This window comes from Eschrichtius robustus, chromosome 2 (genome assembly GCF_028021215.1).
Source record: "Eschrichtius robustus isolate mEscRob2 chromosome 2, mEscRob2.pri, whole genome shotgun sequence".
In the NCBI taxonomy this organism is placed as follows: domain Eukaryota; kingdom Metazoa; phylum Chordata; class Mammalia; order Artiodactyla; family Eschrichtiidae; genus Eschrichtius; species Eschrichtius robustus.
In genome coordinates, this window is record NC_090825.1 from 121,609,680 (window position 1) to 121,681,768 (window position 72,089).

At 37.8% G+C, this 72,089-nt stretch overlaps 1 pseudogene; it reads right to left on the reverse strand.

The window, feature by feature from the left end:
- Positions 1 to 18,749: 18,749 nt before the first annotated feature.
- On the reverse strand, positions 18,750 to 34,690 carry LOC137758930 (nicotinamide phosphoribosyltransferase-like; annotated as a pseudogene).
- Between the last annotated feature and the right edge of the window lie 37,399 nt (positions 34,691 to 72,089).

Genomic DNA, 72,089 nt, shown 5'->3' on the forward strand with positions numbered 1-72,089 from the left:
AAATATCAAGTGTTTTAGAAATACTGAATTATAAATGAGCAATTTTTATGTTCATGGTAAAATAACATGTTCATTAGGCTTTTTTGTTTGTTTGTTTGTGATAGTACTGCTAATTCTCTGCAAAAGGGAGAAGAGTTGAAGAGTTTCAGTAATTAATAAAATCCTATTTGTCAAATAGTTTTCCTTGTGTATAAATTCAAGAGTATTATAGAACGAGGAGGAGCCATGGGGTACTAAAAGAGGAATAAATAAGAATTCCAGCATCAGCTCTCCAATTAATCAACTGAGTGACCTCAGACTCTTAAGGCTAGGCAGCCCTGGAAAGTTAGTTACAGGAAGGATATTAGCCGATTATATTTATTTAGCACTTTATTACGAGCCAGGTTCTGGCTCATACGTTTTCCATATATTATTTCTATTTCCATCTCACAATATCCCTGCAAGATTGGAATTATTATCCTCACTTCAAAGATAAGACAACTGAGGTTCAGAGAGTTGAAGTTATTTTCCTGGTTTGAGAGCTAGTAAGTGTTTAAGATAGAATTGTGATCCAGCACTTTTATGTTTAAAGCATATACTACTTCTAATAAATCACTCAAAAATAGGTAGCATGTAAAAGTGCTTTATAAGCTGCCAAAAGCTATAGAAATACAGGTTGTGATTGCAATAAATTAGTTATTTTAACCAAAGCCTATAAAGTTGATGTTATCTTTACCTCCCTACTATAATGTTACAATGGAAGTGTAATATAACGTTGAAGTAAAATCAACTGCAGACAGTAGTTTAGCAAACAGATCCTGTTTTCTGCATTCTGGGTTCATTTGTTACCATAACCCACTGAGACACTTCCCTCCTTGTCAACTAATAGGCTTTTGATGAGACCATTTTAGATCCATCTAGAGATACATTATAAATCTTAATTTGCTCTATTTATTTAATGAAAGTTGTTGAGACTAATCCTCGTTTTTCTTGCAAGTGTAAAAAAATGATTTCCATTTAATTAAAATTAACGACCTTCACACTGACAAAGATTTTTTTAGTTCATAGAATGAAATTTAAGACAGTGCAAAAGGGGAGCCTGGCACAAATGTAATAAATTGGAAGAAGCCTTCTTTGGCACATGTGATGACAATTTCCTTTGCAACATTCAATTCCCTCATCTCCAAAATCAGTGAGGAGAAATTGCAGTGTGCTAATAGAATGTTGGACTCTGTAACAAGTGACACTGCTTTAGTTTTGGTCTCCTGTCTCATTTATGCCGAAATATTGTATTTTACTTAATTTGAAAATTTTTCCTTAATATGAATGGGCAAAAGAGGAGTGTAAATGGAATTTAAATACCGTAAAAGTCACCCTTAATATTGTGTTATTTTGTGCACAGTCGAGCTTTGGATATTAATGGGAAAATTAAAGGTTTTAACATAAAACCAGAAGATTAGGCAAACAGCAAAATACATTTTGTTGTGCATGCGTATTGAGTGTACTCCTCATGTAAAGCCTCCCTAGCGTACTTTAAGCTGTATGTGTAATTTATTAGAAAAGTAAAAGTAAAATCCCCTCATGCTAAATTGCAGAAGTTACTTTTCCTTAAAGTCAATGGACATAGTAAGATATTTTTTAACAGCTGAGATTCAAGGACAGATCCGTTTAAGCCTCTTTTTTAATCTAAAGTCAAATTTCACTTAGCAGATATTGTGAAAATTAAAGGGCAAGAAAAATGAAAGCAGCCATGGTTTCTTCCTAAAACCACAAGTTGTTTCGTTTGCAGATTGCGCCTAAGTCAACAGTTCTGGTTCAAGTCCAGTGTGACTATTTTCTTTACTCTTCCTGCAAAGGAGAGACTGGGGAAAATATCCACAACATGTCACAGGCCATATTCCTAAGACATTTATTCAGTGGGCCCTTAGGTGCTTTGAAAATAAGAAAAAAAGTTGAGTTGTCCCGGGAATGCAGGGAGAATGGTTAGAAATGGTCTGTTGAAAAAACATTATACCTGTTAAATCATGAAATACTGCTCTAAGTGGACTGTCTGTGGCAATCACCTGGGATGAGTAGATGATTTATTGCTCCCGAGGGAAGAAAGAAGAAAAAGGGCAGTTTCTGTTCAGACTTGTCTATCAGTAACAGTATTTGAGAGTCATTCTTTTGGAACCAGTGGTGGCATTTGACCAGAACAGCGAGGGATAGCCAAAGACTGACTGGATTTATTCATAATGAAAGGCAAGGAAGAGAGGGGCTGAAGGCAGCAAATTTTACTTAAAAGAATTTGTTTTTAAAATAACATCTGAGATAATGCTTCCTCGGGGGCTGTGCTGAAAGTAATCAAATGCCAAAGCTGCCAGCATTTAGGAAGCTCTGCAATGGGACCTGACAAGCCGACAACAGTATCCTGGTTTGTTTTGATCTTCCAGGACTCATCAGGCTTTGCAGCTGTTCTTTCTCAAAAATGCTCGGACAGGAAGAGAATAATTCATTTACCCTGAGCACATTAGTCAGGTTCAGAAAGCAACAGCAGAAAGGCCAAGGGCAGGGCTCATGGGTTGGTAGAGCCTCCCATTCTGCCCCAGCAGCCTCTTTCAGAGCTCTGCGGGCTGGGTGACCAGAATGCAAGTGGCAAAAAGTGATGCTACTGGGTGTACCCAGAATGTCTGTGAAAAGTGTGCACTCAATGGCTATTAAAGCTCTAGCTGATATTCACATTGTTCTTAATCCTGCCTTTCTCTAGAGTATGTAAGGAATATATAGAGAGTTATTTCATATATTTCAGAATATAGGAAATATGTATTCATTTCATTGAAAACAAGTCTTTTACTCAATGTCTACTAAGTGCCAGGCACCATGCTAAGCATTGGGGACATAAAAATAAATAAATATATGAAGTTCTTGCCCTTGATAAGCTTACTTTAGTGTCATAGGCAAGGCATCACACAATTATATCTGGGTATGTATAAATAAACACAAAATATGATATGGCTTCTGAACAGAAAGTATAGGGTGCAATGATTGATTATTGAGGGGATAGCTGATCTAGCTGAGGATATGTCATTTTAATGGAGACTAAAAGAAATAAGGAAGATTTAACAAGGTATGGAATGTAGAGAATAGTCCAGGTATTATGAAGAGCCTAAGGAGAGGGAAATCCTTTTGAGCTCTAGAACTAAGAGAAAGCAGAGGCTACATAAGAGCAAGAAGTTAAAAGGAAAGGTGAGAAGACATTAGAGTGGTTCATGGGTACCAGTGATGAAATATAGGTCAGAAAGGGGGTTGCCTTGAGAGGAATCAATATGAACACATCTCCTCAAATCCCCCTTTTCTGTGACATGTAAACAAAGGAGAGGACTCATACTCACTGGTGCAGTTAGCAGGCCAGGGAAAACACAGACCACATCCACTGATGCCAAAGGAGCTCCGGTTTTTAAAAAGGAGAGTTGAGCTGATTCCCCATGAGAATTTACCTGGTATGGCAGTTCTATGTCTTTGTGACCTGAATTGACATTTAGGCAGCACAGTTAAACAATCAGTAGAAGTATTTTTAATCTATGTGCCTTCATCTTGGACCTACCTATCCTAAATCACTTGAGTGCATCTCACAGTTGAGTGCTTTAGACCCTGGTTCCAAATGATCCGTCTGATACACAAATCAAATAGAACTTATGGTTTATTGTGATAACTTAAGACGACGCATTCTCACCAGCGCATGGCATAGAACATCAGGGCAATGAGTAGGAAAGGTTTTTGGAGTTTCCCAGTTCCTCATGGAAGATGCTCTTGGTATTCTTCCAGTCTAGGGTGAAGTGTTGCCAGGTCAAAGGAGGCTCTAAGAGGGACTTACCAAGCCTCTTAAACTCATGGTCACACATCCCTGAAATTCAGGCATGATTACCTTATTTTGTAACTCACCTTTTGCACGATATTAATTAGATCTAGCAGTTGGGTTCTTGGTAAAATTGTGTACAGAGCCACAAGCATATTTTTAACATTGATTCAATTACATTGTAACAGACCTTAAACAGATGCCATAAATTCCTCACAAGGCCTGGGAAGGGCTGAATATGGCAGACCAGTCTGGGGCCTACCATGGTCACTTACCATGGCAAAAGACAGAAAAATGTACCCAATGAGCTTTTTAAAAAGTCTTTATTTGCACACCTAATTGAAAAACTTACAAGCTGGTTTTAGGTATTGCTTGATTCCAAACTCAAAATTTACTACCATATCTCAACTATGTTCTCTGTAACATGGCTTTATCAATGTGGTAGGAAAAGAACAGTAGCAGTGTCAAACCTTCCATTATTCTTCCATTAAGCACTGAGGAATATAGAGAAGCTTGTCTTTTGTAACCCCTAAGGGATAGAGAAGAAATTTTGCTTTCCCAGAATTCTCAGTGTTTCTTCTATATTATTATTTTTGCAGCTTTAGTGAGATATATCTGAAGTATAACACTGTGTAAGTTTAAGATGTGCAATGTGATATATAGAGATATAGATATATTTACCATAATAAGGTTTGTTAACACATCTGTCATCTCACATAATTACCCTTTGTGTGTGTGTGTTGAGAACTTTTAAGGTCTACTCTCCTGGGAACATTCAAGTAATCAAGTAACTATAGTCACCATGCTGTACCTTATAAGAATTTATTCATCTTATAACTAATAATTTGTATGCTTTGACCACATTTACCCGTTTTCCTCTCTACCCCATCCCCACCTCCCATCCCTGGCAGCCACCAATCTACTCTCTGTTTCTATGAGTTCAGTTTCTTTGATTCCACATGTAAGTGAGATTATAATGTCCTCCATGTTTATTCATGTTGTCACAAAGAGCAGGAATTTCTTCTTTTTTATGGCTGAATATTTCTGTGTGTGTATGTATGTGTGTGTATCACATACCCATTCATCTGTTGATGGACACAGGTTGTTTCCATATCTTGCTACTGTAAATGATGCTTCAGTGAACATGAGGGTAAAGCTATCTCTTTGAGATAGTGATTTCATTTCCTTTGGATATATACTTAAAATTGGAACTGTTGGATCATATGGTAGTTCTGTTTATAATTTTTGAGGAAACTCCGTCCTATTTCCATAATGGTTGTACCAATTTACACCCCCACCAACAGTGCACAAGGATTTTCTTTTCTCCACATCCTCACCAACATTTATTAGATCTTACTTTTTGATAATAATCATTCTGATATATGTGATGTGTATCTCATTGTAGTTTTGACTTGCATTTCCCTGATGATTAGTGATGTTGAGCACCTTCTCATGTGCCTGTTGGCCAGTTGTATACTTTGGAAAAATGTTTATTCAGATTCTTTGCCGATTTTTTAATTAGATTAGCTGGTTTTTCAATATTGAGTTGTATAAGTTCCTTGTATATTTTGGATATTAAAACCTTATCAGAGATATGATTTGCAAATATTTTCACTCACTCTGTAGATTGCCTTTTCATTTTGTTGATTATTTCTTTTGCTGGTAGAAGCTTTTTAGTTCGATGTAGTCCCACTTTATTTTTGCTTTTGTTGCTTTTGCTTTTGGTGTCATATCCAAAAAGTCATCGCAAAGACCAAAGTCAAAAAGGTTTTTTCCTGTGTTTTCTTCTAGAAATTAGTGTTTCTTTGATAATTGTTTTGAGGGTGTTCCATACGAATCCATTAAACAATTAGTGTGACCAGTGGATTGCCATAGAATGATTGCCTTAAGGATGATGTCAATTTCATTCATGCCCCATGGCTGAAAACAGAAAAAGAGTAAACTACTATAAAACTGGTGAAAGAAGGACAAGGGGAGGTGGAAACAGGAGAAAAGTAGAGAGAGAAGACGGGAGGTGAGGAGAGGAGAGGAGAGAGATTTATTTAAAAAAAAAAAATTGGCAGTGGAATTGCAGAGTCTTGGTAAATCCAAATTCACCTTGGCCAGCTGGGAAGCTGGAGAACCAGGGATGAGCTGCGTTTAGAGTCCAAAAGCTGTCTGCTGGCAGACGTTCATCTTGCTTAGAAGAGGATTTACATGAGGAAAAAATGAAAACACATTGACCTGTAAAGCCATGTGGGTGACAGGGTCTTGGTGCTCTGGCCGGGTGTCAGGCCTGGGCCTCTGAGGTGGGAGAGCTGAGTTCAGGACATTGGTCCACCAGAGACCTCTTGGCTCCATGTAATATCAAACAGCGAAAGCTCTCCCAAATATCACCATCTCAATGCCAAGACCCAGCTCCACTCAACAACCAGAAAGCTACAGTGCTGGACACCCTATGTCAAACAGCTAGCAAGACAGTAACACAACCCCACCCATTAGCAGAGAGGCTGCCTAAAATCATAATAAGGTCACAGACACCCCAAACACACCATGGGATGTGGTCCAGCCCACCAGAAAGGTAAGATCCAGCCACATCCACCAGAACACAGGAACTAATCCCCTCCACCGGGAAGCCTACACAACCTACTGAACCAAACTTAGCCACTGGGGGCAGACACCAGAAACAACCGGAACAACGCACCTGCAGCCTGGGAAAAGGAGACCCCCAAACACAGTAAGTTAAGCAAAATGAGAAGACACAGAAACACACAGCACATGAAGGAGCAAGGTAAAAACCCACCAAACAAAACAAATGAAGATTAAATAGGCAGTCTACCTGAAAAAGAATTCAGAGTATTGGTAGTAAAGATAATCCAAAATCTTGGAAATAGAATGGAGAAAATAAGAGAAATGTTTAACAAGGACCTAGAAGAACTAGAGAGCAAACAAACAGTGATGAACAACACAATAAATGAAATTAAAAATTTTCTAGAAGAAATAAATAGCAGAATAACTGAGGGAGAAAAACGGATAAGTGACCTGGAAGATAAAATAGTGGATATAATTACCACAGAGCAGAATAAAGAAATAATTGAGGACAGTCTCAAAGACCTCTGGAACAACATGAAATGCACCAACATTCGAATTATAGGGGTCCCAGAAGAAGAAGAGAAAAAGAAAGGGACTGAGAAAACATTTGAAGACATTATAGTTGAAAACTTCCCTAATATGGGAAAGGAAATAGTCAATCAAGTCCAGGAAACACAGAGAGTCCCATACAGGAGAAATCCAAGGAGAAACACACCAAGACACATATTAATCAAACTCTCATAAATTAAATACAAAGAACAAATATTAAAACCAGCAAGGGAAAAACAACAAATAACATACAAGGGAATCCCTGTAAGGTTAACAACTGATCTTTCAGCAGAAACTCTACAAGCCAGAAGGGAGTGGCAGGACATATTTAAAGTGGTGAAAGGGAAAACCTACAACCAAGATTATTCTACCCAGCAAGGACCTCATTCAGATTTGACGGAGAAATTAAAAGCATTATAGACAAGCAAAAGCTAAGAGAATTCCGCACCACCAAACCAGCTTTACGACAAATGCTAAAGGAACTTCTCTAGGCAGGAAACACAAGAGAAGGAAAAGACCTACAAAAACAAACCCAAAACAATTAAGAAAATGGTAATAGGAACATACATATCAATAACTACCTTTAATGTAAATGGATTAAATGCTCCAACCAAAAGACATAGACTGGCTGAATGGATACAAAAACAAGACCCATATATATGCTGTCTATGAGATACCCACTTCAGACCTAGGGAGACATACAGACTGAAAGTGAGGGGATGGTAAAAGATATTCCTTGCAAATGGAAATCAAAAGAAAGCTGGAGTAGAAATATTCATATCAGAGAAAATAGACTTTAAAATAAAGACTATTACAATAGACAAAGAAAGACACTACGTAATGATCAATGGATCAATCCAAGAAGAAGATATAACAATTGTACATATTTATGCACCCAACATAGGAGCACCTCAATACATAAGGCAAATGCTAACAGCCATAAAAGAGGAAATCACCAGTAACACAATCATAGTAGGGGACTTTAACACCCCACGTCCACCAATGGACAGATCATCCAAAATGAAAATAAATAAGGAAACACAGGCTTTAAATGATACACTAAACAAGATGGACTTAATTGACATTTATAGGATATTCCATCCAAAAACAACAGAATACACTTTCTTCTCAAGCACTCATGGAACATTCTCCAGGATAGATCATATCTTGGGTCACAAATCAAGCCTTGGTAAATTTAAGAAAATTGAAATCGTATCAAGTACCTTTTCCAACCACAACACTATGAGACTAGTTATCAATTACAGGAAAAAATCTGTAAAAAATACAAACACATGGACGCTAAACAGTACATTACCGAATAAAAAAGAGATCACTGAAGAAATAAAAGAGGAAATCAAAAAATTCCTAGAAACAAATGACAATGAAAATACGACAACCCAAAACCTATGGGATGCAGCAAAAGCAGTTCTAAGAGGGAAGTTTATAGCAATACAATCCTACCTCAAGAAACAAGAAACATCTCAAATAAACAACCTAACCTTACACCCAAAGCAATTAGAGAAAGAAGAACCAAAAAACCCCAAAATTAGCAGAAGGAAAGACTTTATAAAGATCAGATCAGAAATAAATGAAAAAGAAATGAAGGAAATGACAGCAAAGAAAAATAAAACTAAAGCTGGTTCTTTGAGAGATAAGCAAAATTGATAAACCATTAGCCAGACGCATCAAGAAAAAAATGGAGATGATTCACATCTATAGAATTGGAAAGAAAAAGGAGAAGTAGCAACTGACACTGCAGAAATACAAAGGATCATGAGAGATTACTACAAGCAACTGTATGCCAATAAAACGGACAACCTGGAAGAAATGGACAAATTCACAGAAAAACACAACCTTCCGAGACTGAACCAGGAAGAAATAGAAAATATAAATATACCAATCACAAGCACTGAAATTGAGACTGTGATTAAAAATCTTCCAACAAACAAAAGCCCAGGACCAGATGGCTTCACAGGCGAATTCTACCAAACATTTAGAGAAGAGCTAACACCTATCCTTCTCAAAGTCTTCCAAAATATAGCAGAGGGAGGAACACTCCCAAACTCATTCTACAAGGCCACCATCACCCTGATAACAAAACCAGACAAAGATGTCAGAATAAAAGAAAACTACAGGCCAGTATCACTGATGAACATAGATGCAAAAATCCTCAACAAAATACTAGCAAACAGAATCCAATGGCACATTAAAAGGATCATACACCATGATCAAGTGGGGTTTATCCCAGAAGGCAAGGATTCTTCAATATACACAAATCAATCAATGTGATACACCATATTAACAAATTGAAGGAGAAAAACCATACAATCATCTCAATAGATGTAGAAAAAGCTTTTGACAAAATTCAACACCCATTTATGATAAAAACCCTCCACAAAGTAGGCATAGAGGGAACTTACCTCAACATAATAAAAGCCATATAGGACAAACACAGAGCAAACATCGTTCTCAACGGTGACTAACTGAAACCATTTCCTCTAGGATCAGGAACAAGACAAGGTTGTCCACTCTCACCACTGTTATTCAACATACTTTTGGAAGTTTTAGCCACAGCAATCAGAGAAGAAAAGAAATAAAAAGAATCCAGATCAGAAAATAAGAAGTAAAGCTGTCACTGTTTGCAGATGGCAGGATACTGTACATAGAGAATCCTAAATATGCTACCAGAAAACTACTAGAGCTAATCAATGAATTTGGTGAAGTAGGAGGATACAAACTTAATGCACAGAAATCTCTTGCATTCCTATACACTAATGATGAAAAATCTGAAAGAGAAATTAAGGAAACATTCCCATTTAACACTGCAACAAAAAGAATAAAATACCTAGGAATAAACCTAACTAAGGAGACAAAAGACCTGTATGTGGAAAACTAAGACACTGGTGAAAGAAATTAAAGATAATACCAACAGATGGAGAGATATACCATGTTCTTGGATTGGAAGAATCAACATTTTGAAAATTACTATACTACCCAAAGCCCTCTACAGATTCAATGCATCCCTATCAAACTACCAATGGCATTTTTCACAGAAGTAGAACAAAAAATTTCACAATTTGTATGGAAACGCAAAAGACTCCGAATAGCCAAAGTAATCTTGAGAAAGAAAAACAGAGCTGGAGGAATCAGGCTCCCTAGCTTCAGACTATACTACAAAGCCACAATAATCAAGACAGTATGGTGCTGGCACAAAAACAGAAATATAGATCAATGGAACAGGATAGAAAGCCCAGAGATAAACCCACACACATATGGTCACCTTATTTTTGATAAAGGAGACAAGAATATACAATGGAGAACACACAGCCTCTTCAATAAGTGGTGCTGGGAAAACTGGACAGCCACATGTAAGGGAATGAAATTAGAACACTCCCTAACACCATACACAAAAATAAACTCAAAATGGATTAAAGACCTAAATGTGAAGGCCAGACACTATAAAACTCTTAGAGGAAAACATAGGCAGAACACTCTATCACATAAATCACAGCAAGATCCTTTTTGACCCACCTCCTTGAGAAATGGAAATAAAGACAAAAATAAACAAATGGAGCCTAATGAAACTTAAAAGCTTTGCACAGCAAAGGAAACCATATACAAGATGAAAACAACCCACAGAATAGGAGAAAATATTTGCAAATGAAGCAACTGACAAAGGATTACTCTTCAAAATTTACAAGCAGCTCAATATCATAAAACAACCAACCCAATCCAAAAATGGGCAGAAGACCTAAATAGACATTTGTCCAAAAAGATATACAGATTGCCAACAAAGACATGAAAGGATGCTCAACATCACTAATCATTAGAGAAATGCAAATCAAAACTACAATGAGGTATCACCTCACACTAGTCAGAATGGCCATCATCAAAAAATCTACAAACAATAAATGCTGGAGAGGGTGTGGAGAAAAGAGAACAATCTTGCACTGTTGGTGGGAATGTAAATTGATACAGCCACTATGGAGAACAGTATGGAGGTTCCTTAAAAAACTAAAAATAGAACTACCATACGACCCAGCAATCCCACTACTGGGCATATACCCTGAGAAACCATAATTCAAAAAGAGTCATGTACCATAATGTTCATTGCAACTCTAATTACAATCTCCAGTACATGGAAGCAACCTAAGTGTCCATCAACAGATGAATGGATAAAGAAGATGTGGCACATGTATACAATGGAATATTATTCAGCCATAAAAAGAAACAAAATTGAGTTATTTGTAGTGAGATGGATGGACCTAGACTCTGTCATACAGAGTGAAATAAGTCAGAAAAAGAAAAACAAATGCAGTATGCTAACACATATATATGCAATCAAAAAAAAAACACACAAAAATGGTTCTGAAGAACATAGGGGCAGGACAGGAATAAAGACACAGGCATAGAGAATGGACTTGAGGACACGGGGAGGGGTAAGGGTAAGCTGGGACAAAGTGAGAGAGTGGCATGGACTTATATATACTACCAAATGTAAAATAGATAGCTAGTGGGAAGTAGCTGCATAGCACAGGGAGATCATCTCGGTGCTTTGTGACCACCTAGAGGGGTGGGATAGGGAGGGTGGGAGGGAGATACAAGAGGGAAGAGATATGGGGATATATGTATATGTATAGCTGATTCACTTTGTTATAAAGCAGAAACTAACACATCATTGTAAAGGAATTATACTCCAATAAAGATGTTAAAAAAACCCCAAAACTGGTGCTGTTGGGGAGATAAATGTTGGAGAAGCAACAAAAAAATGTCTGTTTCACTTCTCCTCTAAGCTGCTTTTTATGGTTTGCTGAGAACAATTTTAACCATTTTAACTGTTAGAGAGACAGAGGGGATTAGACTTGATTATTTTATATGTATTCTGAGGATGTAAAGTATAACAGAGACTCTGTATGGAGTAAAATTCATTCTGCTACTTTCTAGTCTGAAATTTGAGCTCCCTCAAATGTTCCCTTTTGTCTCTCCCTGCTGCATGGTCTGTTCTCGTATGGATATGTGACCCTCCAGAAGGCAGCTCAGAACGGAAATCAGAAGTTAGATCTTGGGATTTCCCTGGCAGTCCAGTGGTTAGGACTGAGTGCTTTCACTGCTGGGGCCGGGTTCAATCCCTTACGGGGAACTAGGATCACTAAAGCTGCGGGGCGTGGCCAAAAACAAAAAAAAAAAGTTAGATCTCCACTAGCAGAATGATATACTGATCTACTTCCTGACCCTGGTCAAGACTCCAAAAGTCCCTTTGTATGACTCAGGCTAGCTAGTTACCCCCACTCAAAATGACCCCCAGCCTTTTTTATCCATTGTATGCTTTGGGTGGGTAATTACATCAGAGATTGGCTAGGGTGATAGAGAAACTGCTTCCTAACTCTGCATAGTGGCACCAGCCTGCCTGAGAATATTTTGGGAGATTCAGGTGAGGAGAGATATCCTTAAGGATCAGTAATTTCTAAGGCAATAACTTACCTTATTTCTTATCTCCTCTGAGACAACTCTTCTCTTAGGGACATGCTTAAGGGCTACGAACCAAGTGCTTTTCTCCGGTTAGAAAATCCAGTAACTAAACAAAGGGAAAGGTGAATATCTTAAGCTTGAATAATTTGCCCTAACCCTATCTTCTATTAATTCCTGATACAGTATCCACTTATGTTCCCCAAAGATGTCCTACAATATTCTGAATCTGTGTCTTTGTACAAACATTTGTCCCTCCATAAAACTACCATTTTTAACTCTCTGATTCCAACTAATGCTTCAAGGACAAAATCAACTTCTCCTTCTTCCTGGATTCTATTAGTAATAATGAATCTCTCCTTACAGGCTAGACAATAGACAGCAAAATGATGTGAAGTTCAGACTCTGCAGTCAAACTGACTATGGTTCCGATCGTTTTTACCAGCTTACGGACTCTTACCCTAGGGCACATTACTTAATGTTCCTGAGCTTCACCTTTTTCATCCATAAATGGAAATGATAGTAAGCTCCTCATCAAAGGACTGTGGTGAGTGTTTAAATAGATTTATGTAAAGTCTAGTTTATAGGAAATGCTCAAAATATGCTAGCTGTCTTTAATAGTGAATTTTGTATCTTCACCTGCGTCAAGGATAAGACTAGAACAATAAATATATGCTGGATTTTCCAGAACCAAGTAAGGGACCCTGTAGGTATACAGATATTTGAAATAGTACGGAAGGAAAGCATTAAGAAGCAACTAAGCCACTGTACTCAAACAACATGTTTTTTTTTAAAGAAGGATATTTATTTTACTTTTTTTTTTTTGAAGAAACTCCTTTATTTTTATTATTTATTTATTTATTTATTTATTTATTTATTTACTTTTGGCTGTGTTGGGTCTCCGTTTCTGTGCGAGGGCTTTCTTTAGTTGCGGCAAGCGGGGGCCACTCTTCATCGCGGTGCGCGGGCCTCTCACTATTGTGGCCTCTCTTGTTGCGGAGCACAGGCTCCAGACGTGCAGGCTCAGTAGTTGTGGCTCACGGGCCCAGTTGCTCCGTGGCACGTGGGATCTTCCCAGACCAAGGGTCGAACCCCTGTCCCCTGCATTGGCAGGCAGATTCTCAACCACTGCGCCACCAGGGAAGCCCAAACAACATGTTTTAAAGAAGCTGTGTCCCTAGAGAAACCTCCACATCATACTTACCTCTTCATGGTGAAGTGTCTTCACTTCTCGCTGCTCCCTTGACTGGCTCCCTCTCCTTCTCTGCAGTAGTTTCTTTGAACTCTTATGAAATCTCTGCGTGTTTGCCTTTTCTATATAAATTTGCTAACTTTCTTTGAATAAAGCCCATTCTCATTTGCTTGTTTCCCATTCATTTGACAGAGTAATCCATAGAACTTTGTGGCTCAACTATGATCTCTTTTTAACGTTTTTTAATATTTTTATCATCGCTTATTAGAATAATGAAAGAGTGATAAGTGTGGATTGTACAATCTTTATTCTCTAGTTACTAGAAAGAAGACAACTAGGAACAAATAGAAAATTTCCTTAGACTCACCCGGCTGCCACTCAGAATCCACACTGGCTACATGCCCTTGTGTTCACTATTCTTGGGGGTGAGGAGATTTCTCAGCCCTTGCCAATTGCCCTATCCTGTTCTGGCAGCCACCAGCTTTATAAAATTGTATGAAATTCTAAAGCCAAATAAAGGGGAGAGGGGGAGAGAGGGAGAGATCCAACAAACTTTTATTTCCACATTTCTTCTACTCTGGAAGCTTATTTTATTTGGACTTCAGTTACACCAGTTTTCATTTTTAATTGCTTTGTTGAATAGAGTCATTTTTTTTCATGGTCCAGCTGATAAATCTTCACAGCATGTTAGGTTTTGCAAAGTTGTAAATGGCTAATTTATTTTACATTTATTTTTCTGCCAAGGTTGAAAGGACATATCTGACTCTTAACATGAATTTTTAGCACCTTTTCAACTACAGCATTTATTCTCCTGAATGATGTTGACTCCATCAGAAAGCACATGAATCATCTAAGGTAGACAGCACTTGGTAGTTGAGTTTATCTTCTTGTTTTGTAGTACATGCAGGGGTTCACGTCCCCAGCCCTCTCTCAGAACTAAAGATCTTCCCGCAGCTGCTGAGAATACTGGTGGCTAACAGCACTTAGCAGAGTCCCTCTCTGGGTAATGCTTTCAGCCAAAGAGTTTCTTCAAAGCCCAAGGATAAGCCCCCTATCTAGGGTCTGGATACACCCTACCCTGATCAATACAGGGTTATGAAAGCTGGGCCCCTTGACTCAAAGGGAATCACATGGAAGGGTCATCCCACTTTTTCCCATTTCTGTGGGGTTGACTGAGGCCTGTCTTGAGACAAAATCATAGGTAAATCTTCTCTCTTCCCAACTTTATTTCCATCTCTTCTTCAAATGTGTTTATCTTGAGAGCATTCCTCAAAGAACTGCTGTTTTTTTGTTGTTGTGTGTGTGTGTGTGTTTTGCCACACCATGTGGCTTGTGGAATCTCAGTTCCCCAACCAGAGATTGAACCCAGGGCCACGACAGTGAAAGCCTGGAATCCTAACCACTAGGCCACCAAGGAACTCCCAAAGAACTGCTGTTTTAAGATAGGTTTTATTATGATTTAGGCATGGTAAGGCCAACAATCAGGAACTGATTGCCATTGGAAAGATAGTTTGTTACCTGCAAGCTTAGTATTGGCTATCTTGTGACAATTTCACTGGGCTCTGGGGCATAGAGGCTGACTTTAGTTGTCTGGTGCCTGACCCTGGGGTGGTTAGGACAAGTGGCTGGGGGTATGGGTTCTGGATTGTTAGGTTTGCACTTAAAAAGCCTACTGGTGAGCAAATTGTTTACTATCTTTAAGAATTGGGTGGCCCCTCCAGTGCTGACAAGTCCCCAGATGTCAAAGCATCAAAATACAAAAAATTAAAGACATGGTTAATACAAATTCCTACATAAAAATCTTCATCTCAGTCTGTCTCCCTGGGACCCAGACCAAATTCTATCTCAACATCCACAGTGCATAGTGTTTTAGACTCATAATCCTCCAGATGTTGTACTGGTAAATCTTTAACAGCTGATTTTCCAAAAGAAAAAAATCCCTGGTCTATAGCATTTGCCAATTTCCATGGTGTAATGCCCGCATCATGACTGATTTCAAGCTATCAATGTGATGTCGTTGAAAGTGAAGTTGGGAAGAATGCACACACATCAGCACATTGCTGCCTCCTCCTTAGGGAGAATAAAGTCATTTTTGTAAAGCACGTTTGCCAACTGCAGTACAATAAAATGCTACATAACTAGAATTTAATCAATGAACCTGCCCTACTAATCCCTTTCCCAACATTACCCACATGTTACAGGTTTGCAACCTGATTTTCTCCAGACTTCCACAGGATGGGAAATGGACTCAAACTGGCAATAATAATCTATACTCCAATACTCTTGTAAATACTTCCTTAGGATATTTAGAACATTGCATAGTTTCCTTAGTATTTTTAGAAACTCTATGTGGTGAATTAGACCTGCTTAAGAACTAATTGGCTCTTGCAGGATGATGTCAGCTAGATGGCAGAATAAGTAAGAAGCTTTGGACTCCCCTTCACACATAAACATACTGATTCAACAACAATTCAGAGAAAAATTCCCTTGGTGAGAAATCCAGAAGCTAGTTGAGAGGCTCCTACACCTTGGGCAAGTGTGAAACCAGACACATTGAAACCAGTAGGGAAATTCAAGACACCTTCTTGCCAGAACCCCTACCTCTGGTATAGTGCCGTACGATCAGAAGGAAACACTGCAGCTCCTAGCTTCTCACTGGAGAAGGAAAGAGTTAGACTGCAGTCCATTGCTCCAACTTTTCCAGGAGCTCCCCAAAGGACTAGCTTCTGTTTTACCGGTCATGTAACACTACTGGGACCTGAGGTCCTCTAGACACCAGAAGGAAACCAAGATGGTGGTTTGGGCTGGCACTCTGCATAACCCCTCTTCCTGGCTTAGCACAAAGTGAAGGCATGAAAAACTCCAGCTCTCAGCTTCTCCCTGGGGAGGGAAAGAGAGTTGGACCGCATGGCAAATGCACCAACTTTTAGAAGAGCTGCTCAAGGACTGGCTTTTGTCTTGTTTGTCTCAGTGTGCTAACAGAACCCAGCATATTCTAGCCACCTGAGGACTAGTAAGAACAAAGACAGTGGTTTGATCTAGTATGTAGCTCATCACTGCAGCCCTTCTCCTGGTTTAAGCACAGAGCAAATAGGTGAAAAGCCTCAGTTCCCAGCTTCTCCCTGGAGAGGTAAAGAATTGGAGAGAACATCCAATGGTCCAACATTCCTGGGGGCTGCCTGAAGAACCATCTTTGGTCTCACTTGTTTCAGAGCACTTCCAGGATCTCTCATACTCTAAATGCCTGGAGGCTAGTAAGAATGAAGAGGTGTCAGCAAGGCCATGCTCCCCCTGAAACATGTAGGAGAATCCTTCCTAGACCTTCCTACCTTTTGATGGTTTTATGACCATCTTTGACATTCCTTGGCTTGTAGATGCATCACTCCAATCCTCTGTATCACATGGTGTTCTCCTTGTATGTCTTCACATTGTCTTCCCTCTGTGCATACTTGTCTCTGTGTCCAAATTTCTCCTCTTTAAAAAGATATCAGTCATATTGGATTAGGGCCCACCTCATTTTAATTATTACCTCTGTAAAGGACTTATTTCCAAATAAGGTCACATTCTGAGTTACTGAAGGTTAGGACTTCCAATTGTCTATTCTGGGGGGACAAAATTTTACCTATAACAATCACAATAAAAACTAATTATATGAAATACTTATAACAAACAAGAAATATAAAAGAACCTAAACCAAGGTACATTTTAATCAAATTGCTTGAAACTAGTGAAGAAAGAAAATCTTCAAATCAGCCAATGCAAATAGACATGGTATATACAGGGGAACAAAGATAGGTTCTTTCATGTTTCTCATGCTTGGGGTTTGTTGAGATTCTTGATTCTGTGGATGTATAGTTGTCATCAACTTTGCAAGATTTTCAGCCACTTTTTAAAAATATATGTATATTTTCCCCTTTCTTCTCCTCTGGGGAGAGTAATTCTAAATGTTTATAGATGAAGCCACATCAAGTTGTCCCACCGCTCACTGATTTCATTTTTTTCCCAGTACTTTTTCTCTATTTTATTTTGAATAATTTCTATTGCTATACCTTCAAGCTCACTAATCTTTTTTTTTTTTACAATTTTATATCTAATTTAATTTTTTTAAAACTTAATGAAAAGTATAACAGGATCAAAACATTTAAATTAAGTACACTTATTAATCCATCCAGTAATTCATTTTAGTCATATCAAATATAGGATATGAAAAATAAATTCAGAAGTGCAATTACTTTAAAATACATTCCTTCCACTTTTGTCAAAGTTTATACTTATGTACAAAATCTATAGTGGAAGCAGTATTTCTCTCTAAAAAATATTATCTCCTTAAACTCTCAAGGTGCATGTTAGAGCCACGAGTAATTTCTTTCATGTAAAATTGTAGTACAGGCCTTTCAAATTTGACATTTCACTGGTATGATACCACAACTAACATATAATCACTGTATAGTGCCTTGGCATTCCATTAACAACCATTATTTTCTTTAATATAGAATGATTAATATATACTCTACAAGGGGCATTGAGGTTAGTAATTCTATAGGGTATATCCTGACATAATTTTCAAACTGTATAATGACACAAACAACTTTGTTAAGGCCATATTTTATTTGCTGATTAATGGACAACAGGGAGTGTAATTTCATTTTCTTGAAAGTCTGCATTCCTAAAAATCATGAAAAGTTGGAAAGATGGTTAAATCATTAAAACTTTAAATATATCTTACACAATCTTGTTTATACAAAAATATAAGTTAAATATAAACATGAAGCAATCATGATATTTTATGCAAATCTATTTTATGATCTTCAGTTATATATAAAATTTCTCAGTTCTGTTACTCCTGAAAAGATCAATACCAGACTGAATTACTGTCTATTGGCAAAAGGCCCAAAAAGCTTATTTTAGCATTAATCTTTTACATGATTAAATGTATTTCCTACTTTGAGATCACCTAAACATTGGGGGAAAAAAAAAAAAAAATGAAAGGGCAGTATATTCATAAACCAGCAAATAATTTTACTGAAATGTACCATAAAACACAAAGAACCCCCATATGCCTGTATGAAAAACATGGTGCATTACATACTCACACACAGATCTATGCATACATGCATGTGTATATACTCACACACATATCCAGTCATAAGACAAAGCCTATTGAGATGCTGCCATATCCAGCTGGAGACGTGCCATATCCAGTTTTGCATTTTTTCTTACTACATCAATTAAATAGCTTTTTGTCATCATCCCATTCTTGAAGACTGTATGGAGAAAATCATAACCTTATTCTTCAAGGTATTTTTCAAATGCAACAAAATTGCCTGCTGGTATCCTATGTAAAGATAATCAGCCCTTCCTGGGCCTTTTCTTGGGATCAGCAACGAAGTCCTTAAAGACATTAATCCCAAGGCCAGTAATTACAACATGACTATACTTGAAGGAAAAGTTCAAGAGATACCTTGTTAATTGCTGTAGAAAAGCTTCCACCAGAACCAAAAGAAACATTTTCAACGCTCCATTTTTGTTTTTTGCTTCACACCTTCCACAATCTCTTTTAAGGTGTTACATCTGCAACACCCCCTTGACTAACTCTAAGGTAAGGGGGCAGCAACTTGCAGCTCATTGAGTTCTCAGTAGCAGGGAAATTCTTACCTAAAATATCGTAGTCTTTAATACAGTATTAAGAAGATTTCAAGAAACCGGTATGATTATTAATGGTGCCTCTGCACACTTTGGATACACTAAATGTCTTAGATCCTTACCCTCTATTATCTCTCACACATTATAAATGTTATACTTATTGCAGACTGCAAATCCAGGCGCTGATAAAAACTGGGTTTCTTTATGTTCAAACATCTTTTTTATGGTCTTCGCCTCAAGTTGTTATGGTACTGTGTTCTTCCACTAGAACAGAACAGACTAGAACAGGATCTTTTGTTCCATAGCATTTTCTTTTTAAACATCTTTATTGGAGTATAATTACTTTACAATGCTTTGTTAGTTTCTGCTTTATAACAAAGGGAATCAGATATACATATACATATATCCCCATATCTCCTCCCTCTTGCGTCTCCCTCCCACCCTCCATATCCCACCCCTCTAGGTGGACACAAAGGACCGAGCTGATCTCACTGGGCTATGCGGCTGCTTCCCACTCGCTAACTGTTTTACATTTGGTGGTGTATATATGTCCATGCCACTCTCTCACTTCGTCCCAGCTTACCATTCCCCCTCCCTGTGTCCTCAAGTCCATTCTCTACGTCTGCGTCTTTATTCCTGTCCTGCTCCTAGGTTTTTCAGAACCTTTTTTTTTTTTAGATTCAGTATGTATGTGTTAGCATATGGTATTTGTTTTTCTCTTTCTGACTTAACTTCACTCTGTATGACAGTCTCTAGGTCCATTCACCTCAAAACAAATAACTCAATTTCGTTTCTTTTTATGACTGAGTAATATTTCATTGTATATACGTGCCACATCTTCTTTACCCATTCATCTGTCGATGGACACTTAGGTTGCTTCCATGTCCTGGCTATTGTAATTAGAGCTGCAATGAACATTGTGGTACATGACTCTTCTTGAATTATGGTTTTCTCAGGGTATATGCCCAGTAGTGGGATTGTATGGTAGTTCTATTTTCAGTTTTTTAAGTTACCTCCATACTGTTCTTCATAGTGGCTGTACCAATTTACATTCCCACCAACAGTGAAAGAGGGTTCCCTTTTCTCCAAACCGCCTCCAGAATTTATTGTTTGTATATATTTTTTTATAATAATCTTTTTGTTTATTTATTTTTATATTTATTTTTGGCTGTGTTGGGTCTTCGTTTCTGTGCGAGGGCTCCCTCTAGTTGTGGTGAGTGGGGGCCACTCTTCATCGCAGTGCGCGGGCCTCTTCACTATCATGGCCTCTCTTGTTGCGGAGCACAGGCTCCATACGCGCAGGCTCAGTAGCTGTGGCTCATGAGCCTAGTTGCTCCGCGGCATGTGGGATCCTCCCAGACCAGGGCTTGAACCCATGTCCCCTGCATTAGCAGGCAGACTCTCAACCACTGCGCCACCAGGGAAGCCCTTGTTTGTATATTTTTTGATGATGGCCATACTGACTGGTGTGAGGAGATACCTCACTGTAGTTCTGATTTACATTTCTCTAATGATTAGTGACCTTGAGCATCCTTTCATGTGTTTGTTGGCAATCTGTATATCTTCTTTGGAGAAATGTCTATTTAGGTCTTCTGCCCATTTTTGGATTGGGTTGGTTGTTTTTTTGATATTGAGCTGCATGAGCTGCTTGTAAATTTTGGAGATGAATCCTTTGTCAGTTGCTTCGTTTGCAAATATTTTCTCCCGTTGTGTGTGTTGTATTTTCGTCTTGTATACGGTTTCCTTTGCTGTGCAAAAGCTTTTAAGTTTCATTGGGTCCCATTAGTTTATTTTTGTTTTTATTTCCATTTCTCTAGGAGGTGGCTCATAAAGGATCTTGCTGTGATTTATGTGATAGAGTGTTCTGCCTATGTTTTCCTCTAAGAGTTTTATAGTGTCTGGCCTTCACATTTAGGTCTTTAATCCATTTTGAGTTTCTTTTTGTGTATGGTGTTAGGGAGTGTTCTAATTTCATTCTTTTACATGTAGCTGCCCAGTTTTCCCAGCACCACTTATTGAAGAGGCTGTCTTTTCTCCATTGTATATTCTTGCTTCCTTTATTAAAAATAAGGTGACCATATGTGCGTGGGTTTATATCTGGGCTTTCTATCCTGTTCCATTGATCTATATTTCTGTTTTTGTGCCAGTACCATACTGTCTTGATTACTGTAGCTTTGTAGTATAGTCTGAAGTCCAGGAGCCTGATTCCTCCAGCTCCGTTTTTCTTTCTCAAGATTGCTTTGGCTATTTGGGGTCTTTTGTGTTTCCATACAAATTGTGAAATTCTTTGCTCTTGTTCTGTGAAATATGCCATTGGTAGTTTGATAGGGATTGCATTGAATCTGTAGATTGCTTTGGGTAGTATAGTCATTTTCTTAATGTTGATTCTTAGAATCCAAGAACATGGTATATCTCTCCATCTATTTGTATCATCTTTAATTTCTTTCATCAGTGTCTTATATTTTTCTGCATACAGGTCTTTTGTCTCCCTAGGTAGGTTTATTCCTAGGTATTTTATTCTTTTTGTTGCAGTGGTAAATGGGATTATTTCCTTAATTTCTCTTTCAGATTTGTCATCCTTAGTGTATAGGAATGCAAGAGATTACTGTGCATTAATTTTGTATCCTCCTACTTCACCAAATTCATTGATTAGCTCTAGTAGTTTTCTGGTAGCATCTTTAGGATTCTCTATGTACAGTATCATGCCATCTGCAAACAGTGACAGCTTTACTTCTTCTTTTCCGATTTGGATTGCTTTTATTTCTTTTTCTTCTATGATTGTTGTGGCTGAAACTTCCAAAACTATGTTGAATAATAGTGGTGAGAGTGGACAACCTTGTCTTGTTCCTGATCTTAGTGGAAATGGTTTCAGTTTTTCACCATTGTGAATGATGTTGGCTGTGGGTTTTTCATATATGGCCTTTATTATGTTGAGGTAAGTTCCCTCTATGCCTACTTTGTGGAGGGTTTTTATCATAAATTGGTGTTGAATTTTGTCAAAAGCTTTTTCTGCATCTATTGAGATGATCATATGGTTTTTCTCCTTCAATTTGTTAATATGTTTTATCTTCTTGATTGATTTGCATATATTGAAGAATCCTTGCATTCTTGGGATAAACCCCACTTGATCATGGTGTGTGATCCTTTTAATATGTTGTTGGATTCTATTTGCTAGTATTCTGTTGAGAAATTTTGCATCTATGTTCGTCAGTGATATTGGCCTGTAGTTTTATTTTTTGTGACATCTTTGTCCAGTTTTCAGGTATCAGGGTGATGTTGGCCTCGTAGAAAGAGTTTGGGAGTGTTCCTCCCTCTGCTATACTTTGGAAGAGTTTGAGAAGGATAGGTGTCAGCTCTTCTCTAAATGTTTGGTAGAATTCGCCGGTGAATCCATCTGGTGTTGGGCTTTTGTTTGTTGGGAGGTATTTAATCACAGTCTCAATTTCAGTGCTTGTGATTGGTCTGTTTATATTTTCTATTTCTTCCTGGTTCAGTCTCAGAAGTTTGTGCTTTTCTAAGAATTTGTCCATTTCTTCCAGGTTGTCCATTTCATTGGCATACAGTTGCTTGTAGTAATCTCTCATGATCCTTTGTATTTCTGCAGTGTCAGTTGTTACTTCTCCTTTTTCATTTCTCATTCAATTGATTTGATTCTTCTCCCTTTTTTTCTTGATGGGTGTGGCTAATATTTATCAATTTTGTTTATCTTCTCAAAGAACCAGCTTTTAGTTTTATTGATCTTTGCTATTGTTTCCTTTATTTCTTTTTCATTTATTTCTGATATGATCTTTAAGATTTCATTCCTTCTGCTAATTTTGGGGTTTTTTGGTTCTTCTTTCTCTAATTGCCTTAAGTGTAAGGTTAGGTTGTTTATTTGAGATGTTTCTTGTTTCTTGAGGTCAGCTTGTATAGCTGTAAACTTCCCTCTTAGAACTGCTTTTGCTGCATCCTATACATTTTGGGTCTTTGTGTTTTCATTGTCATTTGTTTCTAAGTATTTTTTGATTTCCACTTTGATTTCTTCAGTGGTCTATTGGTTATTTAGTAGTGTATTGTTTAGCTTCCATGTGTTTGTATTTTTTACAGATTTTTTCCTGTAATTGATATCTAGTGTCATCATGTTGTGGTCAGAAAACATACTTGATACGATTTCAATTTTCTTAAATTTACCAAGGCTTCATTTGTGACCCAAGATATGATCTATCCTGGAGAATGTTCCATGAGCACTTGAAAAGAAAGTGTATTCTGTTGTTTTTGGATGGAATGTCCTATAAATATCAATTAAGTCCATCTTGTTTAATGTATCATTTAAAGCTTGTGTTTCCTTACTTATTTTCATTTTGGATGATCTGTCCATTGGTGAAAGTGGGTTGTTAAAGTCCCCTACAATGATTGTGTTACTGTTCATTTCCCCTTTTATGGCTGTTAGTATTTGCCTTATGTATTGAGGTGCTCCTATGTTGGGTGCATAAATATTTACAATTGTTATATCTTCTTCTTGGATTGATCCCTTGATCATTATATAGTGTCCTTATTTGTCTCTTGTAATAGTCTGTATTATAAAGTGTATTTTATCTGATATGAGAATTGGTATTCTAGCTTTCTTTTGATTTCCATTTGCATGGAATATCTTTTCTCCATCCCCTCACTTTCAGTCTGTATGTGTCCCTAGGTCGGATGTTGGTCTGTTGTAGACAACATATATACGGGTCTTATTTCTATATCCATTCCTCCAGTCTATGTCTTTTGGTTGAAGTATTTAATCCATTTACATTTAAGGTAGTTATCGGTATGTATGTTCCTATTACCATTTTCCTAATTGTTTTGGGTTTGTTATTGTAGGTCTTATCCTTCTCTTGTGTTTTCCTGCCTAGAGAAGTTCCTTTAGTATTTGTTGTAAAGCTGGTTTGTTGATGTGAATTATCTTAGCTTTTGCTTCTGTGTAAAGCTGTAAATTTCTCCGTCGAATCTGAATGAGATCCTTGCTGGGTAAAGTAATCTTGGTTGTAGGTTTTTCCCTTTCATCACTCTAAATATGTCCTGCCACTCCCTTCTGGCTTGCAGAGTTTCTGCTGAAATATCAGCCGTTAAACTTATAGGGATTCCCTTGTATGTTATTTGTTGTTTTTCCCTTGCTGCTTTTAATATTTTTCTTTGTATTTAATTTTTGATAGTTTGATAATATGTGTTTTGGCGTGTTTCTCCTTGGATTTATCCTGTATGGGACTCTCTGCACTTACTGCACTTGATTGACTGTTTCTTTTCCCATGTTAGGGAAGTTTTCAACCATAATCTCTTCAAATATTTTCTCAGTCCGTTTTTTTTTCTCTTCTTCTTCTGAGACCCTATGATTTGAATGTTGGTGCATTTAATGTTGTCCCAGAGGTCTCTGAGAGTGTTCTCAATTCTTTTCATTCTTTTTTCTTTATTCTGCTCTGTGGTAGTTATTTCCACTATTTTATCTTCCTTTATCTTAAGGTCACTTATCCATTCTTTTGCCTCAGTTATTCTGGTATTGATTCCTTCTAGAGAATTTTTAATTTCATTTGTCATGCTGTTCATCATTGTTTGTTTGCTCTTTAGTTGTTCTAGGTCCTTTTTAAACGTTTCTTTTATTTTCTCTATTCTATTTCCAAGATTTTGGATCATCTTTACTATCATAACTCTTATTTCTTTCAGGTAGGCTGCCTATTTCCTCTTCCTTTGTTTGTTTTGGTGAGTTTTTACCTTGTTCCTTCATCTGCTGTGTGTTTCTCTGTCTTCTCATTTTGCTTAACTTACTGTGTTTGGGGTTCTCCTTTTCACAGGCTGCGGGTTCATAGTTCCAGTTGTTTTTGGTGTCTTCCCCCAGTGACTAAGTTTGGTTCAGTGGGTTGTGTAAGCATCCTGGTGGAGGGGACTGGTGCCCGTGTTCTGGTGGATGAGGGTGGATCTTGGCTTTCTGGTGGGCAGGACCGTGTCCTGTGGTGTGTTTTGGGGTGTCTGTGACCTTATTATGATTTTAGGCAGCCTCTCTGCTAATGGGTGGGGTTGTGTTCCTGTCTTGCTAGTTGTTTGGCCAATGGTGTCCAGCACTGTAGCTTGCTGCTCATTGAGTGGAGCTGGGTCTTTGCGCTGAGATGGAGGTCTTGGGAGAGCTTTTGCCATTTGATATTACATGGGGCCAGGAGGTCTCTCGTGGAGCAATGTCCTGAACTCAGCTCTCCCACCACCTCAGAGGCTCAGGCCTGACACCTGGCTGGAGCCCCAAGACCCTGTCAGCCACACAGCTGAGAATGAAAGGGAAAAAAAAAAGAAAGAAAGAAAAAAGAAGAAAAATAAAATGAAATAAAATAAAATAAAAATTAAAAATATTATTAAAAATAAATAAATTTAAAAATAATTTTAAATAAGGAAAGAAAGAAGAGAGTAACCAATCCAAAAAACAAATTCACCAGTGATACAAGCACTAAAAACTATACAAAAAAAAAAAAAAGATGGACAGACAGAACCCCAGGTAATTGGTAAAAGCAATGCTATACAGACAAAATCACACAAAGAAGCATACACATACACACTCACAAAAGGAGAAAAAGGAAAGAAAAAAATATAGAGAGAGATATATTTTAAGAAAGGAAGAGAGCAACAAAATCAATAAACAAATCTACCAATGATAATAAGCTCTAAATACTAAACTAAGATAAACATAAAACCAGAAACAAATTAGATGCAGAAAGCAAACCCCAAGTCTACAGTTGCTCCCAAAGTCCACCGCCTCAATTTTGGGATGATTCCTTGTCTATTCAGGCATTCTAGGGATGCAGGGTACATCAAGTTGATTGTGGAGATTTAATCCACTGCTCCTGAGGTTGCTGGGAGAGATTTCCCTTTCTCTTCTTTGTTCGCACAGCTCCTGGGGTTCAGCTTTGGATTTGGCCCTGCCTCTGCGTGTAGGTCACCCTCTGGCGTCTCTTCTTTGCCCAGACAGGAGGGGGTTAAAGAGCACCTCATTAGGGGGCTCTGGCTTGCTCAGGCTGGGGGAGAGGATGGGGTATGGAGTGCGGGGCGAGCCTGCAGTGGCAGAGGCTGACATGACATCGCAACAGCCTGAGGGCTGCTGTGTGTTCTCCCAGGGAAGTTGTCCCTGGATCACGGAACCCTGGCAGTGGCGGCCTGCAGAGGCTCCCGGGAGAGGAGGTGTGGATTGTGACCTGTGCTTGCACACAGGCTTCTTGGTGGAGGCAGCAGCAGCCTTAGCGGTTCATGCCCGTCTTTGGTGTCTGTGCTGATAGTCGCGGCTCGCGCCCGTCTCTGGAGCTCGTTTGGGCAGTGCTCTGAATCCCCTCTCCTCTAGCACTCCAAAACAATGTTCTCTTGTCTCTTAGGCAGTTCCAGACTTTTTCCTGGACTCCCTCCCGGCTAGCTGTGGCACACTAACCCCCTTCAGGCTGTGTTCACGCAGCCAACCCCAGTTCTCTCCCTGGGATCTGACCTCCGAAACTCGAGCCTCAGCTCCCAGCCCCCACCTTCCCTTCGGGTGAGCAGAGAAGCCTCTCATGCTGGTCAGTGCTGGTCAGCACCAGTCCTCTCTGTGGGACTATCTCCGCTTTGCCCTCTGCACCCCTGTTGCTGCGCTCTCCTCCGTGGCTCTGAAGCTTCCCCTCCCCACCCACCCCCCATCTCCGCCAGTGAAGGGGCTTTGTAGTGTGTGGAAACTTTTCCTCCTTCACAGTTCCCTCCCATAGGTGCAGGTCCCATCCCTATTCTTTTGTCTTTGTTTTTACTTTTTTCTTTTCCCCTATGTGGGGAGTTTCTTGCTTTTTGGAAAGTCTGAGGTCTTCTGTCAGCATTCAGTGGGTGTTCTGTAGGAGTTGTTCCCCATGTAGATGTAATTTTGATGTATTTTTGGGGAAGATAGTGATCTCCACGTCTTACTCCTGTGCCATCTTGAAGGTCTCCCTCCATAGTATTTTTAGTTAAACCAATTTCTGCTACTCTATCTTTTCCTTTGAAATTAAGCAAGTGAGCAGAGGCTCCAATGCCAGCAGTCTCTTAAAAAGAGACTCCTCTGTAGCCAATATCATGTAACTTACATACAGGACCATCTAGGTTATTGGAAGTTTCTAATAAATATTTGACCAATATTTTCTTCTGCTCTTTAGCATTTGTGACCACTGTGATTGGATATTAGGCCTGAACAAGAATAGTCTCAATCCAGTTTGTTAGCAAGTAACACTCTGAATCTGTGTTTTCTACTGTGAAGAGAAACTTCCTCTGAGAATGACAGAGCCTGCAGGAGCAGCTTTTATTTCTATTGGAAGATGTCCATCATATTTCTCAAGAACATAGTTCTATCCCTTTTCATGAAAGACATCATCTGGAAAGTTCTTTGATCATTTATTCTGCAATGTCTATTCTGCTATTCATCCTATCTAGTGAATTTTTTATTTAAGTCCTTGTAATTTTCATCTTTATAAGTTTGATTTGGGTCTTTTTTATATCTTCCATGCTTCTACTTAGCACACCCAGTCTTTCTTCCAATGTGCTAAATCTATGGAGTATCTGGAGTGCTGGCAATGTTCTATTTCTTAACCTGGCTGGGAGATACTTGGTGTTTGCTTTACATTATTTGGTAAATTTTACACTGATGTTTTTCCTACTTTTCTACATGTAAATTATATTTCAAAATGAAAATTAGATGGTCCAAGAAATCATATTAGCTCCACAAACATTCAATATCCAACCAGTTACCACAAACTTCACCACTATTACCCTGATCCATGCCTCCATCATTCATAAACTTGTTAATAGCAAAACCCAACCCACCAGACTTCCTTCTTCTGCCCTTGTCCGCTATAGTGTAGTTTCAGCTCAATGGGTGATGTCTCTGTTTTAAAATACAAGTTCAGTGATGTCATCCTCTGCTCAAATCCCAATGGCTTCCTATCTTAATCAGAGTCAAAGTCAAACTTTTTATGGTTTACAAAGCCTTAGATGATCGGGCATCCTCTTATCTCTCTGACTCCTTTCTTAAAATTTGTTTCCTCTATGTTAGCCATCCATTCTTCTAACTTACTAGGCACTCACCTGCTTCAGAAATATTGCACTTACAATTTTCTCTGCCTACAATGCTCTTTGCACTGATACCCCCGTGGCTCACTTCTTTATCTTCATCAAATCTACATTCAGATTGTATCTTCTCGGTTGGACTTTCCTGATCTTATTTAAGTCAGTCTCCTTTCACCAGCACCTCTGTTCCCTTCTCCCTTCCTTCCTTTCTTTCTCTCTTTCTTTCTTTCTCTCTTTCATAGTACTCATCACCATCTATCATACTTCATATTCATTTAATCTTTGTCTGTCTTCCTCAAACTAAACGTGAACTCTGCAAGGGAAATAATTTTTAACACTTTTTTAAAAAAATTCATTGCTTGAAGCGTCAGTGCCTCTATCAGTATCTCATATACATGAAGTATTCAATAAATATTTATTGAATAAACACTCTTAAACCATTATTCTCTACTTTCGGGTAATTTTTCCTCCTTGAAATTAAAGAAAAAAACCTCCGTTGTTTATTTCAGTGGTGCATATGTAACATGCAATGATAGCTGTTTGTTGAATGAACAACTCTGTGCCTTGCTAAGGGTAGTGTAGTCCTGTTATCCTAATGGTTACAGATGGGGTGTAGGAGTTTGCACTCTGACAGTCTATTCTTGGCTCTTTCTCTGATTGCATTCAACATACATGAATATTCATTAACTGTTTATTTTGGGACCCAAATATCAAACACCCATCTAGTAAACATGTTTGTATGGAAAACACTGGACAAGCCACTGCAGATTAAAATAAAGACCATGTTTTCTTCCAGGCTCCCAAAATATGCCTGCAAAATGAAATGTGTCCCTGCATTCTACGCTGTGCTGCTAAACTTGCATTTGCATATGCAGATGCCAGATTCTGCCAACAGATCAGTTAATTGCCAATACAAAGCAGCCACTGAGGACATATTTACTTCTCTTGTAAAGGCCAGTACATTTGTGTGAGCCACAAATGACATGCATGCTGTTAGATTTGCAGGAATGGTTTCGGAGATTGGAAATGATTACCTCTTAGCTCAAATAGATTAGGGAGCTGTTGCTGTCAGTTCTAAAAGTCCCTGCTTTTCTCAAATAGGAAATATCACTTGTTTTCCACGAAAATATGCTGCTGGTCAGAAGAAATCTACTTCTCTGCCTCAACCCTGGCATGTTTGGAATGGCAGCCCTCACTCACCCATCTTTAATTAAACCTAGAAGAGTGTTGAAGGCCAGGGAAGGACCCACATGCTCTTGCCTGGCTGTGGTGCTGGCCAGTCTTGACTCTACTCCAGAAAGTGAAAGTCTCTCTGAAATACAGTGGCCGGCCCTGCAAACAGGACTTATGAGTAGACTGATCGATGCAGAGCGTAACAGAACTAATATTTCCCATGTTGTGGGGGTCTATTTAAATTATTTGCAAAATGTTATAGTAGACATCTGATCTAATATCACCACTTTACAGATGGGATAATACAGGCCCAGAAAGGTGAGGTAACTTGTCCAAAGTCACAGAACTTATTACTTGCAGGGTGGAATTAAGACCCAGGTCACCCGACTTCTGATACCACGGTCTTTCTACTGTATTATTCCCACAGTCATGAGCCTCCTGTTAACCACACTTGATCTCAAATACTGGCATTTTTGAAAAGTCACGCTTGGAGCAAATTGAAAATGTAGATCTTTGGGACCTGTTTTCCAGAGATTCTAATTTGGAAAGTGAATAAAAGAGCATAGGAATTGTGTTTTAGCACATACCAGGTGAATCTGATAGAGATAGCATCAGGCCACAACTTGAGAAATTCTGGTATCTGTCAGGGATCATTAGGGAGAATGTATAGTGTATAGATTAGCATCATCACTGCAGAGCCAAAAGACTTGGATATTTAATCTCAGCTTTGCCACTTACTAACCATGTACATTTGAATGAGTTCATTATTCAGCCCTCTCTGAGTGTCAGTTATCCTACCTGTGAAATCGGAACTCACTGGGCTATTGTGAGAATTATATACATATAATTGTATGCATCTGTGTAGCACAGGGTGTCTGGTACATAGTAAGTGCTTAATAAATGTTGGCTGTGGTTATTAATAAAGTGCTGGTCATATACTTTATGCTTTTAAATATTCCTTAAGCAGTGCATGGTATTATTGGTATTTTGAGAGAGCAACTAAGTCATTTCCCAATTTCATATATACATATATATATACACACACACACACACACACACAAAAATATAATATGTATATGTAAATATATACATACTATATATAACATACTGTGCGTAAAACTATATTTTTTCTTTGGCTGTACCCTAGTCTCCTTATTGCTTCTGTCTCAGTCCCACCAAATCTATAATAGAAAATGCCTGTCTGAGGGATCAGGTGTGATATCAATGAGATTATTCATCTATTCTTTAAAATGTTATTTTCCCTTTCCTTCCAATGGGCCTTAACTAAAATGGCCAATTGCATTCAACAAGCCTGGTGAGAACTCAAATTTCTGATTGAGAGGAAATATGTTTAAGTAATTTAGACCTTTCAGCATGCTTATTCCCACCTGGGCTAGAGGTCTTTCGGTCCAGTGAGCTTGTCAAGTGCAGTGAAAATATACTCAACCCAGGTTGTCATTTATATGTATAAGCTTACAGGCTGCTGAAAAAGTCTACCAAGAGATAAAATAAATAAGTGCCTCAAATCATCCAAAATGGTAACTTGAGTGGTAGTTTATCATCAATTGTCTAAAATAACTTGATTGCAGAGATTCTGAGGATAGATAGTGGAAATAAACTCAAGTGTGACGTGACAGCTATGTCAAGAAAAATGGAGATGGATGTCAGAGAATTCCAAGTGGCTTTTGGGCTAGCTGAGTGCTTTAGAGAGCACACGTCATCTAGGAACCTCACACTCTGTGACTGACTTTAAGCTGTTGTCATTAAAATGTATTGGGAGTGGCAAACAGTTAGCTTGGCTACAGTGATGCGTCCTATTATTGAAAATGGCCCTAAACATCACATTCTGGTTGGTGGTGATAGTGGTAGTGATTCCAATGTTAGTAGTGGTGTGGAGGGTCGCTGTTTTTTTTCCTTCTAAAAATCTAGATAGTTAGCATAGCACACTGGATGAAAGTGGAAACTTAGAGTTGAATGAGACCAAGGTTTGAATCCAATTTGGTACTTCCTAGCTGTGTGATGTTGGACAAGTTGTTTGGAATCTTTGAATTTCAGTTTTCTCATCTATCACACAAGAACAAATCACTGACCTTAAAGGGTTGCTTATATAATTACATTAACTTATATAAATATATGTGAAATATTTAATATGTAATCTAATTAGGTAAAGTACCCGAATCATAGAAGATCAATAAATGCTTTCTCCTTCATAGTACCATTAGTGGTAATAAAAGTATTAGAAGGAGTAGGGTGTTTTTGAGTGATGTAGCCTAATTCTAGTTTAATCTGCTGTCTAAATCTAATATTTAGGTTGTTTGCATGACATCCTACTCAAAAATGAATTTTCCCAATGGAAAAGAATAAATGATGAAAAAGTCTAAGAAGAAGGAAGAGATTCAGAATAGTCCAAGTTATTTTAAACGTATAATGAAGACAAACAGAATTAACATGCCAGAGCCTAGGCAATATAGGAATGTATCTTAGATCCGTATTTATTATTACACATTTAGGGTAGTAGGAGATAAAGCGTCCATCTGAATCTGCTTAAAAACAAATAATAAACTGCAAACATGTTTATCCATTGTTAAAAGTGTTAAATGCCAAGACCTTGAGCAGAGTTCTAAGATTACTAAATTGCATCAACTTCTCCTTAGATTGGTAAAATGTGAAAAGGCACAGGTTCCCACAGGTAGGGTAAGCCTTCAGGAGTGAACTCACCTTCCTCTTGGGGGTCCTCTTGTCCTGTGATGCAGCCTCATTTGTACCCATAAAACTTAGGTTTCTGGAAGGAGCCAATGAGCTTATTTAAACTGAAATGTAAATGACTATTATTGCTTTGTAAATTCTCTTCTCAAGGAAATATTTTTGCAGGATTGAAGAGGAATGAATCCCTAGTTTTAGGATGCCAAATATTAGCAAGTAGATGAGGGACAAAGGAATAGGTGTCTTTTTGGTTACAGTAATTATATTTTTAAATTAGTTCTTTGCTATATCTATGGAAAATCACATTCATTGAGAAGAATTTGGAACATACAAAAAAGCCACAAAAATGAAAATGTATCACCTGTATATTTAACACTCAGACTTAAGAATTGTCTTATTAAGTATTCAGTGCATACAATTTCAAACTTTTCTTATAGTCATTTTCACATGCATGCGCAGAAGTGGTATTCCATATATGTATTTACAAAATGTTCTTATATAGTGACTATTTCCATTTCATTATATTTTGACATCCTGATTTTAATAGCTGCAAGTTATTTCATCATATAGATGGACCTTACCATTTTTAACCTGTGTTCTATGGTTCTAAGTTTTTGCTTCTCAGAGCCAAATAGAGATTAATATTCTTGTGGATTAAACCTTTCAAAATTTCATGATTAATTTCTTAAAGTTCTAGAAATAAAATTGCTGGATCAAACTGTATGCAAATTTTTGAGCTATAATGATATATTAATAAAGTTACAGAGAGTTATTATCAAATTTAAAGAGAATCAGCACTTTCCCCTGCTCTCACTATCACTGGTATCATTATTAAAAGCAATGGAGTACACATACAGAATTGCAGCACATATTTCACTTAAGTGTATGAACAACCCACCCCAATTATGGGATATCATTGCTTACTCTTTTGAAAAATTATTCTGGTCCCCTATTTTGTTTCCAGCTATGCCCATTTCATAGCTAGAGTTAACAGCTGTGAACATCTGAAGGCTTGCTAAGAGAACCATAAGAGGGTGGTGAAGTAAGCATGCTTATATTTTCTCTCCACACTAACAAAGACATAATTTAACAATTACTGAGGGCCAATGCAATGACACAACCCAGTGGGTTTCCTTTAAAAAGGAAATAGCACATGTATGTATCTTTCTATTTTAACAGAGGCAATAAACACGTACAAATAATGTCATGATGGTGCTAGAATTGGAATGATTCAAAGATAGTGCCTGTACCAAATGTCCGTATGTACAAAAAAATCCAATCATTGTCATAATCAGATAAGGCCTCTTTCTCCCTATGGACAGTAGGTTGTTTTTAAAGATACAAAACAACCTGCTTTTTTTTTAAGCTATGAAAAGCAAAATCAATTCTTGCTTTATTTTTATCTAAAATACTTAAGAAATAAATTTTCCCCTTCTGTAATCTGAAGTGAAAAAACCAAACTGCAATTGCTTTTTTTTTTTTTTTTTTAATGAAAACACATATGATTAACAATTGCTCAAGGTTGTACTGTAACTTGGAGATGTGTGGTTTGTTTCAAAGGCCTCAATTTTTTAAAAAAGTGATTTGTCAGGAGAAATTGGATACAAACTCTAGCATCATTTCCTTATAAAATAATAGGAAAATTTAAAAAATCAAATAAATGTAGTTAATTAGCTCTCCATTCTAGGCCTTTGTCTCTCCCTACTTTGTACCCTTTTTTGTAACAATCTCAACCACATGCAAAGCTCTAATCACCATCTATTTGCTAATGACCCTCAAATTTATATCTCAGACTTCACTTTTTGAGCTCCCTATACGTTCAATTGCCTTTTTGATTTCTCAACTTGCAGCTCCCCAATGCCCATAAAACATGAGCAGTCTGAAATCCATAAACATCTCCCTCAAAATGGATCTTCTAGCTACCCTAACTGAGTGAAGGCAAAAAGAAATAGCCACGGTCACCTCTACTCCTCCCATCAGCAAATCTTATCCTTTTCTCTTCCTAAATATGTCTCACAAGTATCCTTTTCTACTTCCCTGGCCCTTTTCTGGATTCAGCTGGCCTTCTCTCCCACCTCTCTGGGCCTCCTACCTACACGCCATTGCACTCAGTCTCCTTGAGTCCAGATCTTCCTCCCCTGCCCCTGGTCTGAGCACTTTCCAACATGTTCTCCCAAAAAGAGTGAGAGTAGTCTTTTACAACTCAAATATGATTATATCACCTGCAACTTATAACTCTTTAAGGGATTCTCAGTGATCGTGATACTGAAAGATATCTTTAACAAGGCCTGCAAAGGCGTGGCTGTTCTGCCTATTTTACGAGCCGTATTTTGCACTACTGCCCCTCCCATTCCCTGTGCTAAAAGCACACTTCCTTTGTTTTGGTTTCTCAGTTGCGTTGCATGTCAGCTGACGAAGGCCTTTGCACATGCTGTCCCCACCCCACAACCTCCCCCGACTTGGGACGTGCTTGTCTTGCTTTTCATTCTGTTTACTCCTCATCACTCTTCATTGCTCACCTCAAGCATCATTTTCGTATGGAAACTTTCTGTGACCCACCAGCCTAGGAAAGATTCCTTTAGTCTCTGCTCTCACAGAATTGTATTGCTTTGCTTCATATTCCTTAGTTCAATTTTGTAATTGTATCCCTCTTATTTGGAATTATTTGATTACTGTCTGGCTGATAAGCTCTATGAATAAGGACTATATTAGTTTACTAGGGGTACCACAAAATCAGTGGCTTAAACAACGGAAATGTACTGTCTCACTGTTCTGGAGGCTAGAAGTCTGAAATCAAGGTGTTGGCAGGGTTGGTTCCTTTTGAGGACTGTGAGGGAAGAATCTGTTCCAGGCCTTGCTCCTTGGCTTGTAGTCGGCCGTCTTCTCCGTGTCTCTTCACATCATCTTCCCTCTGTGCATATCTGTCTGTGTCCACATTTCTCCTCTTTATAGGGATACCTGTCATGTTGGGTTAAGGCTCATCCTTATGACCTCATCTTAACTAATTACATATGCAATGACCCTATTTCCAAATAAGGTCACATTCTGATGGACTGAGGATTAGGACTTCACCATATAAATTTGGGGGGGAAGTAACTCAACCTATAACATGTACCATATCTGTTTTGTCCCCCAGTGTGTTTCCAGTACTAAGCAGTATCAGAGCCATCAATAAATAAATAGGCAAATGGTTGCTTCTTAGCATTCATGTAGCCATCTTACCAGGAGCAGGGACTAACTCCTTAACATGGCTGGGTTATTGCTGTATTATTTATTCTCTTCCATATTAACCGTAATGTTTTTTCCTTCTTCTAAAAAAAAAGAGTAGGGATACATTAAAATAGAATTTTTTAGTACAACAATGTGTGACTGAGACCATTATCTGAATTCAAGGATGTGACTATAACAGAGAGGCTATCCCTTTGTGGAAACTCAATAAATTTTGATGGAAGAGAAACAGAGAGGGGAAATGACAGAAACAGAGAAGAAACACCATTCCCAAAGGCTTTAAGGATTTGAAAACACAATCTGGAATATGAATAGAGAGTAGGACTGTTGTTCTCCATGGCTGAGACACCAAATGTGGCATATTGCATTTTCCAAAGATAATTGCAATAGCTCCCGTCCCAACGCTCTTCGGCAGTGTGGTTTTGTCACTCCCCCACAAAAAAACAAGAGTCTACCACTCTGCACCCTTGAATCTGAGCAGACCCTGGGACCCCTTTGAATGATAGAATACAGCCAAATCGACACTGTGCCAGTTTTGAGGGGAGCTTTCAACTGGCCCAGCAGTTTCCATTCTTTTCTCTTGGAAGTCAAACACCGTGGAAGAAGTGTGACTATCCTAAGACCACCGTGGTGTCAGAAGACCAAGCCATGTGGAGAGGCCCATAGAAGAGGTGAGACCATGTGGAGAGAAGGAAGGAGGACAAGGAACCCTGGGGGGACAGATCTGTGAGGGAAGAATCCTTCTTGGATCCCAGCCTAGATGAGCCTCGCGGTGGCTCCAGCCCCTGCTGCTATCCGAGTGCAACCTTGTGAGAGACCTTTGGTGAGAACAGCCCAGCTGAGCTTAGTCAGCTCTCAGGACTGTGAGAGATAATAATACATTGTTGTTTTCAGACATTCAGTTTTAGGGTTGTTTTCTACGCAGCAGAGTAACCAGAACCACCCAGTAAATGTTCTATAAATGCCAAGCACATAGCAGATGTGAAATGTCTTGCTGCAGTAGAATGGATAAATTTATCTCCAGGGTCCAAAGGGAATGAACATAAAGAACTCAGAGAAATTGATCTTAGGTGCAAGATGTGAAAAGTCCCCTCTTACATGTTTCTGTCAGAATGCTTTTTCTTGAAAGCCTCCACTGGAAGGCTTTCAAGGCACCATAGAGCTGACCTTAAATGTCAGGTCAGGCAACCAGCTCAGACCTCAGGAACCACAGAGGCTTTAGGGAGGGAGTTCCTGATACTGAGAACTAGAGGTGTGAAATAACTCCTTGGTTGGCAGCTGCGAGCTGAGAATTTTATTCCTAGAAAGTGTTAAGATTTGAAGAGAAGACATTTAGCCAGTTCAGTTCAATAGCTTGTTAAAGTGTTACCTACTTCATTTCCCTGCACCCCCCGCCCCAAACCAAACCTCAGTCTGAATTATTTGACTAAATACAATGTTTTTATACAACCAATCTGAGTGGTGAACAAACTTTAGTTGGAAATTGACTACTGGCAAATTAATCAACTTCTAATTGCCTTAATTTTCACTTGTTTAAGAGACTAGGGTGATAAGAGAGATAGTTACTTCTCTATTGATCAACTTTGCATAGGATTAAAAGAGCTTTATGCATCAAAACAAACTCTTACTTGCAAAGTAAGCAAATCTCAGATCTTTAAAAAAAATTAAAAAACACTTCTCACACTTTAATGCATAGTTGTCCAAGTACAGGAAAAGTCTTTATGTTGAAGTTCTCAAAAGTATAATTCTGATGCTTACATGTGTATAGGCACATATACACCTACACTTTTGTTGTACACCCATACCCTTACTCATATACTGTGCACGCACACACAAACACACACACGCACACACACACAAAGAAATACACACATACACATCTTCTCAGAGGTTAGACCTCAGCTTTTCCAGTGATACATTATCCAATTTCAATCTGTTTTATTTGTTTTAAAAATTAAACCAACGTGCTTATTTGCATTCAAGAGCCACGTAAGTTATACTATTTATTTCCACTCTGGGTAGTTTTCAAAGAAGTGCACCAAACTTGTATTTATAAGATTATCTCCTGAGAAGTGTAGAATAGCTTATAACTTCCCACGCATGCATTTTTGCTTTTTCAAAATTGTTAGACTGAGCATAAGCTAGACAACTTAAACAATAGTTATTTATAATCAAAGTCTCATTGTCAGCCAGACCATTTTATTATTGTTGTTTGCATCTTAGAAATCATCAATGTGCAAGTGTCTAATCTAGGAAAATATTTAGAATTGTCTTGTGTTTCTTCAGTACAAACACGTAACCCTTTAGTCTTTTTTAGACCAGTGGAGCACTGAGGCCCAATAGAAGGAATTTTGTCATACCACACTTGAAAAACAAACACTAAGCTTATTTCAAAGAAATGATGAGTATTAGTGGGCAAAGGAATACAGCTTTCATAAGCAGATATTCTGCATATTTCCATGTACATGTTTTTATGACTGAGTACCTTTCTAACTAGACAACTTAAAGAAGTTCTTAAACCATTTTCTATTTTAATTCATCATCCTTGGGATATAGTCAGTAAAATGACCAAAGGAGAGTTACAAAGAGACCAGTAAAGTCTGACTTTGAATGTAAACTAACCAGTCTATGTAGACCCCACTTATACAAGGAATGCTCAGTTGGTAACAAAGATACTCAGTATTTCAGAGAGCAAACCCAAAAGTGACCAATCATAGGAGCTTAAAATTCTGATGTAAAACATTATGTGATACTGAATTTCTCATTTCTCTCTCTGCTGAAGGCATTCAGAAGAGTAGCAAGGAATGTGGTTTTTAGAGAGGAACTATACAGGGGAAATATTTTTTGGACCACTTGTATAGAGAAGATATTCTCTTTACTATAAACAGTATATTGGCGAAAGAATATAACTATCAGTCAGAATGCAATTGTCATTGCAGCACATTCTTGACACTTTTAGACACTCTGTGTCTCATGTTGCCAAGCTTTAGAAAGACTCTGTCTTCATACTTGACAAATATTGTGATTCCCAACTCAAAGTAGTATAAGGAGTAACCGAGAAGAACTACTATAGAAATACTAGACATTAAAAGAGACCAATCTGGGAGAGCTTCCTTCTAAGGTTGTCAGGTGGTACTCAACCACATTTCCTTACATTCCAGAGCCCTGTAAACTAACCTGGGCTCCACCATGCATTCTAAATGACTGTATGCCTAGGCAGACTCCTTTTAAACTTGGCATTGTCTACATAAATAAGCTATATTGGAATTGGGTGTCAAGGAGAAGACGCATGACTTAGCTGCTTAAAATCAAACCTTTCTTTAGAGGCTCCCAACCGGTTACAGAAAATGGACTTCCTTAAGGACTTAGGTGTTCCTAAAGAGAGTGAAAGTCAAAGGGTGGTCTGGTCTGAGAATGTGACAGTGCAGTACAGTTCAGCATCCCCAGGCCTCTGGCAGGAGAATGGGATGCCTTGTGCAGATATGATGCTCTGTAGCTTCATCATTTCCATCAAGAAAACAGATCTGACGGCTGCAGACCTGAACAAACAGGAATTCTTATCCCTTCTCTATTAAGCATGCTTCTCATTCTGACTATTTGGTAACTCTACCAAGTTTATCCAAAAGAAGTAAAAGAAATTTACTTGAATTCTGGAAAAATTTTCTTGGTTTGGCACTTGTGAACTTTATATTGGACTTGGTTTAATAGGATAGTAGAGGTGAGGCCATGAGCTTTGACGTCAGATAGATTAAGGTTTGAATCTCAGCTGTGCCCTATTTGTAAAATATGGATAATAACATTTTCCCTAAAGTAACATGCTTTGGATTGAACGTGATAATTTACAGAGGGCTTAGCATATACTAAGTCAATCAAGTATTACAGTTGTTGATTTTCATTGCCATTATCATTATTGTAGACTTGTAAAGTTCTTCTATGAGAAGAAAATAGTTCTGTGGTGTCAACGATACCAAATTATCTATGAAAACATAGAACAATTTCAGTAGGAAGTGAAATTATTCAAAACTAATCTATAACATTTTCCTGAAGTAGAAAAAGTCAATTATATTGTTTTCTAATTATAAGGTTAATATATGCTTGTGGTAAAATGTAGAATGACAAAAAGTTAATATGGTAGAAAGCAAACCCTTCTCGTAATTTTATACCTCCAAGATTTGGGGTTATTCTTTCAGATTTATTTAAATGTATACTCACATATATAGATACAGGCATGTAAATATGTATTTTTAATCTTCACCTGATTCAATTTAGTTCAACAATATGAGCTAGAGATTTTTATACAGAGAACTCATTATTCTTAAATTCTACACACTGTTCCATTACTTTAATAAACTATAATTTTAAATATTATAATGCTGGACATTAAGACTGTTTCAAATTTCTAGCAATCACAAATAAATAGACGCTACATGCTAGAGAATGGTTGCCAATTTTTCTAATCTTTAAACAGAATTAGTAAAGGATTTTTAGCTGGGTTGGTATTATAATTCTTTTTATATTAATAATGAACAGATAGCATTTAAAACATCTTAAAGCCACTTAAATGCTAGTACATATCTTAAAGGCCAGAGTGTTCTTTGCCCACATCACAGCAAAAGTTTAAGCACATATTTGCAGGATATATCTTGAAAGAGAGAAATGTGTCAAAATGAGATATTTCAATGACATTTACCATCAGATGAAGTAGACATGACAGTGGATGTAGGAAAAATGGAAGCACTCAAGGCATATATTTTTGGAATTTAAGGCAAAAAAGTGACTCTAGTCAGTCTTCATGATACTCATAAGATGAATATGGTATGAGAAGGTTGCAAGGAAAAATGAATTCTATTTTGATAGGTGGCTTTGTTTTAATTCTCACAAATAGTGAAATACATTTCAGAATTCATGAGAAATATTACAAAATAGACAAGTTATCAGAATTTGAATGTAGATTAATATAGTGCCAGTTTTCTTTAAAAAAAAACAAACATGATTTCAAAATTTATAAACCAACAAACCTGATTCTGATCACAAAGAAAAAGTCACAAGTAGCTTATTTACTGCTAGGCTTGTGAGTGTACAGAAAAGACAACAGTACCCACTAGATACCCATGGAGATCCACTCTGAACAAATCATATCTTATTAACAGTCTGATTTTCAAGTTGTTTTTCCAAACTTGCAAATGATATGAATTTCATCAACATAGTCTAGCAGAAAAATCAGCTAAAAATTTTGACAAAATCATTCTTGCTCTGGCTGTGGGTAAGATGATGTGTGAATTACCAGTTTTTTAAAATTCATTAGAAGAATGTCTCTAAGGTCATTCCTTAATGGTTTTTCTTTATAAAGATTTTATCAGTTGCTTGGGCGAACTTTGTTTTTCAGATGGCTCAGCACTAGGGAGGACAAATGAGTACAGAATCAAAACCTTTTCAGACTAATATGAAACATTAATAGAAAATTTAAAAATCACAAACTTGAAATCTTACAGAGTTTTCTATTGTGACCAGAGTCATTTTGCTGCCATCATGCAGGCACATTCAATGAATGAAACAGTTCCTTCCAGATATTGCACATAATTTGAAATAACTGGACTGAAGTTTTAAACCCATCAAAAATAGACTGTTCAACTCTGGGCAAATTAACTAATTGTTTATCTTGGAAAAAAGATTAAATTTTTACTGATACTGTTTATATAAAGGTAAAGTAAGATACTCTCCGCTCTTCTTCATTTTTCCTCTCCCTCATTCCTATCATGAAGTATGTATTCATGAAAAGCCAGCTAGATGCTTTAGGAATTTTTAAAAAATAAGTTTTAAAAGTGCCCTACCATCAAAAGGTTTATAATTACATAATTGTGGTCATGTGGTATAGTATACAGAGTAAAGACTTCAGGATAAAAAAAAAAAAATTCAGGCTCAAATTTCTATTTTTCCATTCCCAACTGAGGCCTTTTAGGCAAGTTACTGAAACTTTTTGAGTCCCATTTCCATCATCTGTGAAATGGAGACAGTAATGTGTATTCCATAATGTTGTTATGAGAATTAAATACAATAATATATGGAATCATTAGTAGTAAGTATTTAATAAAGGGTAACTATTTACACAAGAGGTTTGGATAAAAATATTCATAATAAAAAGGAGTGAACAATGAGAAAGTTGAGCTTGAAGTATTGTTGGTGCTGAGTGATTATTTTTAGTTGATTAATCTCTGCTCTTATCTTTTATTTATAACTTTATATCATGGAAACTTTCAAACATATACATAAATAGACAAGCAGCACAATAAACCCTTATGTACCCCTTATATGCCTTCAAGAATTATCAACATGGTTTGCTCATAAGTAATTATTCTTGCTTTTCTTACTTTGCTTATATTATCATTATTTTCTCCTCTAAATACTATTGTGCCCTTAATTCCTTCTTTAATCCCAAAACTACTTTGGAGAGATAGAATAGCAAAGTGGTTACACACACACACACACACACACACACACACAGATTGTAATTAGGCTGCTAGGTTTAAATCCCTCATATATGTTACTAGCTGAGTAACTGGGCTCATGTTACATAATCTCTCTCTTGTTATAAGCTTATTCACTTGTGAAATGGTAACAATAGCAGTATCTATAAAGATTTTGTGCAGATTAAATGAGCTGGTTAAGGCAAATCTCAGCACTCTGAAAGTATGTAGTAAACATTCAGTAAATGTGAGCTATTATTATTCTAATTTCCAAGTTATGTGAATTGATTTGTTTATGCTGGTGTTATTAATTTGTAGCTTTATGGCATTGATTATGGAGAATGTTGACTGCAGTATTACTTGGTTCTTGATTTGTTGCCCGAAATTATGGTTCTGGAATAATTCAAGGCACTGTTTTGCAAATATTCAGTGGATCCTTAAAAGAGGGTCTATTCTGAGTTTGTAGCTAGAGAAATTCAATATATAACCATAAATCGACCTAATTAATTGTTTTATTTCTCTATTTTCAAATTATTTATGGACTATTTGATCTTTTAAAAATTGAAAGGCCTTTTGAAGTGTCCTCCTAATATCGTGCTTCATATACCTCTTGACATCTGTTTTCTTTTTTCACGTAATCAACTAACGTACCTCAAGGGTGAAAACAGTATCCCCAGTTGTATCCCCAGTTCTTATCTCCTGCCTGGAACTAGGTAAATGTCTCAGGGATTTCCCAATGCCATCCACTCATATGTAGTCTGCCTTTTCACTTTCTTTCCCCTGCCTGAAAGCTACTCACCCTTAAAGTCTTAAATTCCCTGACTCCCTCATAGATTAGGTCTTGTATGTGTTCCTCATTGAATCCTGTGCTTTTCCTTCCCCCACTTATTATCCAATTGCAATTTTATAGTTATTTGTTTGATTACTTGTTGAAGTCTAGATACCTCCAGATTGTAAGCTCATGAATGACGGGGCATTGTCTGCTTTGTTCACCCCTCTATGCTAAGCACGCTGCACAGAGTCTGGCCACAGACGTTTAGGACCCTGGCTTCGAAGCTGAGTGCCAGAGTCAGAATTCTCCAGTTCAAATATTAGCTTTGGCACTTACTGGCTGTGTGACTTAGGGCAAGGCACTTAGCTTTCTGGCTTTAGTTTTCTTTTCTATAAAGTTGGGATGGTTAATAGTACCTACCTTATAGAATCATTATGAGGGTTAAAAGAGATGCATTTGTAAAACAGAGTGTTGGCAGCTATGTGCCAGGCATGTTTCTAGGTACCAAGGATATGGCTGTAAACAAGACAGATGAGATCCTTGCTCTCATAAATTTATATTGCAAGGAGAGGGTGAGCAAAGGGGAAAAAAAGAAACAAGTTCACAAGAGAAGTTAAGAAGTGGTAAGTGAAACTGAAAAGAAAAAGAGGAGGAAGAAGAAGAAAAAGGTTAATGTGTGAAGAGTAAGTGGGTTCAAGTAGGTGGTAATGCACACTGAGTGTTCAACATGGCCTCTCTGTAGACCTAATCCTCAAGCCGATATTTGAACGGCAAAAAGGAACTATCCATCCATGTGAAAAACTGAGGGGAGAATGCTCTGGTGAGAGGGTTCAGTAAGCCTCTGCCATAGGAATGAGCTTTGGTTGCCTGGGGACAGCAAGAAAGCCAGCGTAGCTAGAGTATAAAAGCAAGAGGGAAATTATAGGCAATTTTGTATTATAGGCAATAAAGTGGAAGAGAGAAGAGGGGCTAGAAGGTAATTCAAATCCTGACTGACACATAGTAAACACTCAATAACTGTTAGTTGCTAGTAGTGTCATGGTTGTAGTTTTAGTTATTGGAAATAATAAATAGTTTTGAATGAATAAATCAATGTTTGATTAGAAATGAATGTGATTGCTCTCAGGGAGGATGAAAATATTGGGGCTTAGGAAGATTGTGAAACTTATCAAGGTCCATTTACCCTATGCCTACTGCAAACATGTAGCAGGAGTTAGGGATAAAAAGATAAACCTTATTTTGTTTTGAGGAAACCACAATGAGTTGTAGTATGAAGACAGAGAAGCCACATGTTTTGAAGGAAGTACAGTTAAAACATCATGTTCATTGAGTGGAAGCAGAACATTTTGTTCATCAGTGGGGTTGACTGTAACCATTTGCAGTGGAAATTTGTTGGTGTAACCTGATTAGTATAGTTTTCATTTCTTTTTGTTGGGCAAAATACCCTGCTTTTCTTCTGGAAGAATTCTCTTCCTCACTTTTTATTTTTATTTTATTTTATTATTATTTTTTAACATCTTTATTGGAGTATAATTGCTTTACAATAGTGTGTTAGTTTCTGCTGTATAACAAAGTGAATCAGCTGTACGTATACATATATCCCCATATCCCCTCCCTTTTGTGTCTCCCTCCCACCCTCTCTATCCCACCCCTCTAGGTGGTCACAAAGCACCAAGCTGATCTCCCTGTGCTATGTGGCTGCTTCCCACTAGCTATCTGTTTTACATTTGGTAGTGTGTATATGTCCATGCCACTCTCTCACTTTGTCCCAGCTTATCCTTCCCCCTCCCCATATCCTGAAGTCCATTCTCTAGTAGGTCTGCGTCTTTATTCCAGGAATAAAGACGCAGACCTACTCTTCCTCACTTTAAATGCTTGTTACTTTAGTGGAATAGCATTTGACTCAGGTCAGGCCATTTCCAACATTTGCATTCTTCATTGACAAGGTCAGAGAAGATCAAATGATACAAGTTTGTTTAATTATAAGCCAATTCTAAATCTTTGGATGAAACTACATGAGAAGTGTCCTCTTTTTCCACTGGATATGCTATAACCCTGAAGTTGGCAGCTACTTTGTAGCCTCAAAGGGAGCTCCAGCTTAAAATGGAGACAGGAAAGAAGTCAGGGCCTAAAGAGAGAGAACAACCACTGAAGATATTGTTGAGCACCTAGATCCCACCAGCCTGAATACTCCTACACTTTTTAATTATTGATACAACAAACTCCTTTTATGCTTAAGCCCATTTGAGTTAGCTCTTCTGTCACTTTCAAAGAACACGTCTTAACTGGAAGAGAGATTTTATAAAATGGATGATACTTGGACAGTCAAACAAAGACTAGGGAAATGCAAAAGTACCTAAATAATATTAAATGCTAAATAAATGTAAGGTGGCTTTTTATATAACCTGCCAGACTTGGCTTTAATATATGTTTCGGAAAGTTTGTTTGTTTTCTTGACACAAGAGGTATGAGGGGCTGCTGCCTTCTGTATATTGAATAAACTCTTCTATCCTTTTCCCTTAAGTGCTTTTCCTTGATAAATCCCTCAGCTTCCCCCAATCACTTGAAAAATACAAAATAGATCATGTCAAAGAAAAAACTGCACCAAACTTAAACAGGCAAGGGCAGCTTTTTTGAAGGAGATTACAGTAGGGGAGAGAGGCCAGAACTGAGTCTGAAATCAACTTTACTGAAGCAAAGGACCAGAGAGTTTTTAAGAGCTGGAGAAGGCAGTGGGTGAGGGAGAGATAGGGGCTAGTTATAGGCCATCTGGTTTTGCTAACTGGTCTTACCAGGAGGAAAAGTAAACTTGTATCTGCATGACAAGAGGTAGTTTTACAACTTGGAACAAGTGGTACACCAAAGTTAGGCTCCTGCCCTACCATGCAAACTAGGAGACAGGGGTGCTATCTCCCTTAAAGTTTACATCTCAAAGCCTCCCAAATCTTTGAGAAAGACAGTCTCAAGTGGCAAGAGGCTTTTAGAAAGACTTATGTCTGGAAGGAGCAGAGAAAGAATTTCTAATTACAACTTTTCTTTTAAAAAAATTCTTCAAGGAAAGGGAGGTCAGTGCCTAGAGTCAAGAAAAGAAAAAGCCTGTCTGAGTTTGATGAAGCTGAGGGGAATGTTAAGGCCATCTTTGTCAACCAATAAGAGATGCACCTAACATTTCCCCCAGACACAGTCTTTGTGTGCGCAGCGAAAGAAGGCACGTACATGGCTCTAGCATCTTTCTGGATTTGCTCAGTTGTAAAGCTATTTAAAGTGGACCCTGTTCTCTGGGAACATAAACTCAGCCCCACTCTGGCTGAGACTATTTCAAGATCACACTGGTGACAAAGCTTGTCCTTTGTGAATGGAAGTTCCCAAACAATCCCCAACTGTAACATTGGAAAAGTAACTGTTGTGCATGGTTTCTGCAAGGACAAGAAAATGTATATATAAAGCACTAGACATAGTAACTTACACCTAATAGATACTCAAAAAATTTATATTTGTTACTTAGTATTACTCACTTTAAAAGGTGCATTTTGAATTAAAGAATATAAAAGATCTGAATGATTATTGAAGCACAGATTGTATATTGGGGGTCCTTGGGCTGAATTTTGCCTACAACCACATTTTGTTTGATCTTTATGGTGATTTGCTTATTATATGCATGCATGTTTATTTGTTGTTGTACATTTAGATTAGTTTAAAATATTTTTAAATTGGAGATTACATGCAAATATCCAAATTGAACTATTCCCTTATTGATGGATATTTAAGTTGTTTCCAAATTTTTACTAATATAAACAGTGCTTGATCATGCCTTCTATTAAGGACCAATCAGTGTCTCTAGAGTAGATTCTGTGATGTCAAACTGTTAGATCATGGGAGATAGGCATTTAACATTATAACAGATGTGACCATTGCCTCCAAAGTGCCGGACTAATCTACAGTCTACCAGCATGTGTGGTAGGACGTATTTCCTCCCAGCTCCTCATATGCTTCATAGTGTTTTCTCCAATTAAATAAATTAAAATTGTATTTTGTTATTTTGTACTCTCTTGAAGATTTGTGAGGTGTACCTCTTTTCTTACACTTTTTGGTGGTTTGTGTCTCCTTTTTCTATGAATTCCCTGGACTGATTCTTTGATTACCTTTCTGTAGAGAAGGCTCGAAACTTTGGAAGTACTCTCCGCCTGTGAAATAGTCCTCTTCCTCCCACATAGATTCTCTCTATTATAGTCCTCATTAATGATTCACATCATTGTTTTAATCAGTTCCTTCTCTAGATCCACAAGGTGGAATTTGTTTAATCCTTAACACGTTTATCAGATAACTTTCATGAATGTCAGATGATTACCTGGCAGCACAAAAATGCCAAAGGAGTTAGTGCATTTAAAGTGCTAGAAATGGACTGGGAGAGGTGGGGGTGTATAGAAAACAACCTTTGCTATCTTTCCAGTTTTTAGGAGAATAACTCTGATGCATAGTAAATGTTTGCTCAATAAATGAATATGGTACAGCTTTGGATAATGGATTATTACAAATGTAATCTGGTCACATTCTTGTATGCCTCTAATCAAATTTGCCCTTTATGACAATGAGCTGATTCCAGGGTCCTGCTTGCTCTCATTATGTTAATCCTCTAGGAGAGCATGTATTTGCTGTAGCACTTCAAAGTGGTTTTGTAAGCTTTTTCCTTGGTCACCCTTAATACCTTGGCTGATGAGATGGGCAGGGGTGGTGGGGATGGGGGGCTTTGCTTCCCTGCTTTTAGTTTGTTTGTTTGTTTTCCTCACCCATTTGCAAGCCAAGCCAGTTATTTCCCTTTACCCATTTTTCACTTTCCTATTCAAAGAGAAGAGAGGGAAAAAATAGAATATTGACTTGTCAGCAAACACTGTGTCTTAAATAATTGAATAACAAGCACTATTATCCCAAAATACCTCCAAAAAATATGTGCAGCAGATAAGGAAAAAACCAAAAATCTCTGCCTTCTCTAGGGGAAACTGGGTGACAGCCTGAGACCTTACATTCATAACAATGTACAAAACAATATGTCTACATTCATGCTTTGTACATGTGCATTTAACACACATTGCTGGTGCAAAATAGATCATCATTTTGGAGATGTCTTAACCATCTGCATTAAACTATTAGGTCTGAAGAATGTATGTGAGTGTAGAATGGATTTATCAGTCTCCCAGCCCCATCCCAGGATTTGATCTTTTTCATTATTTATTCAATTATACCCTAAATCAATTTACAAAATAACTGAAAGAAACAACCTATCCTTGAGGCAATAACCCTGGTTTACGTGAGAATTTTGTTTACAGTGAGTAATTGAAATGCTTTGTTCAGCCCTATTTTAAATAACTTTCTGCCACTTCTCCTGGGAAAGCATGCCAGTTTAAAGACTTGCCTATTAGGAGAACCTTGCTGATATTCAGCCCAACTCAACAATTTCTGTTTTTCTCTAATTGCCACTTCTCGCTCTTGGGCTCCTTTGAGACCCACAGTGAAAGCACCACTCCTGATTGCCCTGCTGGCTTTCAATTTCCAGAACTCGGTCTGCATATCTTCATTTGAAAAGCCACTCAGTCACTTCTTGAAATAAATCATTTTCCTTTCCTCATGACATATCTTCACATATATCATAGTCTTTGACCTCTTGTGTTTAGAATTACAGGATAGTAGAGCAGGAAAGCCCCTTCTTTAAGTCTTACTTCCAGAATTCCCCTTCTCTATTTGCAAATGAGAAAAATATGATCCAGGTATGTTAAATGACTTATCTAGGCATGTGAGTAGCTGGTGATAGAAGAAGAGCAGGAGCTCAAACTTGAAATCCTGAGATAGAAACACAAAATGGCCATAGGGTTAGAGCAAGTAATATAAATAAGAAAGTGGGCTGGGTGTATGACAATGGAGTGTGTCTGTAGAGGACAGGTTGGGGGGCAGTGATGATCTGAAGAGGCATGCCCTTTGGAAAGGAGGCAGCTGCTAGTCAGTATTACCATTGCCAAATTTATAGGCCTACGAGAAACATCTGAATTCTGGATTTTTGTGTGAAATACGCTGGTTTTAAAAATAATTTCAACCAATTAAGATTATTTTAAAATTCTCTGCAAACAAGCTGAACCATGTTTGAATCCAGCCTGCAGGGCAGTAGTTTATAAATAGTACTATAGAATCTCATGGAATTGCTTCTACATTTGCAGAATGATGTTAAGAACTGTAAGTGTCCTGATAGTTATGAAATCCACCCTTCTTGGTTTATGGATATGGAAGCTAAAGAAAAGGGGAAGAATATGACAGCTTGAGTTATTGGTCATCCACACTTAGTCATGGCCTCATAGTGATGAAGTAGACTTCCCTCCCCCTTCAATTTAAGCTTGATTTGTACTTTGCTTTGGCCAGTTATTTGGCAGATAGACATGACACCAGGACTTGAAATGCACTTGCACGGTTGAACTTGCCCTTTTGCATTCCTGCCTTTGGACATGGGTAGGACATGCCTTAGGTAATGCCTGCCCAAGAAGGATGAGTGACATGTGGAGCAGGCCTGGACTCAGATCGTAGCTTGGAGCCAAGCCCAGGTGAGGTCAGCCAAGATCAGCCAAACCCCAGCCAACCTGCAGGTTCTTAAGTAAGAAATAAATGCTTGTTGTTTTAATCCATTGAAAGTGTGTGGCTTTTTTTATCACACAGTAATAGCTAACTAATAGAAAGAGACTTTCTCAAGATTACACAGTAAGTAGATGGCAGAATCAGAATTAAGTCAGAGCTATAAACTCCTGGTCCAGTGCATTTTCTTTTCTGTGGTACCCTTGAATGCTGCTGATCTTCAATCTGTCACTTTCTAATTTCATTCAGCCTGACTATTTGTCACATTAAGTCAACAAAATGGGCTTGATATTTGAGTCTTCTTCACAAGATTTTCTTGCAGGGATGATATTCGTCTCTCTGTACCCCTAGCACAGCTTTGAATGCAGCTTTCAGATTTCCACAAAGATAATTGAAAATAATCTGGCTTGATTTGTTGTTAGACAATTAGGATTTGCACAACCAGAATTTGAATTTACATAAAAATTAAACCAATCTCTATGCAAGATGAAGTAGTTTAGAATTACCACTAATTTAATTGAGGTTGCTTAAATGGCTTGTAATTGGTATGATTGCTGCCAATTGCTTGCATCTTCAGAAAGGTAATCAGAACCCACTCAGCAATTTCTACCTTCAAATCAATTAAACTGTAAAACTCCCTTGCTTTCAAGAAAGTTTTATGGTTGGGATTTTACTTTATTTACAGTTAAAGCTTTATTGCATTCTAATCTACTTGTCCAGAAAAAATTTGAATACTTTAGTTCCTTTTTTTTGTTTAACTATTTTTTTCCTTGGTAATGGATCTATGAAAATTATTCCCAAGAGGACCTTCAATATGGTGGAGGAGTAAGACGAGGAGATCACCTTTCTCCCCACAGATACATCAAAAATACATCTACATATGGAACAACGCCCACAGAACACTTACTGAACGCTGGCAGAAGACCTCAGACTTCCCCAAAAGCAAGAAACTCCCCACATACCTGGGTAGGCCAAAAGAAAAAAGGAAAAACAGAGACAAAAGAATAAGTATGGGACCTGCACCTCTGGGAGGTAGCTGTGAAGGAGGAAAAGTTTCCACACACTAGGAAGCCCCTTCGTGGGGGGACGGGGAAGCATCGGAGCCACGGAGGAGAGCAGAGCAACAGGGGTGCAGAAGGCAAAGTAGAGAGATTCCCGCACAGAGGATCAGTGCTGACCAGCACTCACCAGCTTGAGAGGCGTGTCTGCTCACCTGCTGGGGCGGATGGGGGCTGGGAGCTGAGGATCAAGGCTTCGGAGGTCAGATCCCAGGGAGAGGACTGGGGTTGGCTGCGTGAACACAGCCTGAAGGGGGGTAGTGCTCCACAGCTAGCCGGGAGGGAGTCCGGGAAAAAGTCTGGACCTGCCTAAGAGTCAAGAGACCATTGTTTCAGGCTACGAGAGGAGAGATGATTCAGAGCACCACCTAAATGAGCTTCTGAGATGGGCGTGAGCTGTGACTATCAGCGCAGACACCAGAGATGGGCATGAAATGCTAAGGCTGATGCTGGAGCCACCAAGAATCCTGTCTGCAAGCACAGGTCACTATCCACTCCTCCCCACCTGGGAGGCTGTGCAGCCCACCACTGCCAGGGTCCCGTGATCCAGGGAAAACTTCCCGGGGAGAACACACGGCATACCTCGGGCTGTTGCAATGTCACGCTGGCCTCTGCCACCACAGGCTCACCCCACACTCTGTATACCTCCCTTCCCCTGGCCTGAGTGAGCCAGAGCCCCCTAATCAGCTGCTCCTTTAACCCCCTCCTGTCTGGGTGAAGAACAGATGCCAGAGGCTGACCTACATGCAGAGGCAGGGACCTAATCCAAACCTGAATACCAGGAGCTGTGTGAAAAAAGAAGAGAAAGGGAAATTTCTCCATGCAGCCTGAGATGCAGCTGATTAAATCTCCACAATGAACTTGATGTACCATGCATCTCTGGAATACCTGAATAGACAACAAATCATCCCAAAATTGAGGCAGTGGACTTTGGGAACCTCTGTGGACTTGGGGTTTGCAGTATGTGACTGACTAGTTTCTGATTTATATGTTTATCTTAGTTTAGTTTTTAGCACTTGTTATCATTGGTGGATTTGTTTACTTCTTTGGTTGCTCTCTTCTTTCTTCTTTTTTTTTTTTTCCTTTTTAAGGTTTATGTTTTGATAATTTAAAAAAATTTTTTATTTTAATAAATTTATTGTATTAGTTTTTTTTCTTTAATTTTTTTTCTCACTTTTCTTCTGAGCAGTGTGGCTGACAGGGTCTTAGTCCTCCAGCCACATGTCAGGGCTGAGCCTCTTAGGTGGGAGAGCTGAGATGAGGACATTTGACCACCAGAGAAGTCCCGGCCCCATGTAATATCAATCGGTGAGAGCTCTACCAGAGATCTCCATCTCAGCAATAAAACCCAGCTCCACTCAACGACCAACAAGCTACAGGGCTGGATGCCCCATGCCAAACAACTAGCAAGACAGGAACACAACCCCACCCATTAGCAGAGAGGCTGCCTAAAATCATATTAAGTTCACAGACACCCCAAAACACACGACCAGACACGGTTCTGCCCACCAGAAAGACAAGATCCAGCCTCATCCACCAGAAAACAGGCACTAGTCCCCTCCACCAGGAAGCCTACACAACCCACTGAACCAAACTTAGCCACTGGGGACAGACACCAAAAACAACAGAAACTACAAACCTTCAGCCTATGAAAAGGAGACCCCAAACACAGTATGTTAAGTAGAATGAGAAGACAGAGAAATACACAGCAGATGAAGGAACAGTGTAAAAACCCACCAGACCAAACAAGTGAAGGGGAAATAGGCAGTCTACCTGAAAGAGAATTCAGAGTAATGATAGTAAAGATGATCCAAAATCTTGGAAATAGAATGGAGAAAATACAAGAAACGTTTAACAAGGATCTAGAAGAGCTAAAGAGCAAACAAACAATGAAGAACAACACACTAAATGAAATTTAAAATTTTCTAGAAGGAATCAATAGCAGAATAACTGAGGCAGAAGAACGGATAAGTGACCTGGAAGATAAAATGGTGTAAATAACTACCGCAGAGCAGAATAAAGAAGAAAGAATGAAAAAAATTGAGGACAGTCTCAGAGACCTCTGGGACAACATTAAATGCACCAATATTCGAATTATAGGGGTCCCAGAAGAAGAAGAGAAAAAGAAAGGGACTGAGAAAATATTTGAAGAGATTATAGTTGAAAACTTCTCTAACACGGGAAAAGACATAATCAAATCCAGGAAGCACAGAGAGTACCATACAGGATAAATCCAAGGAGAAACACGCCAAGACACATATTAATCAAACTATCAAAAATTAAATACAAAGAAAAAATATTAAAAGCAGCAAGGGAAAAGCAGCAAATAACATACAAGGGAATTCCCATAAGGTTTACAGCTGATCTTTCAGCAGAAACTTTGCAAGCCAGAGGGAGTGGCAGGACATATTTAAAGTGATGAAAGAGTAAAACCTACAACCAAGATTACTCTACCCAGCAAGGATCTCTTTCAGATTTGATGCAGAAATTGAAATCTTTACAGACAAGCAAAAGCTAAGAGAATTCAGCACCACTAAACCAGCTTTTCAACAAATGCTAAAGGAACTTCCCTAGGCAGGAAACACAAGAGAAGGAAAAGAGCTGCAATAACAAGCACAAAACAATTAAGAAAATGATAATAGGAACATACATATCGATAATTACCTTAAATGTAAACGGATTAAATGCTCCAACCAAAAGACATAGACTGGCTGAATGGATACAAAAACAAGACCTGTATATATGCTGTCTACAAGACACCCACTTCAGACCTAGGGACACATACAGACTGAAAGTGAGGGCATGGAAAAAGATATTCCATTCAAGTGGATATCAAAAGAAAGTGGAGTACCAATTCTCATATCAGACAAAATCGACTTTAAAATACAGATTATTACAAAAGACAAAGAAGTACACTACATGATGAGCAAGGGATCAATCCAAGAAGACGATATAACAACTAAATATTTATGCACCCAACATAGGAGCAGCTCAATACATAAGGCAAATGCTAAAAGCAATAAAAGAGGAAATTAACAGTAACACAATAATAGTAGGGGATTTTAACACCCCACTTTCACCAATGAACAGATCATCCAAAATGAAAATAAATAAGGAAACACAAGCTCTAAATGATACATTAAACAAAATGGACTTAATTAATATTTATAGGACATTCCATCCAAAAACAACAGAATACACTTTCTTCCAAAGCACTCATGGAACATTCTCCAGGACAGATCATATCTTGGGTCACAAATGAAGGCCTGGTAAATTTAAGAAAATTGAAATCGTATCAAGTACCTTTTCAGACCACAATCCTATGAGACTAGATATCAATTACAGGAAAAAATCTGTAAAAAATACGAAAACATGTAGGCTAAACAATGCATTACTAAATAACCCAGAGATCACTGAGGAAATCAAAGAGGAACTCAAAAAATACCTAGAAAAAAATGACAGTGAAAATACGTTGATTGAAAACCTATGGGATGCAGCAAAAGCAGTTCTAAGTGGGAAGTGTATAGCAATATAAGCCTACCTCAAGAAACAAGAAAAATTTCAAATAAACTACCTAACCTTACACCTAAAGCAGTTAGAGAAAGAAGAACAAAGAAAACCCCAAAGTTAGCAGAAGTAAAGAAATCGTTAACATCAGAGCAGAAATAAATGAAAAAGAAATGAAGGAAACGATAGCAAAGATAAATAAAACTAAAAGCTGGTTCTTTGAGAAGATAAACAAAATTGATAAACATTAGCCACACTCATCAAGAAAAAAAGCGAGAAGTCTCAAATCAATAGAATTAGAATGAAAAAGGAGAAGTAACAACTGACACTGCAGAAATACAAAGGATCATGAAAGATTACTACAAGCAACTATATGCCAATAAAACGGACAACCTGGAAGAAATGGACAAATTCTTAGAAATGCACAACCTTCCAAGACTGAACCAGGAAGAAATAGAAAATATAAACAGACCACTCACAAGCACTGAAATTAAAACTGTGATTAAAAATCTTCCAACAAACAAAAGCCCAGGACCAGATGGCATCACAGGCGAATTCTATCAAACATTTAGAGAAGCGCTAACACCTATCCTTCTCAAACTCTTCCAAAATATAGCAGAGGGAGGAACACTCCCAAACTCATTCTACGAGGCCACTGTCACCCTGATACCAAAACCAGACAAAGATGTCACAAAGAAAGAAAACTATAGGCCAATAACACTGATGAACATAGATGCAAAAACCCTCAACAAAATACTAGCAAACAGAATCTAACAGCACATTAAAAGGATCACACAACATGATCAAGTGGGGTTTATTCCAGGAATGCAAGGATTCTTCAATATATGCAAATCAATCAATGTGATACACCATATTAACAAATTGAAGGAGAAAAACCATATGATCATCTCAATAGATGCAGAGAAAGCTTTCAACAAAATTCAACACCCATTTATGATAAAATCCCTCCAGAAAGTAGGCATAGAGGGAACTTTCCACAACATAATAAAGGCCATATATGAAAAACCCACAGCCAACATCATTCACAATGGTGAAAAACTGAAACCATTTCCACTAAGATCAGGAACAAGACAAGGTTGTCCACTCTCACCACTATTATTCAACATAGTTTTGGAAGTTTTAGCCACAGCAATCAGAGAAGAAAAAGAAATAAAAGGAATCCAAATCGGAAAAGAAGAAGTAAAGCTGTCACTATTTGCAGATGACATGATACTATACATAGAGAATCCTAAAGATACTACCAGAAAACTACTAGAGCTAATCAATGAATTTGGTAAAGTAGCAGGATACAAAATTAATGCACAGAAATTTCTTGCATTCCTATACACTGATGATGAAAAATCTGAAAGAGAAATTAAGGAAACACTCCCTTTTACCATTGCAGCAAAAAGAATAAACTATCTAGGAATAAACCTGCCTAAGGAGACAAAAGACCTGTATGCAGAAAACTATAAGACACTGATGAAAGAAATTAAAGATGATACAAATAGGTGGAGAGATATACCATGTTCTTGGATTGGAAGAATCAACATTGTGAAAATGACTCTACTACCCAAAGCAATCTACAGATTCAGTGCAATCCCTATCAAACTACCAATGGTATTTTTCACAGAAGAAGAACAAAAAAAATTCACAATTTGTATGGAAACACAAAAGACCCCGAATAGCCAAAGCAATCTTGTGAAAGAAAAACGGAGCAGGAGGAATCAGGCTCCCAGACTTCAGACTATACTACAAAGCTACAGTAATCAAGACAGTTTGGTACTGACACAATAACAGAAATATAGATCAATGGAACAGAATAGAAGGCCCAGAGATAACCCCATGCACCTGTGGTCACCTAATCTCTGACAAAGGAGGGAAGACTATACAATGGAGAGAAAACAGCCCCTTCAATAAGTCGTGCTGGGAAAAGTGTACAGCTACATGTAAAAGAATGAAATAAGAACATTCCCTAACACCATACACAAAAATAAACTCAAGATGGATTAAAGACCTAAACGTAAGACCGGATACTATAAAATTCTTAGAGGAAAACATAGGAAAAACACTCTTTGACATAAATCATAGCAAGATCTTTTATGACCCACCTCTTAAATTAATGAAAATAAAAACAAAAATAAACAAATGGGACCTAATTAGACTTAAAAGCTTTTGCACAGCAAAGAAAACCATAAATGAAATGAAAAGACAACTGTCAGAATGGGAAAAAATATTTGCAAATGAAGCAACTGACAAGGTATTAATTTCCAAAATATACAAACAGCTCATACAGCTCAATATCAAAAAAACAAACAACCCAATCCAAAAATGGGCAGAAGACCTAAATAGACATTTCTCCAAGGAAGATATACAGATTGCCAACAAAGATATGAAAGGTTGCTCCACGTCACTAATCATTAGAGAAATGCAAATCAAAACTACAATGAGGAATCACCTCACACCAGTTAGAATGGGCATCATCATAAAATCTACAGACAATAAATGCTGGAGAGGGTGTGGAGAAAAGGAAACCCTCTTGCACTGTTGGTTAGAATGTAAATTGATACAGCCACTATGGAGAACATTATGGAAGTTCCATAAAAAACTAAAAATAGAACTACCATATGACCCAGCAATCCCACTATTGGGCATATAACCCTGAGAAAACCATAGTTCATGTACCACAATGTTCATTGCAGCACTATTTACAGTAGCCAGGACATGGAAGCAACCTACGTGTCCATCAGCAGATGAATGTATAAAGAAGATGTGGCACATATATACAATGGAATATTACTCAGCCATAGAAAGAAACAAAATTGTGTTATTTGTAGTGAGGGGGATGGACCTAGCGTCTGTCATCCAGAGTGAAATAAGTCAGAAAGAGAAAAACAAATACAGTATGCTAACACATAGATATGGAATCTGAAGAAAAAAAAAAGAGTTCTGAAGAACCTAGGGACAGGACGGGAATAAAGACGCAGACAGAGGGAATGGACTTGAGGACACGGTGGGGGGGAAAGTGCAAGCTGGGACGAAGTGAGTTTGTGGCATGGACATATATACACTACCAAATGTAAAATAGGTAGCTAGTGGGAATCAGCCGCATAGCATAGGGAGATCAGCTCAGTGCTTTGTGACCACCTAGAAGGGTGGGATAGGGAGGGTAGGAGGGAGGTGCAAGAGGGAGGGGATATGGAGATATATGTATACATATACATATAGCTGATTCAGTTTGTTATATAGCAGCAACTAACACAACAATGTAGAGCGATTATACTCCAATAAAGATGTTAAAAAAAAAAACACTAATCATTAAAAAAAAAAGAGAAAATTATTCCATCTTTCAGGCTACTGAGAATAATAATAATACTGACCTCCGAGGGGTTGTGGTCAGATATAAATTGTTACATGTGTTCTTATACACTCATACACTTACAACAGTGCCAGGCAGATAGAAAATGCTATTAGCAATTGTAAAACTTCTTATTGTTATTATAATCTGCTATTAGGCTTACCACCGTTGCTATATATATGTCTTGATAGTTTTCTGCTCATGAGTTTGGGTACCTGACAATGGAGTAAATTTTCTTCTATCAACCCTCAAAATGACCTGGGATTGAAAAGTTCTCTGGCTGTGATTCTAAGTGACATCCATGGCCCACTAGTTTAAGTGATGTCATTTACCTATCAGAGGTGATTTGAGTGACTGAAACATGAAAATTTGAGAATTCTTACTTGAAGAATGTGAAAGAAATATCTTCCCCTGGGAGAGCTTAATACCTTTCAGGACAGTACTTCTCAAACTGTAATGTGCACACAAACTCCATAATGATGTTTTAAAAGTGTATCTTTGGATTCCATCAGTCTGGGATGGTGCATGAGATTCTCCATTCCTAGCAAGCTCCCAGTGATACCAATGTACAGATACATTTGCATTTCTCTTCTGGAAATGTCAAGTATTAAAATGCTAGTTCATATGACAGGTTCATATTTACCTTTGTTAAAAACTGCTGCCAAATAGTTTTCCAAAGTGATGGGACCACTTTACATTTCTACCAGCAATGTATGAGAATTCCAGTTGCTCTAAATCTTCACCTTCACTTAGTATTATCACTTGTCATTTATTATCACTGTCATTTAGCTCATTTAGCTACTCTAATGGTGTGCTGTGGTATCTCATTGAGGTTTTAATTTGCATTCCTTTCCTAGGTAAGGATGTTGAACATCTTTCCATGTGCTTAATGGAAATTCATATATCTTCCGTCATGGAGTGTCTATTCAAATCCTTTGTCCGTTTTTTAAAATCGGGTTGTTTGTCTTTTTATTAAATTTATTTTTTATTTATGGCTGTGTTGGGTCTTCGTTTCTGTGCGAGGGCTTTCTGTTTAGTTGCGGCAAGTGGGGGCCACTCTTCATCGCAGTGAGCGGGCCTCTCATTATCACAGCCTCTCTTGTTGCGGAGCACAGGCTCCAGACGCGCAGGCTCAGTAATTGCGGCTCACGGGCCTAGTTGCTCCGCAGCATGTGGGATCTTCCCAGACCAGGGCTCGAACCCGTGTCCCCTGCATTGGCAGACAGATTCTCAACCACTGCGCCACCAGGGAAGCCCAGTTGTTTGTCTTATTGAGTTGTAAGAGCTACTTATAAATTCTGCATGCAAGTCTTCTATCAGATATATATATAGTCAATATTTTTCTCCTAGGAAGGACTTAGGGAGATAACCCAGGCTAGGATGGAATTAAGGAAGCATAAGGTTATTATCTTAAACTAAAGACATATGATCTTGAAGGCTTTCCTTGAGTGTTGAGTTTTAAAATTCAGTATTTTATTCCTTGGCAGAACGCCTTTGTTCATTTGTTTGCTTGTTTTTAGCCACTTTGATTCCGTTAGTCAGCAAGCCAGTTCATAATTGTAACAGTGTTAAGCATGGCAGTGATGTGAGAGAAGAAGAGAGTTCCACCTCCTTCAAGTCAACGCAGCCTAATCCCCTGCCCTTACAAAGGTTCTTCATTACAGAGTATGTTATCTCAGAGATGAAGAAGGTACCTCCCCGGGGACTGGAATATTGTCCTTCTTTTACTTTCACAAGATCGTAAAATATGGAAGAATTCTTCAGGAAACTGAATTCAATTCATAAAAACTGCTCCCATGTTATCCTTTTTGGAGACCCTGGTAATATTGTCACCATATGAAGGCTCCAGGTCACTGACAGTGTCCCACTAGGACATGCTTCTCAGCCAAGTGAGCATGGATATAGACTATGGCCAAACCATACTGAATTTGTTTCCATACTAGAGTAGAACAGCAGATTTGCTCTATAAATTCAACTTCTTGAGTTTGATTGAATTGTCAGAGTGGAAAAGGAAAGGAAAGATAAAAGTCAGAGGTTAATGAGAAGCTTGTACCTGCTCATAATGATACTGATAACAGTAATAAATTCTGGGAACATGCCTGTTCTGTATCACTGTATATACAGAATTAAAGATAGTGCCAAGTATTTAGTAGATACACATCTGGTATTTGTTGAATGTCAGAAAACTAAATATTCACTAGGCACCAGTCACTCTAAGGGCTTAACAGATATTATCCCACTTAGTCCTTACTATCTGTCCCCTCCATAAAACATCCAGTAACTGATGTTATTTCAGTTTTACAAATAATAAATATGAAGTTCAGAAAGGTCAAAGTACCTGCCCTAGTTCACACAGCTGTCAAGCTAGAATAGAAACCTAGACTTTCTATCAATATTTTTTTAATTGAAGTGTAGTTGATTTACAGCGCTGTGTTAATTTCTGCTGTACAGCAAAGTGATTCAGTTATACATATATATACATTCTAAAACCCAGACTTTGTAATGCTTAACCACTATGCAAAACTATCCAAAAAGTGAAGGAGTGAAATTAAGGCTCCTTTTTTTTTTTTTTTTTACTACACTTAATGTAGGAATTCTGCGTACTTCCATTTACACACACACACACACACACACACACACACACAGACTCCCCTATCCCTTTAAGTTTTTTTCTATATAAAACCTAGAGTGACTTACTTTTTTCTATATAAAACTTAGAGTGACTAACTTTTCTATATAAAACCTCTGAGTTTCCTTGTGTATAGTCCAGTTCGAAAAATAGTAAAAGCATATTTTGAGTCATAGGTCAGTCAGAAATGTTTATTAAGCACCTATTTTACTATTTGCTGTTAGAATGAATGTATATACATACACAGAGACAAATTAAAGTCTGTTACATCAAGAGTGATGACATTCATCCTTACGTCTTGAGGGTCTGGCTTCTTTCTTGGCACACTGTAGTGCTCAGTAATTTATAACTACCACAATTTTATTATTTTGATATTAATTTTGTTGCAGATTATTAATGAATAATGCTCACTTAATAACATTACTCTGCATGTTTGTATGCATGTTTGTGTGCATCAGTATGTGTGTGTATGTGTGTCTGTATGTGCAAAATAGTTAAAAATTCCTTACCTCCAGGAACTTACATTATAGGTGGGGGAAGATGACAATAAACAAAATAAATAAGTATATCATATAGTATTTTAGAAGGTAATAAATTACATGGGTAAAAATAAAAACAGTGAAAATATAGGGAGTAATGAAGAGGAGGTTTCCATTTTAAACTGAGAAATCAGAGAAAACCTCACCAAGAAAGTGGCATTTCAACCAAGATTTGAAAAAGATGAGAGAAGAAATTATATGAACTTACTGGAAGGAACATTCCAGACAGAGGAGCAGCTACTATGAAATCCATAAGGTAAATCTAGGATTCAAAGAAGAGGTCCCTCTGGTGATAAATATTTGGAATTGTCAGCATATAAATCATGTTTAAAACCAAGGGAGGAAATGAGGTAAACTAGGTAAGAAGTGAGATGGAGAAGTCCAACACCATCCAAGGCAGGGGGTGGGAGGGTTCCAAAGTTAAGAGGACCAGGGGGAGAAAGCAGCAGGAGTTGTAACTCAGGAGGAAAATCAGGTGATAATGATGGCCTGGAATACAAAAAACAGTGTGTTTCATGGAGGAAGCAAGGATGTAAAACAGTTATTCTGTCTATAATCTTCCCATACCAACCCATTTTCCGTAATGTAGTCAGAATGGCCTTTCTAACATAGCCCAGAAGGAATATATCTGGAAGATGTATTCTTCCTTAAAATATCCACATTGCATATAAAATAAAATTCAGTCTTCCTACCATGGCTTATCAGGAGCTTCACACGCTGAATTCCAGTCACTTCTCCAAACTCATCTCTCACTACACCCTTCATAATTAATTCATTCAGAAAACATTTAAACACTTCTTGCATTCTCAGCACTGTCCTACACACTGAGCTGAGACTAATATAGAAGACATGGAAGGTCCCTGCCTTCACGGAATGGACAGTTTATTGCATCTGAGGGAAACAGATGACTAGATAAATGAGTAAATAAAGTGGATGCTTAGCTCCATGTGAGCAGAATATGACCTGTCCTATTCCCTGCTCTATCCCCAACAAAAAAAATGGGGCCTTACGTATACACACTACCATATATAAAATAGATAACTAATAAGGACCTACTGTATAGCACAGGGAACTCTACTCAATACTCTGTAATGACCTACATGGGAAAAGAATCTAAAAAAAGAGTGGATATATGTATATGTATAACTGATTCACTTTGCTGTACAGCAGAAACTAACCCAACATTATAAATCAACTACACTCCAATAAAAATAAAAAAAAAAAAAAAGAATGGGACCTTAACACAGAAGGTGCTCAGTTGATATTTGTTGAATGAATGGCTGAATAAAGGAATTTCAGATGGCAACACGTGATATAAAGGAATTTGTCATGAAAATTCACTGGTGGTTGAGAGCGGGCTACTTGGACAATGTGATCATAGAAGGCCCAAGACCTACCATTCTAATTTCCAGCCATTTAGAACTTCTTTCTGTTTGTCAAAGATAACATGTTCTGTGTGGTCCCTGGGCTTTGGAATATCCTATTCTTTTTTGCCAGGGAATATTATTTCTCCCTAGCTGTAACATCTGTTCTTTGCCTAGCCAATTCTCACCTTACAGTTGAGCATGACCCTTAGATTTCAACTCCTCTGAAAAGCCTTCCCACATCCATCCACTCCTTAAACTAGGTTAGGTGCTCCTTGTAATTGCTTGAAGCATTCTGTGCTTAGCCTGATAGAAGCTCTTATCTTGCTATATTTTCAGTGATATCTGTACATAAAAGGAAATAGTAGAGAAGGAAGGAACCTGCTATGATTAATTATGGCAAAAGCTTTTGCAGGTGGTGCTTTTGCATGGCCTTTGACAGCATAAAATGTAGATGCAGGCTGCTCCACGGATGTAGATGCAGGCAGCCCTTTTGCTTTCATAATACTTTGTGAATTGCAGGATTTTTTTTCCCCTTAATTGCCCATCACAAGTGCCTAATTTATCTATTTGTTTGCTTTTCTGTTTATTTGTGTATTTATTTATTTATATATAGCCTCTTTTACATCGTTTCTGACATGAACAAGCACCAGTATCCATCAGTACCTGTCAAAGCACAACTGCAACATCAGCTCATTGGAATTAACATTTCAATTTTAGAGAAAGAAAAGACTTTATCAATCCTCTTTCCAGGTGGTTTTTAAGCTATTAGGGGTCACAGGACTTTTTGTCTATTTTATTTTGGTTCGGTTTTGGTCTCGGCTTTTAAAATCTGCTGAATTCTTCTCCCTGAAAAATGCATATTTCCCCCTTATACACATAAAATTTTGCATATAATTCCTGGAGAACCCTGAAGCTGTTTACAGTGAGGGTCCCCTGATAGATCTCAACCTTTAAGTATAAAAGGCAAGGAAACTTGGTTGTGTAAATCAGGGTCTTTAAAGGAGAAATGAACTTTTGAAGTAAAAGGTCATGCTGTCATTCTGGTGTAGGGGAGGAAATGGACACCCAGCCCCTCCCTACCTGGATGGTAGAACCAGTGAAGTAGACATGTGCAGTCTTAGCCAGTCCTCACACCCTCCAGTGGTAAAATAAGTTTTAAAAGATAAAATGATTTTTCTGTGGAGGAAGAGAAGGGGGTCCCATCAATCCAGCAGTTGGGGAAACAAGTAAGGTGATGCAGGCTGAAACTGGGAGTCCAGCCTCCAAGACGCTCTTGGGAGTTCAGACATTCACGACAAGTTGGTTTCACTGCTGACCCACTTCCTATATCAAATCACCAGGATTCATTCAAGCATAGCATGAAATAATGGAGTGTGGATTTAAAATAGACTGAAATATATGAGAACCTGACACTACATTTACTAATGGAGATGATTCATGGTGTCACATTTAGCAATGTTTTGGTCCTGACGGCACCGTTAATATTCATCATCTTAGCATAGGAAGATCAGAGATCAGGTATGTAACCAAAACCAAGTATTCTGGATCGTTGCATTTGACTTTGCTTGGGATTTTTAAAGTGGCTTGCCTCTGAGAAGCATGAGGAAAAGAAATGTACTTTTTATTAAGATTTTTGGCAAATAATTGCATTATTGGAGCACAATCTTTTAGGGTCAGCACTTTGTATCCAATTACCAGCGAACGTAATGGATAGTTCCTCTGACTTGTCATTTCTGCTCTGCAGGCACTTAAGATAATCCTCTGTAATTTTTCCGGTTAAAGTGAATTTATTGCTGGCAAAAATATTCCTGGAATTGGATGCTATCTCCAAATGAAGAACATGGTAAACATGCCGACTGGAAATTGGCTTTTCTCAACTCCTTGTACTCCCAGGCAGAAGAGAAAAAAAGAAAAATCTTTCTTTAAAAAAAAAAAAAAGCTTAATCAGCATAATCTTAATCTTTTGCCTGATTAGTGACAAAATGACTGGATTGAATTTGATACTTGTGAATTCCAGATGTGTTTCTGCTACTGTCTTTCTGAATTCCCAACAGAAAGTCACTTAAACCTCTCAGGCTTTCCTGTTTCAGTTCAAATGCCCACTCTGTTTCTTATTATGGTAGGCAAGTCACTCTAAATTTCAGTTCTATTATTTGTAAGAAGGGAATAACACCTCTCTCAAAATGCCATGCGAACTTGAATCATACATTGAAACACTTAAAACTGAGCTTGGCACAGAGCAGACACTCAGCTAATTATTGTCATTTCTTCTATCTAAATAACTGAATATATGGAGAAGCAGACAAATTTATCAAAGAAGAAGTCAGGTCATATATTACTCATTTTTCTACATTAACGTTACCCTGAAAAGTTGGTTTTGGAAGACATTTCATCTCAAAATAATGTTTTTTCCTTTGACTTGATTTTTTTTTTAATGAAGACATATTCCCATGAAAGACTATATGGCTTAAACATCAGTGTTCTGTTTATGATAAAATATTCTCTTTTGTTGTTTTATTTTATAAATATATAATGTCCAGTGTTAGCTCTAATTAAATTAAATTGGAGGAGTCAAGCAATACGTATCAATACTTCGGTGCTGGACTAGAAAAACTCTGATTAGTGTGGTAATCAGCATAATTCCCCCCTGCAACTCTCACCCCAAAGGTATCCATGTCCTCATCTCCAGAAACTGAATATGCAAATTTGATTGCCAGAGAAGAATTAAGGATGCATATGGAGTTAAGATTGCTAATCAGTTGATAAGGAATTTTTCCTGGGTCATCTAGGTGGGCCCAATGTAATCACAAGGGTCCTGAAAAGTAGAGAAAGGAAATAGAAGTCGAGGTCGGAGTAATGGGACGTGTGGAAGACTAGACTCACTGCTGCTGGCCTTGAAAATGGAGGAAGGAAACCACAGACAGAGGAATGCAGAATGCCTCCAGAGTCTGGAAAAGGACAGGCAACAAATACTCCCTTAGAGCCTCCTAACAGGGATACAGCTCTGTGGACACCTTGATTTTAGTCCCGTGAGGTCTGTGTTGGACTTCTGACCTATAGAGTTATAAGAAAGTAAATGCATGTTGCGTAAGCCACTCAGTTTGTGGGAATTTGTTATACCAGTTACTGACTGAAGTAAAATGCGCAACCTAAAATTTTCATTCAAGTTTTATTCGGAGACCTTTCTGAGGACTATAGCCCAAGAGGCAGCTTTTCAGATAGCTCTGAGGAACTGTTCCAAAAAGGTAAGGGAGAAGCCAGGATATATAGGAGTGTTTTGCTGGAAAAAAAATGTACTTGAACATCAAAAGATTACTCCTAATCACAGAAACAGACATCTCAAGTTAATGACTTTAGTGCTTTTCTGTGTACGGGAAGATAAGAGTCTAGGTTCATTGAAATTATTCTTTAGATACGCATCTTAGCTTACTCCGGCCAGTATCCAAAGCACACAATGCTTACTATTTTTCTCTAGCCTGAATTTTCCTCAAGGCTCACTATCCGGGGTGAGGGTGGGGTTGCAGCTGAGGTGGCTGATGGCTTGATCCTTGTATACTGGAATGGCATGCAACATTTTTTATTTACTGGAATGGCAGGCAGCATTCCTTGCCCACACAGTAAAAGAAAACTAATATAATTAGCAATAGTAATTGTGTCTTATTTGTATAAAACATATTTGTATATGACTTACTTGAGTAAGTTCACAAACATGCTTTCATATATTTTTGAACACTGAGAGATATTTAGTCCTCCTGACCTCAATAGAAAAGCCAGTGTTGCAAAGCAGTGTAGAGGCTATTTCAGTAAGCCTGGCACCAGATGAGGGGGGCTTGAACCTGGGTGTTGTGAACTAAGTGTTTATGTTTCATCCAAATCCACATCTTGAAATCCTACATCTCAGTGTGATAGTGTTAGAAGATGGGTCCTTTGAGAGGTGATTATGTCATGAGATAGCTCCCTCATGAATGGAATTCGTGCTTTATGAAAGAGATACCACAGAGCTCCCTAGCCCCTCCCACCATGTGAGGATACAGTGAAAAGTGTGCAAGCCGGAAGAGGGAACTCACCTGACCAGACTGGAACCCTGATCTCACACTTCTTGCTTCCAGAACCGAGAGGAATAAATTCCTGTTTCTTGTTAGCTACCCAGTCTGCAGTGTCTTGTTATAGCAGCTCAAAAGGACTAAGACAATGGGTCAGTGGAAATAACAGGAATTGATCCGATTCTAGATATATTTTGAAGTTGAAGCCATCAATGTTTTGCTGGCAGATGGAATGTGGACATGAGAAAAAGGAAGGTAAAATATGACTGCAATATTTTCGACCTGACCATTAACTGAGCGACAGTGGATGGAGCAGATTTGGGAAGTAGGAGAGAATTAGAAGTTTAATTTTATACATATTAGGTTTGAAAGATCTAATAGGCATATGATAGAGAAGTCAAGTGGGCAGTTGGATATACAAGTCTGGAGTTGTAGATCTGGAATGGTATGAATTTAGGAATCGTTAACCTGTCAGTGCTGTTTAAAGTCAGGAGACTGGATGAGGTCAACTAGAGAGTGAGTATGCAGAGCAAAAAATTCAGGATTGAGCCCTGAGGCATGGCAACTTTAAGAGGGCTGGAAGATAAGGAGAAACAGCCAAGAAGCCTCATAAAGTTTGCTGAAAGAGGAAAAAGAGCAAGCAGGAAGTGAAATCAAGTGAAGATAGTGGCGATTCTTATTCTTTTATGTTGCTTTTAAGTCACATGATATGAGTAATACTTGTAGACCTAAGATATTATTCTTCTACATCAGCATTTCTCAACTGAGCCACAACTGATATTTTGGACCAGATAATTTTTTGTTGTGGAGGTTTATCCTGGACATTGTAGGATGTTTAGCAACATCCCTGGTCACCATGCACTAGATGCCAGTAACATGGTCCCAGTTGCAACAACCAAAAATTCTCCAGACGTTGGCAAATTTACTTTTGGAGACAAAATTGGCCCCAGTTGAGAACCACTATTCTACACATATTCTAAAGTACATTATTCTCGTTTATTAGCTCCTGCCAAGATGAAAGCCCAGAAGACTGGGAGAAGAAAATCCTTGGGGTTAAGGCAGAGCTGGTCCTCTATAAGGAAGGTAGAGAGTCATCAACAGAAAGTTAGCAGCCTTCACTCTAGACAAAAGGGCAGAACACCCATTTCATGGCTGAATTGCCTTTCAGTGATAGCTTGATTAGTTTCATTTCCTACTAGGGCATCTCTGAATCACTTCTCACAGAAACAGACTCTACCAACCTTCAGGGTAAAATGGAAATCCTCTGGCTTGATTTTGTCAAGAAATCGTCTAGACTGAAATGCCTAATTAACTTTGTTTTCTTGATGTCTCTGTGCCTGGAGGACCAGAAACAGAAGCAGTTCTGCACACTAAAGAAATAATTTTCTAGTGAGGTAATTAGACCTACTGCCATCGTACCACTGACCACTGAGGGTAGAAAAAACTGAGGATACAGAAGCACTTAAGGATTTTTGTCAATCTGTTTATGAAAAGGATAAAATGGAAAATAAAAAAGAAGCAGATATATACATAAGGAGGGAGGCACCACACAGCTAGAAATCAAAGGAAAATAACCACATGCATGGAAGATGTTGAAGACGATAATGATGATGATGACAGTTATGGCTCATTTACTCAACAACTGCTTATTGAATTGTTGAGTGGTTCTGTTCTTAGTGCTTGAGAATATGGTAGTAAATAAAACAGGCAAATAAATTCTACCCTCATGATGGTTTCATTCTAGTGGGAGCAATAATAAACAAGATAAGTTATTGTCTTAGTCTGTTTGGGCTGTTATAAAAGAATACCATAGACTGGTGGCTCATAAACAACAGAAATTTATATCTCACTGTTCCGGAGGATGCAAAGTTTATGAACAAGGCACTGGCGAATTTAGTGTCTGGTGAGATACTGGTTCACAAATGGCTGTCTTCTCACTGTATCTTCACATGGCAAAAGGAGCAAGGGATCTCGCTGACGTCTCTTTTATAAGGGCACTAATCCCATCATGAAGACCCCACCCTCATGACCTGAGCATCTCCCAAAGGCCCCACCTTCTAATACCATACATTGGGCATTAGGTTTCAACATATGAATTTCAACATAAGAATCTCACCATCACATTGGGCATTAGGTTTCAACATATGAATTTCAACATATGAATTTCAACATATGAATTTCAGGAGGACACAAATATTCAGTCTAAAGCGGTTATAGAGTGATAATGCTAAAGAGAAAAAAAAATCAGTCAGGGAAGGGAGATATGAAATACTGAAGAGGTTGATATTTTAGTGAGGATTACCAGTAAAGGAGCTGAGAAATAGCATTCTAGGAATAGGGAATAGCAAGTTCACGGGGGAACATGGCTGGTATGTTGAAGGAACAGCAGGAAAAGCAGCGTAGCTCAAGAAATAAAATAGACAAAAGGCAATAGAACATGATATAAGGTCAGAAAGTTAATGGGATGCCAGATAACATAAGACTTGTAGTTCTTAGTACTTCATAGTAAAAACATTGGCTTTTATGTTGAACGAGATGAGAAACTAATGCAAGATGTTGAGCAGAGTGACCTGATTAGATTTTAACAAGATAATTCTTATAGCTGTGTTGAGACTAGAACTTGGGGGAAAGGGCAGAAGCAAGAAGACCAGCTGATACTATTCCAGTAATCCAAGAGATAAAGGGTGATGGTTTGAATCACACTGATGGCAGTGGGGATGGAATGAAGTGCTCATATTCTGTATAGATCTGAAGGTGGAATAAACAGGTTTTGTTTCAGGAAAATATGTAGGGTTTGGGTGAAAGAGAGTAGTCAAGGATGACTGTAAGGTTTTTGCCTGAAAGACTGGAAAGATGCAGTTGCATTTACTGAATAAGGGAACTTTGCAATATGAGCTTTCAAAGAGAAAGTGAAAAATCAGGCTCTGCTTTGGACATGTAAAAGAGGGGAAGGTTTCAGTAAGCAGTAGAATACAGGGGTCTGAAGTTCAGTGGAGAGGTCTGAGCTGGAGATAAGATTTGTAAATCATCAACATATAATGATGATAAGAATTTGATTTCCCGTCTTCACATTTTGACCTCTTTAGGTGGACTCAAGCTACATCATGCCAGGCAGGTGCCACAATAGCTAATAACCCAGGCCAAATGCACTATATGAAACATACTACAGGACAAGAAACAGTTTCTCCAACAAATTAATGGCTTTAGAAAAGGGAGAGGTAGGTATTATAAAATGAGAAAGACTTAAGAGACATAAAAATAAGATACAGTATATCAGAGTTGTTTAGAACCTGAATCGAGTAAGACAATGACTAAAAAAAAGGCATTTTTGAGAACACTTGTGGAATTTTGAAAATGAACTGAATGTATCATGATTTATGGAATTATTGTATATTTGGTTATACTTTGTATATGTATATATATATGCATATATATACATATATATAATATATATATAGTGTATTTGGGCAACTGAAAAATTTACAGATGAAATGAATGATGCCTGAGATTAGTTTTAAAATATTTCAGTAAAAAAACCCATGAGGAATATGGCAATTAAGATTAGCAAGCATTGATAAATATTGCAGATGAGTACTTAGTACATCAGAGATCATTGTGCTATTTCTTTTACTTTAGTGTATTTTTTTTAAATTGGCACAATAATAAAAACTTTGCTAGAATGCAATCTCCATGTGAACAGGTATCTTAGTTTGTTTTGTTCATGGATGTATACCAAGTACAATGACATTGCATATGCTTAATAAATTTTTGTAAATGGCAAAATAAGTTAAAGCACTATTTAGGGGAACAAAAGATTGCTGAATGCCAACCACCTTGAGTGTTATCAGAATTAACTTGCAAAATGACCAGGAGTAACAATAGACTCTCCTATTCCAGGTGACAAGTTTTTATTGAAGTTTGGTTGATTTACAATATTACGTTGGTTTCAGATGTACAGCACAGTGATTCAGTATTTTTACAGATTATACTCCATTAACAGTTATTACAAGATAATGGTTATAATTCCCTGTGCTGTACAATATATCCTTGTTGCTTATCTGTTTTATACAGAGTAGTTTGTATTTCTTAATCCCATACCCCTAATATACCAACCCATTTCCTCTTCCCTTTGGTTGACACTAGTTTGTTTCGTAATCTGTGAATCTGTTTCTGTTTTGCATATGTACTCATTTGTGTTATTTTTTAGATTCCACATACAAGTATGTGTCTTTGTCTACTTATGTCACTAAGCATAACATTCTCTAGGTTCCTCCACACTGCTGCAAATTTCTTTTTTTTTACATCTGAGTAATATTCCATTGTACATATATACCATAGCTTCTTTATCCATTTGTCTGTTGTTGGGCGTTTGGGTTGCTTGTGTATCTTAGCTATTGTAAATAGTCCTGCTAATTGGTGTACGTGTACCTTTTCAAATTAGTGTTTTCATTTTTTCCGGATATATACTCAGGAGTGGAGTTCCTGGATCATGTGGTACCTCTATTTTTAGTTGTTTGAGACATCTCCATATTGTTTTCCTTAGTCAGTGCACAAATTCTTGCAAACAGCTACTTGTAGACTTTCTGATGACAGCCATTCTGAAGACAGGTGTGAGGTGATATCTCATGATTATTTTGATTTGCACTTCTCTAATAATTAGTGAGGTTGAACATCTTTATATGTGCCTGTTAGCCATCTGTATGTCTTCTTTGGAAAAATATCTATTTAGGACTTCTTCCCACTTTTTGTTTGGGTTGTTTGTTTTGTTTTGTTGATATGGAGTTGTATGAGATGTTGATATATTCTTGGTTATTAACCCCTTGTTGGACATATCATTTGCAAATATTTTATCCCACTCCATAGGTTGTCTTTCTGTTTTCCTGATGGTTTCCTTTGCTGTGCAAAAGCTCTTAAGTTTAATTAGGGCCCATTTGTGTGTTTTTGCTTTTATTTCTTTTGCCTTAAGAAAGATATCTAAAAAAAATATTGCTACAATTTATGCAAAAAAGTGTTCTGCATATGTTCTCTTCCAGTTTTATAATTTCAGGTCTTACATTAGGTATTTAAGTCATTTTGAGTTTATTTTTATATATGGCATGAGGTAATGTTCTAATCCTGTTGTTTTACATGTAGTTGCCCAGTTTTCCCAACACCACTTAATGAAGAGACTGTCTTTTCTCCATTGAATATTCTTGCCTCTTTTGTGGTATATTAATTAACCATAGGTGTGCAGGTTTATTTCTGGGCTCTCTATTCTGTTCCATTGAACTGTGTGTCTGTTTTTGTGCCAATACCATGCCGTTTGGATTACTGTAGCCTTGTAGTGTTGGAATCTGGGAGCATGCTACCTCCAGCTTTGTTCTTTTTTCTCAAGATTGCTTTGGTAATTCAGGGTCTTTTGTAGTTCCATGTGAAATTTAGGATTGTTTGTTCTAGTTCTGTTAAAAATGTCATGAGTATTTTGATAAGGATTGTATTGAATCTGTAGATTACTTTGGGTAGGATGGCGATTTTAACTATGTTAATTCTTCTAATCTAAGAGCATGGGCTATCTTTTCATTTCATTGAATTTTTATCAGTTTCCTTCATCAATGTATTATAGTTTCCAGACTATAGGTTTTTCAAATCCTTGGATAAGTTTATTCATGGGCATTTTATTTTTTTGATATGATTTTAAATGGAACTGATTTTTAATTTTTTTAATGATAATTCATTATTAGTGTGTAGGAACACAACAGATTTCTATATATTAATCTTGTATCCTACAACCTTGCTGAATTCATTTATTAGTTCTAATAGTTTTTCAGTGGTGACTTGAGGATATGTAGAGTGTCATGTCATCTGCAAATAGAGACAGTTTTAACACCTTCTTTTCATTTTGGATACAATTTATTTCTTTTCCTTGTCCAAGTATTGTGGTTCTGACTTCCAATACTATGTGAAATAGAAGCAGTAAGACTGGGCATTCTTGCCTTTTTCCTGAGTTTAGTGGGAAGGCTTTCAGCTTGTCACCATTGAGTATTATTTTGGCTGTGCATTTGTTGTAAATGGCCTTTATTATGTTAGATATGTTCCATCTATACCCAGTTTGATGAGAGAGTTTGTCATGAATGGATTTTGAATTTTGTCAAATGTTTTTTGTGCATTTATTGAAATAATCATGTGACTTTTATCCTTCTTTTTCTTAATGTGGTATATCACATTGATTGATTTGTGTATGTTGAACAGTCCTTGTGACACTGAAATAAATCCAACTTGATCGTGGCGCATGATCCTTTATAAGTATTGTTGGATTTGGTTCGCTAATATTTTGTTGAGGATTTTTACATCTATATTCATCAAAGATATTAGCC